Source organism: Nycticebus coucang, chromosome 9 (genome assembly GCF_027406575.1).
Source record: "Nycticebus coucang isolate mNycCou1 chromosome 9, mNycCou1.pri, whole genome shotgun sequence".
Lineage (NCBI taxonomy): Eukaryota > Metazoa > Chordata > Mammalia > Primates > Lorisidae > Nycticebus > Nycticebus coucang.
In genome coordinates this window covers 89825929-89898017 of record NC_069788.1, presented here as the reverse complement: position 1 = coordinate 89898017, position 72089 = coordinate 89825929, and the positions used below count along the sequence as shown (strand labels likewise).

The window sequence follows — 72089 nt, the reverse complement described above, 5'->3', positions numbered from 1 at the left end:
CACTGCCCCTAATTTTTCTAATTTTTTGTAGAGAAGAGTTCTTGATCTTGTTCAGGCTGCTCTCAAATTCCTGGCTTCAAGTGAGCCTCCCATCTTGACCTCCCAAAATGTTAGGATTACAGGCATCAGCCACTGAGCCCCCAGCCCACTAAAAACATTTATCTTTCCTTTTAGAATATCAAACTTTCAAATAACTATTCCATCATTCTACGAGATTGTTAGCCAAGCAAACCTAAATTTACATTTTCAGGCAAACCTAAATTTACATTTTCAAAAGGGATGACTCAGGTATCTAGGTTGTTGGTTACCATAGAGCTGTTGTAATTTGTACAGCCACTAAATTAAAACCCTTTAAGACTTTCTATTTTTTTTTAAATCTTGGCTGGAATGCTATAAGCAATGAGTTTATCTTAATACCATCAGAAAAGTTGGAAGATTTGAAGTAGGCAGGAAAAAAGTTAGAGAACTTAAAAGACTGTAAATATTAACTATATGGTTGGCTGCAGTTTTAATTTAGTTATAAGAAAACCAGGCTTGGAAAGTTCAAACAACCCCCCTATAATGGCCATAAATTATTCTTGGTATAATTTGTGCATTAATTAAAAATGTTCATGAAAAGACTATACATTTTTAACATGTAGCTGGATGGACTCAAGAGCAGGTGTGGCACGCTCAAGAGCAAAGAGAATCCTATAAATCATGTCAGGGAATGTCAGGAGTTTGTGACTTTTAATTAGCCATTTTACACCTAGCATTTAGAATGTTTATTTTTTTGGTATGAGAATGTGTCCAGAAACAAGCAAGGGGAGAAATGATAAAAGAGTCAAATCATTTACACATGCATGTAAACAAAACCAAAGAAAATAACAATAAGAATGCTCACTAAAATTTTAAGCCAGGCAGCTAGACAAAGGAAATATTAAATTAGCCATGTAGAAAGAACCAAAAGTTCTCTTCACCAGAAATGACACTCCTTATAGCCAGAATGTAAATTCTGTAGAAGCCAGAGTAAATTCTGTAGAAACCAGAAAGGGCTTGGTAAAAAAGTACCAAGAGGGACGCAAAGCTCTTTCATTTAAGGCAGCCTTATAACCAAATCAAATTGTGAATGAAGTAAAAAAGAACTTACCAAAGGAAAGGAGTCCAAGAATCTAAGAGGAGATTCATCTGGGTAGAAAACATGCTTCATGGATGTGGGTAGTGTTAAAGGCTCTCCTGGAACCACACTCAATTCCAGGGGCCACTGATTTGTCTAAGGTAAGGTCACTTTGATCCCACTTCTGACACCATTTGTCAGCTTCAATAACAGACAGAATGAGTAAAACTTCCTTTCTTAGAAAAAGTGATATTTACTCAGCAATGGGCATTGCAATTGGAATATGTATGCCAGTAAACAATGTAAACTATGTTTGTATTCAGGGAGGTAAAGGAAGACAATGGCTTTTAAAGGAATAATAAGGAGGATTACATAATTGTTTTGAGATAATTATCCTTGGCTATACAGATCAATCAGGTGAGTAACAGTCTGAGGTTGGATATGTAGTTGCTAGGTAGATGTCCTTGCAGAAGTAATTTTTGGTGTGTAAGGTTGTGATTTCCTTTGCTCAAGGCTGTGGTTTTCACAGGGTCTTTTGTAATAATCTTATTAGCAGGCATTCGCCCCTAAGAACCCCTCTGTTCATGGCCTTCCCTGCCTCCATTTGTCAGAGTTTTGAAGACAGTGACTCCATTTTGATTCTGACAACTTTCACAGAGGAAAAGCAGAAAAAAACAGTATTTATTGTGGGCCATGATTACTAAAGTGGATTTCATTAACTCACCAAAGAAGTCTAGCAAGCACTGGGCCTCCTTTGTGGTGGTAGGTGGTACACAGGGCAGCACTTTGTAGGGGCTATCTTGAAATAGCATAAACCACTGAATCCCCAGAAAACCTCATCAGTGAGGCCCTACTACGCCCTTGATACTTACCCCCTCCTTTTTCTTTTCTTATTATCACTATTCCATTTAAAAAATTATTATGAAAAATTTCAAATACAGTAGAAGTTCCATAAGTGAGCATCTTCCTACACTGACTACTTCCTTAAGTCAGTCTAATTTTCATAAATTCACATGCATTAAGTGTACATATCAGTATAGTAGGCATAGCTCCTTATGTTGACCACCTCCATATATTGACCAGTTTTTTACTGACCCTTGGGTAGTCAAGTTACAGAGGTTCTACTGTAGTTTCATTTTGTCAGCCAGATACCCCATTCTAAGTTTGAAGATTCTGCTTTTTACCAATCAATGTGCTGATGTTCACGAGAACTCTTGAATTCAATTATCATTTCTATTCAGCAACTCACGCAATTAAATTTTGCATTTAATTTTTAGCAGTACTACTCCTGAAACTACAAAAATTGGAGTGTCTTCAATTTCATAAAAATCCTCTAACTCTCAGGTTGTGAACTGAGAGCTAGTGAAGCTGTACTTGTTGTTTTTCTTTGAAAGTGCTCAGGGTGTTTGCACTTGCTAATAGCCATCATTACAGCCATGACAGTCAAGTGAAGCACAGGCTTCATCACAATCAACCACAACTTTAAGCTTTGATTAATTGTGATATCACTACATACCACAGATTATCAAGTCCCATTCTTCTCATTGTAGAGGAGCTAGGCACTATGTCAACCCCAAGGGCACAACCAAGTCAATCTAAATCCCACAGTTGTCTTCTGGTTCCACTTCGGGTACCAGTCAATCTTGTATCAGTCTGGGTATAGCGAAAAATCATACACATTAATTTAATAGGGAATTAACATAAAGTATAATTACCTACCAACAAGACACCCTGAATGACAGACAAGTAACTGTGGTCATGTGTAGGCAGAAATTTCTGAAAATTTACTCTCCAGAATTTGCCAGAAATCTATCTTCTAGGGTATTGCAGGAGGTCACTCATGGGGAGGTGTCTCCCTGGAGGGGCTCTGTTGCAAACCATGTAAAGTGGGTGTCAAATGAAAGAGCTGAACACAGTGCACTTTAGGATAGGGGTACCAGAAAGACTACCTGCATTTCTGGAGCTGAAGGTTGGGCAAGCTGGAGGAATCTGTCAAGGAAGCCCACTGGAATGGGGAAACAAAAACCTTTTCTCTTGGAATGTCTCTATGGTTCCCTTTACTTGCAAAGCTTTATATTATGCCAGCTGGCAAAGGAAAAGCTATATAAAGGATTCATATTTATTTTCTCAGAGTAGGCAATGAAGGGAGAATTTTGAGTTGAGAGACTTTAAATGGCAACTGCAATCTCCGGTGGCTCAAGATGAAAATCTTGGGTCATCCTTTATTCTTCTCCTTCTTTCTTTATCACACACCTGATTGGTCAGAAAGATCTATAAATTCAACTGTCAAAATATATACAGAACCTGATTGCTTTTTACCATCACCAATGGTACCACCCTACTCACAGCCTTTGGATTATTGCAATAGCTTCCTTATTTATCATTTTACTTTTGTCAGCAACCCCCTGAAATCTATACTGAACACATTAGTCAGATCTTGCCACTGTTCTCAACAATTCAACCCCTGAACCCTAATCTCTGACCCCATCTCCTCGTATAGCCCCTGCAACCAGTACCATTCCACTCCAGGTTTACTATATACCTGTTGCTGAAAATAAGCCCCAGAGCCTTTGATCTTGCAGTCTCTGCTTAGAGTGTGATTTACCTACTCATCCTCCTGACTGGCTTCCTCATTTTCTTCAGGACTTCCTTAAAACTCTTTTCAGTGAGACCTTCTCTGGCCACCCTCTTTAAAAATGTCATGTCCTATCTGTGATGTTCCATATCTTCTTCCCCACTCTATTTCCCCACCTTGGCACTCATCCTTATCTCACATGTTGTGAACTTTACTTTCTGCCCGTGTTTATTGCCTGTTTGTCCCACTGCCCTCCTTAAGGGTAGGCTTAAGTATGTCTTGTTCACCTTTGGGACATGAAGTCCCTTCAGAGAGTGCTTTTTCAGTGAGTGTACAAGTGAATGTAAGAATGAGGAAGATCTTGAAGAATCCTTATAATTTGGAAACATCCTCAATGAGGTTTTACAAATGATAAAGGTACAGGCCTGAAGTAAGGAAACCAGTGCCACTAGTTTCAGTAACCTTCCACAGGGCCCTTCTCCACATCAAGCGGCAGGGTAGGACAGGCTGCTGTTGGCAATGGTCAACTTTGCTTATGTAGAAGAGCACCCTCTGCTGGATAGATTAGGGAAACAAAGTAAAATATGGCGGGAACCTGGCTAGGCAAGGATCAATATATCTATCTGGATTTCAGTAAGACCAAGAGAATGCCTGGGAAGCACCATCCATCCATGCCTTGGTCACTTTTGTCTGAATTCTGTTCTTTACCAGGAGAGTTCCGTTTTGCAGTACCATCCCTTTGCCAAGGTCCGTGCCCTCTGCCGATTACCAGGATTCCCTGCCCTTGCGTATTAGGAGCCTTATTCTTTGGATAGGGTCTGACCATGTGGCACATGGTAAGAGAGGCAACTGGGGCTCCAAACAACTCCCCATTGATAGAATCAGGTGTACCTGCCCAAATAGACCTGCCCCACTCAGGAAAGGTCAGACTCATGTCCTTCCCAGGAAATAGGAATGCTGTGAATTTCTTGCTCCCTGACCCTTTAAATTCCCATCCGCCATAACCCACGTGTGGGATTTCTTTCTTGATTTCACCCCACCTGCATCCAGGTGGAAATAAAGACCATGTAATTTCTACAGAACGGGGATTTCGGATTCCTTTGTTTCGCGCCTTGGAATAATCTTTGTTCCTTGGTCCAGAACCTTTCACATGGTGTCCTGTGACTCCACCAAACCTAACCACATGGACCTTATTCCCTCAAGACGAGGAGAAATGGTACACTTTCCAACCTTACCTAACATTCATCTATTTAATACTGAGGTGAACCCTTATCTAAAATTTTTTTCTATACTTCTTTCCTCTCCCCATTCCTACTCTACCTCCTCCTCTCCCCACCCCCTGTTTTCATGCTCTTTCCTATTTGTATATGATCTCTCAGTTCCTTTTACCCTCCTGACTGGCCGTAGCACGCAGAGGCCGAGTCCTCTCTCACCCCAGTCTTGCCCCCCATCAGGCTGGTTAAGGTAACATGCAGAGGCCAGGCCCTCTTTTGACTAAAATCATACTTGGAGAGTCCAGGCAGTCTCCCAAGGCCAGCCTCACCAGCCCTAGCATGAAGCTGGATCGTTTTCTGTCATTCAATGAACCAGGTTCACTCATCTAGAATCTTCTCAGAAGTCTAGTTTCGGCTGACATCTGCACACAGAGGCCAAGTCCTCTCTGGTTGCAGTCTGGGTCCTTTTGTTCCCTCCTTTCTTCCCCTTTGAAAGTTCCCTTTATTTTCAGCTAACGGCCACATGCAGAGGCCAAGTTCTCACTGGCTGTACTTTGGTTATTTTTGTTCCTCCTTTTCCCCCTTGAAAATTCTCTTTATATCTTACTTTAATCTCATTTATTTTCTACCTCCAGTTTTTGGTATGGGCATCACTCAGTCACAAATTCCCCCCTTCTTCACCTCTAAGCTGTCTTCTGACTCACCTGAAACCTCTACATCTCTACCCTGACCTCGAACCTAAACATCTCAATTTTTTCTGTAATACTGTTTGGCCTACATACAAACTTGATAGTGACTTACATTGGCCTGAATACAGCAGCTTTGATATCTCAGTTCTCACTAATCTCAATAATTGCTGTAAAAAAAAATTGGGCAAATGGACAGAGATTCCCTACATCTAGGCATTTCTCTTACTTTGAAATATTCCTTCTCTACTTTCATCTTGTGAATCCTCTCAGATTCTCCTGGCTTGTGTAACACTGGCTTCTCCAGACCCATCGAAATTTCCATTGTCTATTCCTACCCTGGCAAACATCTCTCCCCCTTCTGCCCTTCCACAGCCCTTCCTGTTCCTCTCTAATCCCCCCTTCTTACAATCCCTCCATTTGCTCAATCAGAACACCTTAAAGATTCCTGTGTGTGGAACCCATTTCATCCATCTATAACCTCCCATCATTCACCCATTCTCATTGCCCTCCAACCCCCACATCCATAGCCTTCCCTAAACAATACCACATCACTCCCTCCACTGCGTGGTAGAAAAGTGGCAGAATTCCCCCAGGGCCCTCAGACCCCCTAATGAGAGCTCATTGATCTCAAAGTGTGGCAACACCTCCCACAGCTCTAGTTATCAGCTTCCACCATTTGGTAAAACCAGCTACTTCTTGAAACTCCCAGGAACGTTCCAAAAAAACCAAAATCTTCCGCAGGATTCTGCTTTAAGTGCAGCAAACCAGGCTAATTGACAAAGCAGTCAGCCTATGAAGGTCTTCAGTGAAAGTCTCACTGCCTAGGTTTTTTTCTGAAGATCTAGTTTCACAGTTGCTCCCAAGTCCTAATGCCTAACCTGAGCCTAGCTGCAAAAGACTGATGCCCCCTGAATGCAGTCCTGAAAAGCTAAACTCTGGGTATTTTTCCTAATGGAAGGTAAGCCAATTCCTTTTCTGATAAGCATAGGAACAACTTCTTCCATGTTGCCACCTTATAAAAGTTCTCTAAAAACAGGCAGAGATCGGTGGTGCCTGTGGCTCAACAGAGTAGGGCACCAACCCCATATGCCAGAGGTGGCAGGTTCAAACCCAGCCCCGGCCAAAAACTGCAAAAAACAAACAAACAAAAAAAAAACAGGCAGAGATCTCAGTAATGGGTATTGCAACTTTCCCCTACTAGGTGGAAATGTTCTCTCAGGATTACTAGAGGCTCTGACAACTCTCGGTTATTGTATGTGATAGAGCCACTAATTATATTATTTTTTTTCTCATTCTCAGTTTTAGACCACTAACCCTTCGCCTCATCTCTCCATTTATTAACCAGACAGCAAAAAACAACTCATATCCTCGCCCTACTAGATACCAACCACCTCAGACTGAAAAAAGCCAAAGAGTTCCTGCAAATACCACTCCTCTCCCCATTCCCTTCCCCCTCCCATTCTTTATACAGGCAGCCCATGAAGCCCCTCCTCCTACAGGAAGCAGTCAAAGAGATGCCTCGACCATCACCCTGCCTCCGTATAATAAAGAGTCTACTATGATAGAATCAGGTGTACCTGCCCAAATTGACCTGTCTCACCCGGGCAGGGTCAGATTCATGACTCGCCCAGGCAAGGTCAGACTCATGTCTCTCTCAGGAAATATGAATGCTGCTAATAGCTGTGCTCCCTGACCCTTTAAGTCCCCATCTGCCATAACGCATGTGTGGAATTCCTTTCTTGATTACACCCCACCTGCCTCCAGGTGGAAATAAAGACCACATTATTTCTGCAGAACAGGGGATCTGTTTTTCTTTGTTTCACACCTTGGAATAATCTTTCTTCCTTGGGTCCAGGACCTTTCACTCTTGTCTTGCCTCCCTGGTGGTGAAAGGCCATGCATTAGTGACAAGACAGGTGGAAGGTCTGAGCAGGTTTCTTGCACATTTTTTAAAATTCTCATCAAAAATGGTTGATTGGTAGCTTTACACTCATTCCTTTTAACCATTTGTGTATATGTGTTGGGGTTGGGGGCTTGTCACGTACCCCCAAGAAAAGTCTCAATATGGCTCCTTTGCCAAAGAAACACACACGCATGCTTGTGTGAACCTGATGCCTGCCAGGCAGTTCTGCTCAGAGAACTGGAACAGTTGTCAAAATGTCCTCACATTAGCCCAAGCCCTTCAAGTAAATGCAGCTTTTATGCTTGCTTATTTCTGTGGGTTCTCAGTGAGGGGTCGAGGGTAAGGTGGGAGGCAAGGGTCATAAAAAGCAGAGGAGGCCAGTCCAAGGATTGGAAAGGCTTTGGAAGAGAGAGTGGAATGGGATCTGACCAAGTGCCAACACATCTTTCACTCAGTTTTGAGAGCCTTTTATTATTCCTTATCAGTAGGATTGAATATGGGAAGGGAGTTTCCAAAGGGAGTCATCCCTTCTGCAGAGGAACTAATTTTTGCATTCAGGGCAAATCTCAAAGTTGCTCCCTTAATTGGCTGCCAGCAGGGGCCAGGGTTAAAGTTACCTTTCTGTTGTTTCCCTGGAATAATGGCCTTGAAACATTCCAGGGAGTGGAAAGGGAGTTTGCTTTGATCATACAGTTTGGTTTCTGGCCTGGTCCTTCTCCCCAGCCTTCTCCCCATATGGCTGCCCTCCTGTTAGGATGGTGAGGATTTCTTTCCCACACTCAGTTTTTCCTACTTTTGTCCTTGTAATTATTTTTGCTGTTAAGATTTTTCTTAATGCAGGTTTTCTAGATGTTATCAATGGCATAGTTGATTCAAACAAGCTGGCTGTTACCTAGAAACATTCATTTATTTTATTAGTTACCTTTACAGTAGTGAACACCTGTGGGTCCCCTTAGCTGTTAGCTATGGGAAGGTAGGGGCTCTGTTCTTGTATTTCTCAGCACCACCAATGCAGATAGTAAAGCGCCCTTGTTGCCAAAGCTCTCTGTCTGGTGATCCTGAAGCAAAACCTAGTCTCAGTGTGTGTGAGTGTGTGTGTGTGTGTGTGTGTGTGTTGCTTCCCGCAGTTTTTTTAAATAAACTTTTTTTTTCTGAGAACAAACTGGATGTTTTTCTTTCTTTTTTTTTTTTTATTAAATCATAGCTGTGTACATTGATATAATCATGGGGCATCATTCACTAGCTTCACAGACCGTTTACCAAGTTTCACATATACCCTTGTAAGATGCACCGCTGGTGTAATCCCACCAATCACCTTCCCTCCACCCACCTCCCCCTTCCCTCCCTTCCCTTTCTCCCTTCCCCCTATTCTTAGGTTATAACTGGGTTATAGCTTTCATGTGAAAACCCTAAATTAGTTTCATTGTAGGGTTGAGTACATTGGGTACTTTTTCTTCCATTCTTGAGATACTTTACTAAGAAGAATATGTTCCAGCTCCATCGATGTAAACATGAAAGTCTCCATCTTTCTTTAAGGCTGCATAATATTCCATGATGTACATATACCACAATTTATTAATCCATTCGTGGATCGATGGGCACTTGGGCTTCTTCCATAACTTAGTAATTATGAATTGGGCTGCAATAAACATTCTGGTTCAAATATCTTTGTTATGATGTGATTTCAGACATATGAAAGAATGCTCATCATCTTTAATCATCAGAGAAATGCAAATCAAAACTACTTTGAGATACCATCTAACTCCAGTGAGACTAGCCAATATCACAAAATCCCAAGACCAGAGATGTTGGTGCAAATGTGGAGAAAAGGGAACACTTTTGCACTGCTGGTGGGAATGCAAATTAATACATTCCTTTTGGAAAGAGATATGGAGAACACTTAGAGATCTAAAAATAGATCTGCCATTCAATCCTGTAATCCCTCTACTGGGCATATACCCAGACAACCAAAAATCACATCATAACAAAGATATTTGTACCAGAATGTTTAAATAAACTTTTAATTTTTGAACAGTTTTAGACTTACAGAAAAGTTACAAAGATTAGGTTCCCATATACCCAGTTTCCTTAATTGTTAAATTCTTACATAAATAATACCATCCTTATTTTACTGAGGAGGAAACTGAGGCCTTGAAAAACTGAATGATGTGCTCACGTTCACCCAGCTGGGGTTATAGATGAGCAGGGCTATGACAGGAGCTGCCCCATCATGAATCTCACCCTCCATATGGCTCTTTCTCATTTATCTTTTACCCTGCTGACATTCATTTCAGAACCTCTACTTTTTGATAATTGTCTCAGAAAGCTCTTTCTAGCTTATAAACAATTTATAAAGCATGCTCTCATCAATGATTACATCTGACCTCCAGTGGATAACATAGTAGGCCATGTTATCCCTGAGGGCTCACCCTTGTGGTCCATGGGCTGGGATGCTAAAGAGTAGAGACATTGAAATATTTACTGTTATGGTTCTGGAGGTGTTTGTTTTAAGCATCCTACTTTCTCTACCTAGTTGGGAGATGCTGTCTCTCCCTCCTGCAGACTAGCAAGCCTCTAAGCTAGAAGAATGCCCAAGGTTACCCCCACAAGAGGAAGGCCAAGCCTGTAGCATTCCTTCACCCCAAAATGATCTTCATTCTGCATACGATGATACCACTGCTGGCTGTCACAGAGGTGGATCTGCTCCACCCTGTTGCTTTTCTGTGGTGACAGATTAACTGGACAACTCTGACACTGGCTCAGGGATACCAGCCCAGGTCCTGTTCTGAGCTTCCTCCCCCTCTTCTGCACTGGCATAACTTCATATTGGCTATGCTCAGCACTGGGCCAGGATAAGAGGAACTGTTCAAAGGGATCTATTTGCCCTCAGACTGGGTGCGATGCAGAGGAAGGATACAGATCAGAGAGCAAAGAAGACACTTTGGGCTGAATTTAAATTGTGTCATGTACTATATATGAATTTAAGTTTCTCTACTCTTTCTGTGTCCCTTTGTTATAATGATGACAGTGGATTGATCATTTCTGGTAGTATTTATGCCTTGTTTCCCTGTGAAGCAAGCAGAAGCAGCAAGTAAACAAGCTAATTTCCCCCAAAAGGACACTAAGGTCCCCTCTATTCCAGCCACTCAGTCAGCGGTGTGGCCAAAAGGGAAGCTTGATCTTGAGACTGCCAGACACATCCTCCTGGTGCAGCTGTTGCTTTGAACTGTTTCTTTGAGGCCTGCTTCTGATGTCCCTCACAGCAGCTCTGCAGGGGCTCTGTCTCTTTGTGGGCACAGGCTGGCTAATCTGGTCTGCCTGCTCTGTTAAGAATGTGCTTGCTTCCACATGTCGTCTAAGTTGTATGGAAGAATAGGTAATAGAATTGCAAGCAGAAGATTGAAAAATTCTGGGGAAAAGAAAGAAACTGTACCAAGAACAGCAAGGATTATGCAGAAGGACCCATCACACATAATTACTGGGTGTGTGGAGGGAGCTCAGAAGTGTTTTGCACAACAGTGGACCAGCCAAGGGTCCAGAAGAGAAGCTCCATGGTGTGGATTCAGCCCTCATTACATGAAAGATGATCCTACTGGATGGGCCCACTGGCCTGTGAGAAAGAGAGTGAAGAAAACCACTAAATAATGAGAATAACCATGAACAAACACAGAGAGAAAGAAGAACCCATGTAGCATGAGAAAGGTGGACAGGGGAAGAGGATGGTGTCTCTCGCTGTCTGTAAGCCAGTCATCCACCAGTTGGCAAACTCAGCCCTGGTGATGCCTTCCCTTGAGTAGCCAGGCTTCTCAGGTTTTAAACAAAAGCCTTTCGTTCCTCATGGTGAAGTGGGATTGTCAGGAATTGTGCCTGACAACCTGGCTAGAGTTGGAGCCTATAATTTAATGCCTTGTGGTGGTGAGGTTTTTGGCCAGAGGGCATTGGTAAGGGTCTGCCAAGCATTCACAACTCAGAGTTGCTATGGATTGTTCTAGCTCTAAACAAGAGAAATAGCATAATCTGGCAGAGGATTGAGCATGGACCCTGTACCAAGCACGATTCAGGATTGCACAGAGGATCCTTTCTTTCATGTTTACTTGGATGGATACTGCTTAGGGCTTCTTGGGTCAGTGCTTTTCAGACTGTCATCAAATTTCCCCAAGCTGCAGGGGAGAATGGATATATTTCTCTGGGGTTTGAAGCAGAGTGGGGTTCCAGAGCATGGGTTCCTTTGAAAATTTTGGAAATTTTACCTTATGCATCATAATAACTCAGTGTTTGTTTTGACATGAAACTGTTGTACCCAACACGAGTGGAATTATACAGAAAACACCAGCACATTGAGTTCAAATTAGGTATAGGGTCTTTTATTGGCCAGCCGACCCAGATAGGTTCATACCTGAAAAACTCTCAGCCCTGCAAGACAGAGGTAGGGTTTGGTTTTTTTTTTTTTGTACCCTTCTTTCAGTTGGGGAGGGGAATTGGAATTCCTAACACAAAGCAGTTTATAGAAGCAAAAGGCGAAGTTAGATCTAGGGGGCACAGGGTTACAAAGGAAGCCAAATGGTATTTTTCAAGGGCCTGCATCCTGCCCTGTCTCCACAGGGAAGTTAGATCAGGGGTTAGAAAGGGAGCCAAATGGTGTTTTACAAAGACCTGCATCCTGGGATAATCTGCCCTATCTCCACAGGGTATGTTTATTTAACACTTCCCATTTCTGCAAGGCCTACGTGCTCAGGGACAGGTCTTGAGAAAGTGGGGGTTGCAAGATGGGGTCAATCTGGCCTTCTCAAAACAATGTTTTAAATTAGTAATTATTCAATAATCATCCTTGGTTTGGGTCCTGGTACACATAAGTGTGCTGATTTTCAGTCAGGATGCAATCTCCTGTCTGCCTTCCTGTCTGTCTCTCTCTCTTTCCAAAGAATTCTTGGTTAATTCCACAGAGCACTAATAGTATAAGAGGGGATATCTTAGTCCAGGCTGTGCTATGATCTGAATGTTAGTGTCCTTCCCTCTAAATTTACAAGTTAACTCCTAATCCCCAGTGAAATGGCATTCAGAGGTGGAGTCTTAGGAAGGTGAATAGAATTAGTGCCCTTATAAAAGAGACCTAAGGAGCTTGTTTGTCCCTTAGGCCATGTCTGGACACATAGAAGGCACCATCTTTGTGGAATGACCCCTCACTAGACACTGAATCTGCTGGCACCTTGATCTGGGACCTACCAGACTCCAGAAATAAGAGCAGTAAATGTCCATTGTTTGTAAATCACCCAGTGTAAGGTGTTTTGCCATAGCAGACAGAACAAACTGAGACAGGCTGCTTTAACAAATTACCATAGACTGGGCAACTTAAACAACAAACATTTATTAGTCTCTGTTCTGGAACCTGGAAAGTCTAAAACAAAGGTGCTAGAAGACTTGGTGTCTTGTGAGGGCCCTGGTTTGCAGATGGTCATCTCTACCTGGTATCCTCGTCTGGCAAGAGGAGAGAGCGAGCTCTCTCATTTCTTCTCTTAAGGGTATGAATCCCATGTGTGAGGTTCCACCCTTATGGCCTAATTATTTCCCAAAGATCCCACCATTTAATACTACCATTCAAGGGATTAGGATTTCCACATATGAATTTTGGGAAGACACAAATATTTAGTCTGGAATAGGGGGGTAGGAGTAGTCTTTCTGAATTGCTGAATATGAAGCCTTTTTCTCAGAGATTTTTAATTGTGAAACTCTGGCCTCCATTAAAATCCTGGTACAATTGCTGTGTACCTGGTGCCCAACGTTCAGTGTCCAACCTTTCAGCTGATCTTGCTCCCCTAACCCCTGAAGTAGTTGGTTATACTGTTGTACCCAACTTGAGTGGAATTATAGCGAAACTGCCAGCACACTGAGTTCAAGTTAGGTATGGGGTGTCCTTTGGGAGAAAAGGTTCACACCTTTAAAATTCTAGGGCCTTGCATGACAAAAGAAGGAAGTTTTTATAGCTTTTTTCAGTTGAGTGGGGAGGTGGAATCTTTCCAGGATTAGATTTACAGAGTTGGGGGTTGGTTAGTTACCAGGGGAATTGAGGACAGGAATGCAGTTTTACAAGGGTCTTCTATAACTTGGGGCTAATCCCTTGTCTCTGGAGGATATGTTTGTTTAACAGCCCATTTCTGCAAGATCTATGTGCTGAAGGGGGTGCTGAAGAGGAGGAGGAAAGAGTGTGTGAATTGGGGTCCCTTTGGCCTTTCAATACGGTCAGTGTTCTGGAGCCTGGTCTCTTTCTGCCTCCTTGGTCTTAGCAGTCAGCTGATGGCACCTGCTGCTCTCCTGAAACATTTGAGTTGACCACGCAGGGGCAATCTCATTTTCCACTCTTCACTCTTCCTAACATCCTTATGTTCATCCTCCCAGCTTCTCTCTCAGTTTCAGACACTTAGACCAACCAGGAGAACTCAGGTGCCTCAAGGCAAAAAATGCTGCTTTCACAGGAACAATTTTTTTTTCCAGACTCTTTAATACCTTCTTTTTTCTTCAGTTCAATATCAGCTACATAGTTATGGCTACAAATGTTAGAAAAAAGGGGATTGTCATTAGTTACAGAGTCTTTTGCTTTTGCTTTTCAAGGTTATTTCAGCTCAGTATAAAGTTTGTTCTTATTTTTGGAGGAGTTCTTCTGTAGCTGCCTGCTGCTTTCTCAGGATCACTAAGAAGTATAAGATTTATTTTTCCTTCCTTATCTTTAAGAGGGATACATCCTCTAGAACTGTTAATGCAAACTTCTTCCAGGCCTTGTTTCTTCATATTTCCTGTCTCCTGTTATGTTTGGCCATTTAATTGGTACTTCACCTCATCACTGTAGGAACACCTGCACAGGGCTGCTGTGTGAACAGTACCTGATGCAAAGCCTAACGAGGGACTCCCTCACACCTCTCAAGGACGTCACTCCTGTCCTCCACAAGTGTTACAACTTTATGAATTACTGCATCTTAATTTATTTCTTTTCTTTTCCAATGGTTATTGAATACCTACTATATTCAAGGTTCTGGATCTACATAAATCAACTATGTGGGTGCTTTCCTTATCTGGAGCTAGCTTAGAGGTTTATTCGAGGGATAGACTAGAAAAAAAATCACAAAACGTAAGCATAATTTCAAGTTGTGTCATGAGTGCTATGAAAGAATACATAGAGCATAATGAGTCTTTAGCAGGTTGTAATGTAGCTTGTTTTGACTCACTAAAAGCCTTTGTTTTAATAAAACAAATTGTACATTATACAAATTGGAAACTTTAAATCTGATATAAAACATGATAATAAAGAAGGGAAAAATTCTTTCATTAAAAACAAATTTTAAGATAGCTATTTTTGGCGCCTGCCCGGACCTTGGTAAGAGCTGTGCCGTGACACACGACCCCTGACCCGCGCCCGTGAGGCCTCCACACTCCCTGACCAGGAACTGCGGGAGCCACGCAACCCTGCATCCTCCCTCCTGTACCCTTCCTGCCTCCACACTGGCCCACTCATCTGGACAGGGACTCTGGTAGCCACGTGCCCTCTTGAGCCCTCCCTGCCTCTGTGTGGAGCCCTTCTCCTGGCCAGAGACTGCTTGAGCCTTGGGCCCTCTGTCCCAAAGTCACTGGGTGCCAGGCACTTCCAGAAACGTGTGCACCAGCCCCCGGCCTGTTGCTGGATCCGGGTGTGTCACACTCCGGAGCTGCTCCCACGACCAGAACTCCCTGCCTGGGGCAGCCCCAAAGGAACTACACAGGGCCACTCCATACGAAGATCAAGCAACAATAGAGTGATTCCGCTGGGGTCTAATCTTGGAGAGACACCTCCCCAACTCTGAAGACGGCCAGAGGCAATGGTGAAAAACAATCATGAGGCGAAATCAACAGAAAAACTCTGGCAATATGAATAATCAGAGTAGATCAGCTCCCCCAAGGATCAATGGGGCAGACACAGCACAAGATCCCATGCACAAACAAATAACCGAGATGTCAGAAATTGAATTCAGAATCTGGATAGCAAATAAGATCAAATTAGAATTCCAAGCAGTAACCCAAAAGATATGTCAAGAATTCAACGGATTCAAAGACCAAATGATCAAAGACTTTGACACATTGAGACAAGAAGTTGCAGCCCTCAAAGATCTCAGAAACACAGTAGAATCCCTCAGTAACAGAATGGAGCAAGCAGAAGAAAGGATTTCTGACATTGAAGACAAAGCTTTCAAATGCTCCCAAACTCTCAAAGAGGAAGAGAAATGGAGGGAAAAACAGGTCACTCTCTCAGAGAGCTCTGGGATAATTTGAAGAAAACCAATATTCGTCTTAAAGGGATTCCCAAAAGTGACAAACTGGCTTCACAAGGCACAGAGTCTCTTCTTCATGAGATTATGAAGGAGAACTTTCCAGACATGCCAAGAGATTCTGAAATTCAGATAGCTGACAGTTTCACAACTCCAGCATGACTCAACCCAAATAAGACATCCCCCAGACACATCATAGTCAATTTCACTAAAGTTAATATGAAGGAGAAAATTCTGAAAGCAGCCAGGCAAAAGAAAACCATCACCTACAAGGGGAAGAATATTAGAATAACTGCAGATCTCTCTGCTGAAAACTTTCAAGCTAAAAGAGGATGGTCATCGACTTTTAATCTCCTAAAACAAAATAACTTTTAACCCAGGATCCCTGTACCCAGCTAAACTGAGTTTCATTTATGAATGAGAAATTAAATACTTCAATGACATTCACATGTTGAAGAAATTTGCCAAAACTAAACCAGCTCTCCATGATGTTCTCAGACCTATCCTTCATAAAGACCAGTGTAATCCTCCACCACAAAAGTAAACTCACCCAGAAAATTTTGATCAAATTCCAACTTCCACAGTTGCAAAAGGATTAAAAATGTCCACCGGACTCTCGAAAGGCTTATCAATATTCTCAATTAATGTGAATGGTTTAAATTGTCCTCTAAAGATGCACAGTTTGGCTGACTAGATACAAAACTCAAGCCAGATATCTGCTACATATAAGAATCTCATCTTACATTAAAAGACAAATATGGACTCAAGGTGAAGGGATGGTCATCTATACTCCAGGAAAATGGAAAGCAGAAAAAAGCAGGTGTTGCAATCCTATTCACAGATGCAATAGGCTTTAAACCAACCGAAATAAGGAAGGATAAGGATGGACACTTCATATTTGTTAAAGGTAATACTCAATATGATGAGATTTTGATTATTAATATTTATGCACCCAACCAGAATGCATCTCAATTTATAAGAGAAATTATAACAGACATGAGCAACTTGATTTCCTCCTGTTCCATAGTAGTTGGAGATTTTACCACCCCTTTAGCCGTGCTGGAAAGAAGCTAAGCAAAGAAAACTTAGATTTAAACTTAACCATTCAACATCTGGACTTAACAGACATCTACAGAACATTTCATCTCAACAAAACTGAATACACATTCTTCTCATCAGCCCACGGAACATACTCCAAAATAGACCACATCCTAGGCCACAAATCTAACCTCAGCAAATTTTATAAAATAGAAATTATTCCTTACATCTTCTCAATCAATCATGGAATAAAAGTTGAACTCAATAACAACAGGAACCTGCATATCCATACAAAAACATGGAAGCTTGGCGGCACCTGTGGCTCAAAGAGTAGGGCGCCAGTCCCATATGCTGGAGGTGGCAAATGGTCAGAGATCCCTTACATTCATGCATTTCTCACACTCTGAAACATTCCTTCCTTGTGTTTGACCTGTGAACCCTCAGTTGCAAGTACCTCTAAGTTTTTCTGACTCATCTGACTCTCCATTGTCTTATTTTGATCCAGTTAATAACCTCCCCCCTTCAACTTCCTCCATACCAACAAATGTCCACCCCTTCCCCTCCTCTCCAATACTCCAACACATGGTAAGAGAAAATAATGGTGGACCTGAGATGGAAAAATTGTGCCAAACCCACTTTTCCTCACCTGGCCACACCTTTGGACCTCCAAAATACCACAACCCCTATACTCCCTCCAAGAGGTTGCAAAAATGGAAGGCATTGTCAGGATTCATGTCCCATTCTCCCTCTCAGACCTCTCCCACGTAAGTCAAAGATTAGGTTCATTTTCTACAGATTCCACAAAATACTCTCAAGAATTTAGATATCTAACTCAATCATATGATTTAACCTGGCATGATTTAAATGTCATCCTCACCTCCACTCTAACTTTGGAGGAAAGAGAGCAAGTCTGGACTCAAGTCCAAATTTATGCTGAAAACCTAGGCAGAATAGATCAAAATCTGCCAGAAGGCACTAGGGCTGTTCCCTAAGAGCAGTAGTTCTCAACCTTCCTAATGCCACAGGCCTTTAATACAGTTCTTGTGGGTCGTGACCCACAGGTTGAGAACTGTTGCCCAAGAGGATCCCAATTGGAATTACCAAACTGATGCTGCTGGGATCCGCCTCTATAACCACACAATCCATTGTCTCCTAGAGGGACTAAAAAAAGCAACCCATAAGGCTGTCCATTATGATAAGTTAAAAGAATTTACCCCAAAATGGGATGAAAAACCTGGCCAGTTTTAGCTCATCTCATCAAAACTCTCCAGCGATATACTACCCTATTGCCAGAGAGCTACAAGGGCAGACTCATTATTAACATGCGTTTTATCTCTCAGTCTGCACCTGACATCTGGAAAAAAACTCCAAAAATCCCCACAGGGCCCTCAAACCCCTCAGTGAGATCTTATTGACCTGGCTTTCGAACTTTTTAATAATGGTGAGGATGCTCTTAAAAGGCAGTGGCTCTCGGAATTCCAGTTTTTGGCTTCTGCCATCAGACAAAACCTGGTAATTTCTCAAAATTCCCTAGGGTACTCTGAAAAAATGAGATTTCCCCCAGAACTGTGTTTTAAATGTGGCAGGCCAGGTCACTGGGCAAAAGTATGGCCAAAGCCAAACCAAAACTCTCCCCCTAAACGATGCCCAGCCTGCACAGGCCCTCAGTGGAAGTTTAACTGCCCAAGTTCTTCTGAGAATTTGGGTTGCAGACCCTCCCAGAATGGGGCTGAATTCTGCCTAGTTTCTCCTGAGAACTGGGTTCATGGACACACCCAAAACATGCCTAAATTTCCCGACTTAACTGGGTCTAGCTGTTGAAGATTCATAGTTCCCAGAAGATCAGAGCGCCCCCTGGATAATTACAAAGTTTAAACTCCAGGAGATTTTGCTAGTCAAAGGTAAGCTCATTTCTTTTTTAATAGACATGGGGGCAACATTTTCCATGCTGCGATCTTCTAAAGGTTCCTTAGAAGAAACAGATATCTTGGTGATGGGTATTGACGGTAATATAATCCACCCCCATGTTACTCCACCTTTATGGTGCACACTTTCTGGACATTCTTTCTCGCATTCATTCCTTATTATTCCTTCATATAACATTCCCCTACTAGGTAAAGATATTCTCTCAAAATTGCAAGCAACTTGAATATTCCCACCGGCTCCCACCTCTCACTACCCATCCAGCTCCTCTCCAACCCCTTCCCAACTTTCAATCTGACCTCCCTGTAGATCCTATTGTAACACTACACCCTTTCCCAAATATTTCTCTTTTTCCCCTTATGTAATCCTGAAGACACCTGGTTTATTGATGGCAGTTCTTTTAAGCCCATGGATCACTCCATTGCCAAAGCAGGTTTTGCTATTGTGTCTTCTTCCCACATTATCATCTCTGTTACTCTGCCACCTCCCAACCCCTGCACTTCCTCATGATAAGCAGAACTCTTAGCCCTCACTAAAGCCTTACAACTCCACCATGCAGTCATATGGCAAGAAAGGGGATTGATGACCACCCAAGGCTCCTCTGTCATCAATGCCATACTCATTAAGACCTCCTAAATGGAGCTACACTTCCAAAGGAAATTGCCATTATTCACTGTAAAGGTCACCACATTATTCCTAGATTCAGTCTTCCCAGCTCTATTCAGAGTGACAAGGGCCCAGCTTTCATTAGCCAGATCACCTCCCAAATCCCACAAGCCATAGGAATTCAATGGCGTCTACATGTGCCTCACAGACCCCAATCATCAGGGAAAGTAGAACAAATGAACAACATCCTTAAACAACATCTCACAAAATTAGTACTCCAACACAAACAAGATTGGATTAAGCTCCTCCCCATTGCCTTACTCCACATTGATTCTACTCCTTGCAAGCCCCGCTTTTAAAATAACGCATGGCAGAACTATTATTCTGGGTCCTGTACCTCCCCCAGACTCTATCATAGGAAGCTATTTTCCCATCCTCCAGGAAACTAGAGAGGAACTTAGAAAAACAATCAATCAGCTTTTACCCCAACCCTCAGCAGAGAAAGTCACAGACCAATTGGCAGGGCAACAAGTTCTCCTCGAATTTCTCTGGCCCCACAAGACTTTATCTTCTTATTGGACAGGCCCTCACATGGTTCTTTACAGCATCCCCATGCCTGTTTGCCTTGTGGACCCCCCAGTTTGGATTCGCCGATCCCAAATAAAACTGTGTCCTACAGAAAAACTTCCAACACTGAAGAACTCTCACTGCAAGTTGCAAGTACTATCCCCGCTACCTTAAACTCACTAGGATCCCTGAAGAATCCACTTCCTAATAAATGTGTAGCATTCCTCCTCGATTTTTTTCTTTTCTCTGTAACTTTACTTAGGATGCCTGGCTACTCTAACACGTTCAAAGTTGGGACGACCTCCTTGAAGTCTCTAAAAATCTGTGGCTACAGGTCACCTTCTAAGACTTTCTCCCTGAAGAAACCCAATTTTCTTCTTCCTTCTGTTTTTCCTTCTGTCTACCCCTTCTTTGAAATCCTGTACCTTGCCATAGCCCCTTTTCCAACGAGGTCTGAACCCCATGGGAAGGAGATCCTCCCTTTCAAGTTTGTCCTTTCTGGATATTCTCAATCAGCTCTAAAGTGCTCCATGGCGTCCTCTTATATAGTATGTTACTCTTTTATCATAGCTTAATAATTATGTAGTGAAACTTCCCTCCTGTAAATCACAATATGGTTTCTGTCTTCTGATTGGACCTAGATTGATACAGAAATCAACATTTAATTAGCACTTACTATGTTCCATGAAGTTTATATGTGCTACTTCACTTAAAGCAACAATGAGGTGCAGGGGAACAGACCAAAGCGTGAGCTTTGGAACCAGGCAGATCAGTATCACAGTTCTGGCTCCACCACTTACAGGCTCTGTGACATGTGGGTAGAGGACGCTGTGGTGATGCATCCAACAGTGTCAGCTAATGACAACTGCTAGTTTTGTTTGTCTCTAAAAATTTTCTCCTTACTGAAGGGAGCTACCATGCTCAAAGTGACCAACTCTTTTGATGGGGATGGGAATTTACACAGGACTGGTCCCTTTTGACTTCATTCAGCACATCTCCATTTCAGAGGCCCTGCGGGATCTGAGGTTGCTGTTACAATTGCACTCAAGTTTCTTCTTCTGAAAACTTGATTTCCTTGCTCCTTCACAGGGCTCGTCCCTAAGAGCATTCCCTAATAAAATTCTCACATGCGTTCATTACTAAATGGAAACTAGTAGATTGTCGAATATAGGCTCACACAAAAGAAAAACTCAGCTGAATTCAAGAAGAGGGAGGAGGAAAGAGTTGGGTGGGTCTATGGCACACATCCTGGTGAAAGACACAGCTATAGCTCAGACGTTAACCTTACAAATGCAAACTGTGTAACCTAATCGTAGGTACCTTCTTATTAATTCTGAAATTGAAAAAAAAGTAAACTATAAGAGACTCTCACATGCAAATCTCGGAATATGTTTTCCAAGAATCTGAATTATAAGTTAAAGAATGGCTCTGAGCTCCTGTTCTTTTACCTGTGTTTTTTTTTTTTTTTTTTTTGGCCAGGGCTGGGTTTGAACCCGCCACCTCCGGCGTATGGGACCAGCGCCCTACTCCTTGAGCCACAAGTGCCGCCCTACCTATGTTTTTTTAAAAGATGATATCATAACTGTATCAAAAATTATTATGGGCACAACATGAGATTATACATGCAAAGTATCTGACACACACATAGCACTCAAAAGAGTTCATTACTAAGATCATTAGTATAACAGAGGCATTATTATACCCAGTTTATACACAGGGCAACTAAGGTCAGAAAGTTTAAGTAACTTACCCAAGTGACATAGTCAACAGTAAAGCTAGATTTAAGCCATAAATATATATTTTCCCCCCTTTCTGCTACCACTTTATATTGCCTGTTATTCTTTGAAGCTAACTAGTAGAAGTTTTGATGAGTATAAAAGTTTGCAGGGAGAGCTGGAAAGGACATGAAGCTTGTCTTAGAGATTTATGAAAAATGTGTGGCAATCAGCTTCAAAGAGGTGAAAAGAGGAGCCGCATGTACAATAGATCTGTGATGAAGGCTTCTACGGGAATCAAACTAAAAAAATGGTAAAGCACTGAAGTTAAAAGAAACTTCCCCAAACCACTGTTTGGGGCCTACCAGTTACAAGGCAGAAAATAAAAAGTAGACGCAATGTACTTCCCAGAAATTATAATGGGTTTCAGAGTTATTTTTAACTATTTGCCAAATTCTTAGAACTAGAAGAAAAAGCTATAAGAGTTTTCATCCTTTACACAAGTTACACAATCCACAGGAAGTTTTTCTTTTTCTTTTTCCACTCCAGGATAATGGAAATAATAATTCTCTTTGTAAATGATTCTCCCGAGCTCCTCCATTTGAGAGTAGAAGGAACATAAAGTGAAAAGAAGCAAAATGAGTAAGTAGCCCTCGCTGTAGAATTGAGAACTTGCAGGAAACAACAGATGAGAAAACTATTTAAAATGTCAGGGAGCCAGGAAGGATGGTTTCAGCTCTCAACATCCACCCCTCTGGGTGTTACTGTCCTCAAGACATGTACGGTGGTACATTCTTGGTTCTTCTGACCAAGAACCTTGAAATCTCACCATTTGTTTCTGGGCAGGACAAGATCCAAGAGGGAATTAAAGAAATCTTCCTAATTTCATGTCTCTGCCTGTTCTGTCAGAGATCCTGCAGATGCTTCCAGAAAGCAAAGCTTTACCCTGACCAAGCACATTGGCAGGAACACCACTGGCTGCCCTGAAACACACCCTGGGGACAGGAGAGGCTGGGCAGTGCAATGGGTGCAAACAGGTGTTCTCCTCCTAGAAGAGAAGTGATTCTCCCACAACAGACGAGGGGGGACCCTGGAGTTCGTATGGTAGTGAATAAAAAGAAACTTCTAAAAATGAAACTAGGAACTGTTTCATGCACAAGGTCACTCCTCTATACTCTGGAGGATTGGAATCTTTGAATACAGAGAGTAAAATTCCAATTTTAGAACTTTTTATTTAAGGCCACTTCTCACTGAGAGTGCTTGCTTTACTATGCCCCCACCCTGCTTGCAAATACAAGCTTCAAGAATCTCTATTCCCTCCATCTCCATTACCCCTTGACGGTAATAAATTATTTTGAGGAAACTAATCATTGTATGAGGTATTACAGTGGGACACTGGAGAGAAGGCTGAGACCTAATGCAGGGACTTGAAGATTAGGTGCAGAGGAGTAAATAATCCTCAAGCAGAAGCGAACTGGAGCCAGGGCTGGTAATCACCAGCAAGAACTGGCTTCACCCAGCTTAACTGCTATCTCTTCTACCTTACCCGAACCTTGGCTAATTGTAATATCATTTACATTGCAGTTTTACGGTTTCTCCATCCTTGAAATCACCATGACAGTGCCAAGACAACCATATAAAGTATAAAAACGGGAGGGAACTCAATTCTAGGAATTTCTACCCAAAGTCTTAGTAAAAGCCAACCCCTTAGCTTTAAATATTTCTCCCCTCAATTGGTAAGACTTCAGAACACCAAAAACCACTTACTCCTGGTGCAGCTGCTCTTTTCGAGTCTGCCTGTTCTCTTTCTTGAGAGTGTTCTTTTGCTTCCAATGACAAACAAAAAACAAATAAAAAAACTATTGCCTGCCTTATGTGGTATGTCATGAAATTCTTTTCTTCTGACCAAGAACCTTGAAAAACCTCCACTTGGAGATGCTAACAATTGCATGTAAATGACCTGCAATAGACAGCTGGCAGAGCTAAGAGGAAAAACCATAAATGTTATTAAACACATCGACATGCTCAAAATGCTCATTAAGGGGTCAGTTAAGAAGTTATTCTGTAGTTTTCCTGTATATAGTTTCAAAGGTAGCCAGTATACACAGGAGCGACAAAATATATAAAATACCCAAGAATGATACTAACAAGTTTTCTGAAGCTTTTGTTTTTTTTTTTTTTTTTTTTTTTTTTTTAGCAATGTTGTTTTTTTTTTTTTTTTTTTAATTTGGCCGGGGCTGGGTTTGAACCCGCCACCTCTGGCATATGGGACCGGCGCCCTACCCGCTAAGCCACAGGCGCCGCCCTTCTGAAGCTTTTGTAAGAAGAGAAAAAGAAAACTTGATTAGGACCACATGAAAAGGAGATGAAAAGAGATTTACCATGTTCTTAGATTGGAATACTCTACAACGCATATGATATAATTTTCTCCAATTTGATTTACATATTCAGTGTAATTCCTATCAACATCCTGGTAGGACTTGTTTTTGGACTCTGACAAAGGGATCTAAAATTCATCTGAAAGAATTATTTTAATAAGAAATTGTTGATAATCTTTTTAAAAATAATAATAATGAGGGACATCTACAGCCATTAATATACAAGGTACACAGCTCATTTTAGCCAAGAAAGAATCAGAAATTCTCACATAAAATAGATTGCCACATTAAATCACATAAGTTTGATTTAATTTTGACCAAAGTACATTATTTGAACAATAATTTTTAATTCAACTTGTTAATATGTTGTTTAGGATATTGCATCCTCATTTATAAGCAAAATATGTTTGTAATTTCCCTTTATAATAATACATTTTTCCAATTAAAAAAGTAAAATCTAAGCACAAAATTTTGACAATATTCTGATAAAAATATTCTTCACAGTAAAAAAAAAAATCAGAAAGTAAGAAATTCATGTGTACATAAGAATTTGATTTACAGAATATCACAATTCAGATCAACTATGGCTACTCAGTTGATTTGATACAATTTATTTGGAAGATAATCTGGAAAATATGCTTCACTACCCCATAAATTATATAAACTTGTGCATTTGAGTGTGCAATTTTAATTCACAAGTATTTTCAAGGGATATGCATCTTGGATTTTTTTTCTCCAAAGACTTTTTTAGGGCAGTTTTAGGTTCACAGCAAATTTCAGAGGAAGATGCACAGATTTCCCATATTCTCTATGCCTGCCCCCCCCCCACAGCCACCCCCATTATCAATATCCTCTACCAGAGTAGTACACTTGTTGTAACCTAGGGACTTACATTGACAAACCACAATCACCCAAAGTCCATAGTTTGCCTTAGAGTTCATTCTTGCTCTTGTACATTCTATGGTGTCTATATATATGGGCAATACATAAAATTGTACATCATGTATTGGACATGCATAATGACAGGTAACCAACATTATAGTGTCATACAGAGTATTTTCATTGCCATAAAAATCCTCAGTGCTAGGGCAGCGCCTGTGGCTCAAAGCAGTAGGGCTCTGGCCCTGTATGCCGGAGGTGGTAGGTTCAAACCCAGCCCCGGCCAAAAACTGCAAAAAAAAAAAAAAATAATAATAATAATAAATAAATAAAATCCTCAGTGCTGTGATTAGTCCCCCCTACCCCACACCAATCCCTGACAGCAACCACTGATTTTCTAACAATTTTCACAGTTTAACCTCTTACAGAATGACAAAAGTTGGACTCATACTGCATATGGACTTTTCAAATTGGCTTCTTTCACTTACTAATACACATTTTTTTTTTTTTTTTTTGTAGAGACAGAGTTTCACTGTACCGCCCTCGGGTAGAGTGCCGTGGCCTCACACGGCTCACAGCAACCTCCAACTCTTGGGCTTACCCGATTCTCTTGCCTCAGCCTCCCGAGCAGCTGGGACTACAGGCGCCCGCCACAACGCCTGGCTATTTTTTTGTTGCCGTTTGGCCGGGGCTGGGTTTGAACCCGCCACCCTTGGCATATGGGGCCGGCGCCCTACTCACTGAGCTACTGGCGCCGCCCTACTAATACACATTTAAGCTTCCTCCATGTCTTGTCATGGTTTGATACCTAATTATTTTTTGGTGCTGAATAGTATTCCATTGTCTGGATGTACCACAGTTTATTTATCCATTCACCTTCAGGAGGACATCTTGGTTGCTCCCAGATTTTGACAAACACAAATAAAGCAGCTATAAACATTTGTGTGCATGTTTTTCTGTGGACATACGTTCCCAATTCCTGTGGGTAAAAACCAAGGAATGTAATTCCTGGATGACATAGTATGAGCATATTCATTTTGTACGAAATGAACAAACTGCCTTCAAAAATTGCTGTACCATTTCACTAGCAATAAATGAGAGTTCCTATTGTTCCACATCCTTACCAGTGTTCTAGATTTCTGCCCGTATAATAGGTATATTAGTGGTATCTTCTTATTGTTTTAGCTTGAATTTCCCTGATAATATATGATGTGCAGTATCTTGCCATATACTTTTTTGTCTTCTGTGTATCTGTTTTGGTAAGGGGTCTGTGATTGGGTCTTTGGCCCATTTCTCAATCAGGTTGCTTGTGTTCTTATTATTGAGTTTTAAGAGTTCTTTGCATATTTTGGATATTTCTTTATCAGATGTGTCTTTTGAAAATATTTTTCCTCCCAGCTGTAACTTATTTGCTCATTCTCTTCTCTTGACGTTGTCATTCGCTGAGTGGAAGTTTTTAATTTCAATGAAGTCCAGCTTAGCATTCTTTTTTTTTTTTTGAGAGAAGGTCTCAGTATGTTGTCCTTGGTAGAGTGCTATGGCGTCACAGCTCACAGCAACTTAAATCTTGGGCTCAAGCAATTCTCTTGCCTCAGTCTCCCAAGTAGCTGGGACTACAGGTACCTACCACAATGCCTGGCTATTTTTTTGTTTCAGTTGTTTAGTTGACCCAGGCCAGGTTTGAATCCACCACACTTGGTGTATGTTGTTGGTGCCATAACCACTGAACTATGGGTGCCCAGCCAAAGTTCAGCTTATCAGTTCTTTCATTCATGGATCCTGCCTTTGATGTTGTATCTAAAATGTGATCACCATACACAGGATCATTTGGGTTTTTTCCTTTGTTATTGTCTATGTGTTTTAAAGTTTTATATTTTACATTAGTCTATGATCCATTTTGAGTTAATTTTTATAAAGGGTGTAAAGTCTAACTCTAGATTCACTTTTTGGCATGTAGATGTCCAGTTGTTCCAGCACCATTTGTTGAAAAGACTACCTTTTCTCTATTATATTGCCTTTTCTCCTCTTTCAGTCAGTTGACTACATTTGCATGACTCTATTTCTAGGTTCTCCATTCTGTCCCATTGATCTATATCTATTCTTTCTCTAATACTGGACTACCTTGATTACTGTAGCTTTAAGTAAGTCTTGAAGTCAACTAGTGTCAGTCCTCCAATTTTGTTCTTTTTCTTCAATATTGCATTGCCTATTCTGGCTCTTTATCCTCTTCATATAAACTTTAAAACTAGTTTGTAAATATCTACAAAATAACTTGCTGAGATTGTAATTGGGACCTATAAAGTTGAGAAGAACTAACATCTGAACATTATTGAGCCTTCCTATCCATAAACATGGAATATCTCTCTATTTTACTCTTTTTTGATTTCTTTCATTAGAGTTTTTTAGTGTTCCTCATAGAGAACTTGCATGCATTTTGTTAGATTTATACCTAAGTGTTTCATTTTTTGAGTGCTAATGCAAATAGTATTATGTGCTTAATTTCAAATTATATTTGTTCATTGCCAGGTTATAGGAAAGTGATTGATTTTTGTATATTAATCTTGTGTCCCGCAATGTTCTTACAATCTCTTATTAGTTCTAGAACTTTTTTGTTGTTGTTGTTTCAATTTGCTTTTCTTTTTCTCTTTTTTTCTTTTTTTGAGACAGAGCCTCAAGCTGTCCCCCCAGGTAGAGTGCTGTGGCGTCACAGCTCACAGCAACCTCAAACTCTTGGGCTTAAGCAATTTTCTTGCCTCAGCCTCCCGAGTAGCTGGGACTACAGGCATCCACCACAATGCCCAGCTATTTTTTGGTTGTTTTTTGGCGGGCCCAGGCTGGATTCAAACCTGCTACCTCCAGTGTATGTGGCTGGTGTCCTAGCTGCTTGAGCTACAGGTGCCAAGCCTGTTGTTTCAATTTTCTACATAAACAATCAGATCATCTGCAAACAAGGATGGTTTTATTTCTTTCTTTCCAGTATGTATACATTTTATTTTCTTTCCTTGTCTTATTGCATTACTAGGACTTCCAGTATAATGTTGGAAAGGATTGGTGAGGGGGTGACATCCTGGCCTTGTTCCAGATCTTGGTGTGAAGGTGTCTAGTTTCTGACCATTGAGTATGATGCAGAAAAGTTGGCGGAATCAAAATAGAGTCACTTCTATCAAATCCTGAGAAAATGGAGGCGGGAAAGCCCATAAAGAGGGAGTTTTATGCATGACTGCCTGATAACAAGAATTATAACAAAATACTTTTAAAACCACAACTTTGCACAAAGGCTACTACTATCTTACAAAAAAAAAAAAATACCCCAAAAACAAAAAAACACTGTCTTCTTTTGCCTCCCTGAATACATCCATGTCAATTCCCATTGCAATGCTTATTCCCAAATAAAGTAATTATTTTTGAAAAATCTCTATTTGTTTTCTAGTTTACAGAATATTAGGTGGAGACATTATTTGTCAAATTGAGGAAATTCCTCTCTATTCCTAGTTTACTGAGCACTGGATTTTTGTCAAATGGTTTTTCAGTATCTATTGATATGATCATGTAATTTTTTTTCTTTATCTTGTCTTTGCGATGAGCATAAATTGTTTTTCAAATGTTGAATCAGCCATACATACTTGGGATAAATTCTACTTGGTTGTGTTGTAGAATTATTTTTATACATTATTGAATTTAATTTGCTAATATTTTTGTGAATTTTTGCTTCTATGTCATGAGACTTATTGGTGATTATTTTTCTTGTAATGTATTTGTCTGATTTTGGAATTGGGGTAATATCCTCATAGAATGAGTTAGAAAGTATTGTCTATGTTTATATCCTCCTAAAGAGATTACAGAAAATTGATATGATTTCTTCCTTAAATGTATGGTAGAATTCATCAGTGAATCCATTCGGATTTGGTGTTTTCTGTTTTGCAAGGTTATTAATGATTAATTTAATTTCTTTAATAGATATAGGCCTGTATAGATTGTGTCTGTTTCTTCTTGTGTGAATTTTGACAGATTCCTTTTTAAAGGAATTGGCCCATTTCATTTGGTTAAATGAAATTGTGGGCATAAAATTGTTCATATTATTCCTTTATTATTCTCTTAATGTACATAATATCTATAGTGATGCCTTCTTTTCATTTCTGAGATTAGTAATTGTGTTCTCTCTCTTTTTTTTCTTAGCCTGGCTAGAGATATATCAATGTTTTTTTCCAAAGCACAAAAAAAGGAAGTGCCTGTTGGTGTGTGTAACATATGAAAGCAACCGAAAAGTTTGTTATTTAAGAATTTTAAACTAAAAAACTTATGGCAAACCTTAAAAAATGGAATAATTACAGCCTTAAAATAATAGGTTATAATGTCCAAGAACAATTGAAAAAGAATGTGTGTAGTAGGATTCCATTTTGGTAAGTGTCTATTGTTTTTTTTAGTAGCGTGTGTAGGGGTGTGTGTGTGTGTGTGTATTTACATATATGTGTAAAACAAAAACCTGATAGGACACACCTTCCCTGGGAGCTGGGTATTTATTTTTCATATTGCTTTTATGGATTTTGTGAAGTGTGGTTAATGATTTTGTGTGATTCATGTAATTAAACATTTAAAAAGACAGCTTTTGTAGGGGGCATTAAGAAGCTCTAGCTGGTAAAGTAGTTCTGTCTCATTTGCTAAACACTACAGTTGATGTCAAATGTCATCTAGCCATGGCTCACATTTCTCCTTAGGAAATGCTCTCTGTGGGATGAGAAATGTCCTGGCAGATGGTGAAAAATCTGGACCCAAATTTAGCTTCTTATTTGTCTTGCTTACCTGAAACCTTAGCTCCAAATTCAGAGCACAATTGTCAGAATTATCTAGTCAGGTTGTTCAGTTGTTCATTTGACATTGAAGGACTATTCTTGACTTTTATAGAGCCTTTGCTAGCATCAGTCATTTGAATGACACTTCTGTGCCTTTAAAAATAAGAGCAGGGATGATTGTTCTAATATGAAGACCAACTGGATCTGGATTCCAGTAAGGAAAAAAAAAAAACAATTTTTATGTTCACAAATGTCCATTTTGTCTTTCAACACTCAAAGCTACACAGCTTATAGTCTTTATATTCTTTATTATTCTCTTTGCTTCAAAAGTCAAAAATGTAGATCTGAATTCAGTGCACACGTGTGGAAAGCATAGGCGATTGAAAACATGTATTTATGTATTTTCTCATGCCTTTAAAAATGAGTCAAGGCATCTAAGGTGTCCCCTCCAGCACTCAGAGGGCTGCAGGCCCAGACAAAGAGTCCAAGTTGTGGTGGCTGAGGTTGATGGGGCCTTTACGTCCACCACTGGTGACAGTGAGCCCTGTCATTCTGTGTCAGTCCCCTGGCTCAAGGTGTGATAATCCTTTGTTAATACCCTTAAGAAACTTAATAGCCCATCTGCCAATTCATGGCTCAGTAGCCTCCCTTTGGCCCTCCTGTCCAGACTTTCTTTTCTAGATACAGAGAATTGCTGCAGAGGGTATAAGTGTGTAAGGCCAGTGCAGAGATGAATGGGCCAAGGACCTTGTTCCTGGGGAACAGTCTCCCTCACTCTTTTTTTTCCTCCTTCTACCCAGAAGGTTTTCTCTGGCCTGCCTCTAAACTCCCATCATATTTCACATCAATCAGCAGGGATGGCTGGTGCTCTAATTTTCTATGTCTATTGTGGCATAACAGTCTAGGAGGGAGAGCACCTGGGTCTCTAGCCCAGCTTTGCCACTAAGGGGCTGGGTGACCTCTATTGCCACTACAGTGCTGGGAGACCTTGGGTAAAACAACTACCTCCTTAGGCCTCAGGACCTTCTTTCTTTAAAAAAGGAGGAGAATAAAAAATGAAAACAAAAAAGAAATAAGAAAAAACAGACATCAGATAGCATAATGCAAACCAGAGAGAGAACTGTTTCCTTAAGTGAGTTACACAGAACAATAAATCTATGGGATGTTAGAAAGTGTTATAAGAAAAAAAAATTCTGTGGTGACCTTGAGAAATGCTGGATTAAACAAAGCAAAGTGAGTTCTTTACCACAGGACTTGCCAGTGCCTTCAACATGGTTACTCATACGTAGTCTCTGGAAGGGAAATACTTTATGCCTTGACCCTCAAAATTATCCAAATACTGAGTAGTCTTTTCATAGTGCCCTTTGAGGGACTGTGTGTCACACCATCACTTCAGAAACATGGCGGTGGCAATCTTGTCTATATTGTTCTCTCCTCAACCTTAGTGCCCGAGCACTGGTTGGCGCACAGCAGGCACTCAATAGGTAGTTTATTAATGAATAAATGAATGCATGAATGAAAATGGCACCTTATGCACATTAGGAATTCAAAAATTATTCTCTAAGGTAAGCTTAATTGATTCAAAATTCTATTACTAGTAGAATTGCTTTACAAGGCTTCTCCTCAATTCTATTCAGTCTATAACATTAATTCTCTGTTACTCATAGTTTCAGAGGCAGGAAGCTGAGCAAGTTCAGGAAGGTATGCCCACAGTACAGTGGGATGACTGCAGGCAAGGTAAGTCGATCAATGACAGGACAGGAAGAGAGAGGGTCAATTGTTTGATGACCCACCAGTTCCACTTTTTCACAAATGCTTATGTGGCTTGCAATCGGGTTGTTTCAGATGGCCCTATGTTCTCATATTAAACACCCCTTTCCTTATACCAGCTTGAGGGCTTTTCAGCTCCCTGTGTCTGGGTGATTACCAACAAAATCCCTAAACCAGTGATGAGAGTGAGAAGAACCATTCTCTCCCCCATATCTCTCCCAGGGCCTCTCTGCATCCTTGTGCACCTGCTCCGTTCTCTTTTGAACATTTCATGTGTGGCCATTAATGATTGATCTGGGACCTTTCATACCTAGTCCCACAGCTCTGTGACAACATTCACAATTCCCCAATTCTGCCTTGATCAGCCTAGATCATTGTTTTGAGACAGGCCACACAGCCCGTGGGTGATCAGCTGATGGATGGCTACCCTTGATCAGGTTCCATTCCCAGTTCAACTGGCCCTGATCAGAGCCCCAGCCTAGAAAATCTCCCAAGATGAGGGATCTGAGCAGGCCTCTCCACACCTGCTGCTGCTGTCTTGGGGATAGCAGTGGGGGAACATCTGGGTCTTAGTTTGTTTTGTGTTGTTATAACAGAATACCTTAATTTTTTAATAGAAATTTTAAATAAAAGGTCTATTTAGGTCCTGGCTCAGCAGGTCAGGAAATATGAGAAGCATGTGCCAACACCTGCCTGGCTTCTGGGGAGGGCCACCTGCTGGGTCAAATCAAGGTGAGGAAATCAAGGAGAAGCAAACACGTGCAGAAAAAAGGCCTGAGGAGTATCCTGGCTTTACAACAGCCCAATCCTGCAGGAACTAATGCAAGATCATCAAGCCATTCATGAGTGGTACGTCCTGTCCTGTGACCCAAATGCTTCCCACTAGGCCCTGCCTCCCAACAATGCTACAATGGGGATCATAATACAACATGAGTTTTGGTGGGGACAGAGCAAACCATAGCAACCTGAGAGGACTTGAGCATTTAGGTGTCACAATTTGTGATATTTTCTTCTCAGGCTATGATTCCCTAGGCCCACCTCCCGATGGCCTTTCCCCTGTGGATCAGTTACTTCCTGCTGTGTAACAAGCTACTCCAGAAGAGTGCTGACATGTGGTCAGCTCGTGCATCTGCAGGTCAGCTGAGCAGCTCTTCTGGCCTGGGCCAGGCTTGGTTGACCTGGGTTGGGCTTACTCCACATCTGTGGTCAGCTAGAGAAGAGGGGCTCAGCTGGGAGTTAATGGTCTAGAATGGCCCCCCTCACAGTTTGTTAAGAGGCTAGATGGCAACCACAGGGATGGGGCAACTGAGCCGTGTGTCTCTCATCCCTTGGCAGGACTGCTTGGATTTGCTTATGTAGCACATGCCAGGATCCTCACCTGGGTCTATCTCACACATCTCTTCTTCAAACCCTCTTTTAACCCAATTCACTGCTCTTTCTTCCTTGTCCACAGGCCAGTCTGTCCTTCCACTTGATGGACCTTTCTGCTCTTCTCGCCCTCTCAAGATTGTTACCTTCATACATCCTCCACATGTAGTCAGATTTAGCAAGTAAATATACAGGACACCAGTTTGAAATACACTTGTTCGCTGGAATATTAGATAAAGAACAAGTTTTAGTGTAAGTATGTTTCAAATATTACATGGGACATACTTATACTGAAAGATTATTTGCCATTTATTACATGGGACAAATATTACATGGGACATACTTATACTGAAAGATTATTTGCCATTTATCTAATATTCAAGTTTAACTGAAAATCCTATATTTTATCCGGCAACCCTACTACCATAGTTTGAATGTTTGTCACCTCCAAAACTCATGCTGAGGTGTAATTGCCTTTGTAATAATATTAGAAGCTGGGACCTTTAAGAGAAATTAGACCATGAGGGCTCCACTTTCTTGAGTGAGTTTAAGGCCTTAATAAAAAGGCTTTGGGGCATAGTCATTCTCTCTCTCTCTCTTTCTACCAAGAAACCCCTCACCGGATCCTAGCAGTTTGATATTGCACTTTCAGCCTCTAGAACAATGAGGAAATAAACTTTTGTTTATTATAAATTACCCAGTCTCAGATAATCTGTTAGAGCAGCAAAACCAGACTAAGACACCCCTCCTCACACACAAACCTACACATCATCAGCCCAGCCTGGAGGGAGGAGAGGGGCACTGACCTGCTTCTCAAATGCATCAGTGACCCTTTGTGACCAGCAGGGGGCAGTTCAGGTCTTGACAATGGGGCCGAGGGGTGCGATCAATTGTCTTCTCTTTTCATTGCCACATACTATGTAAATAGTGTGTGACAGAGTGCTGGAATTTGAGGGATTATCAATTTTTGGGAGAATCATTTTTCCCCTTGAACATTAAGTTTTTCAAGACATCACTACAGACTCATTTGATTCAGTACTCTATTTGGTACTGAAGTCAATGAACTCAGTCCAGGCTATTTTGACATTATTTAAACATATAGTAGTCTGAACTCTGTATATGTATTTCAAACTGGTAGCCTGCAAACTGAATTCAGAAGTTGGATTAGGGAACTTTTTCAATGGGTGCAGACTCTGTGTTAAAATGCCAGTGCAAAGGATGTGCTCTCCCCTCTGGCTCTCTCTCCATATAACTGTAGTGGTAGGTCTGGCCAGAACCCTTCAAATAGGCTTGGTCATCCTTTCCTCTAACTATGGGGGGAGGGTTTTCTCTCTGACTTGGGCAGCACAACTCTCTCATCATACATTGAGCATGAGGCACTGGGGTAAAATATTCTTTCTCATTCTGCTGTCTGCATACATCCCTAGCTCACACTCCTCATCCTCTCACTTGTCACTGTCTTTCTTGGAACCTCTTAGTGGTATGATCCAAGATTTCCATTTTTGGGCTTTGGGGAAAATAGACTCCTTTGAACCTTAGACATATATTAGGAGTCTGCTTTAGCTTACCAGGCTTTTGTGAATGATCTTGATTTAAAGCCATAGCCAACAATATTAAAAGCTTTGGTCTCCCATTTGCCTTTTGTACCTCGTTCATATATCACTACTGGTAAACTCTTGGAGAGTTGGAGTAGGACATGGGTGTTTCCAGATTCCTGCCCTATTACAATCTTAATATCACACTGGTTTTTAAATACATGAATGAATAAGGACAAATAAAAACCATATTCTGCAATGTTGAAAGACCCAGAAAAGAAGGAACAACATATCTTACTACCAAAGGTCATCTCACACAATAGGAGATATCTATCTATCCATCCATCCACACACATATGTATATATCTCATATATATACATATATATATCTTCTATTACCATATATATAATTAGCTCACAATTACGGAGGCTGGTAAATTCAAAATCTGCAGAACTGATATTCCAATTTGAATCTGGAGGCTGGAAGCTGCTGTAGAACTAGGCACTAGGAAAAGTCATTGTTCCAGCTCAAAGACTATTACGAGAATTCTCTCTTACTTGGGGGAGGGTCAGCCTTTTTTTCTACTCAGGCCTCCACCTGATTACATAAGGCCAACCCACATTATACAGGGAAATTTGCTCTAATCAGTCTACTGATTTATTATAAACGTTAACCTTATCATAAAATACTCCCACAGAAATACTTAGAATAATGTTTGACCAAATATCTGGGCATCCTATGGCTTAGTCAAGTTGACACACAAAACTAGCCATCACACACACACAAAAAAATAGCCATCACATGAAATTATCACAACTGGCCCAGGCATCACAGATTGGGATTCCCTTTGCTCTGTTAAGAATATATTAAATCTGGTTTGTGACTATGACAGAGAAGTTGGTATCAGACTAAAACCCTTCACTAAGAAAACTGTGAAAGATAAATAAAATGTAAAATATAAATGGCTAAAGATACCAGAGCACAATAAGGAATGCCATGACTGAGAATGAGAAGAAGATTCTAGAAAGAAGGGAACTGCATTGAGGTGAGGCTTATAATTGTCGCTACTTTCCCCCTCTGGGATTTTGGCTGGTTTTCAGTCTGAGGCATAGAGATGAACAGAAAGCAGAGGCTTAGAGCCTACTTTAGTGTCACTGGGTTAGAGGAACAAAAATTGGAGTTCAGAGTCAACAAGCAAATAGGATTTAAGGAACCGAGATTCTAGAGTAAAGAGAACCACAAGAAAGTGAACCCAATGTTCTGCAGGTAACTTCCTCTCAAGGCAATTTTCTGACTCCTAAGTGGTATACACCTATGTGTGATAAAATACTGAATAATTATGCAAAAGCCACCTGCTTTAAACAAAGATCTTAGCAGGCTCACAGTAATGAAGAGATAAAAATTGATGTATAAACATGTCAAGGGGGATGGGGCCCTAGAAAATAGCCCAGGCTTTTAGTTGACACCTCTTAAAGTCTACATCTTAGGGATAAGTTCAAATAAGTAAATAAACAAATAAATAAACAAACCAGACCTCAAAAATACTGAAACCAATATTAACTAGATCAAGGTAATCTTTCTATATTCAATCTGCCTGAGAGAAGAAAATAAAATTTTCTCTTGAGAAATATAATACTACCAAAAGCCATATCATTTTTTATATACACTGTATGGAATTCAATAAAGGATGACTAGGAATTCTAGGTAACAGGAAAAATAACTGAAAAGTAAGAGGAAAAAAATAGATAATAGTGATACACAGGTGATACACATATTGAAATTTATCAAACATAGACTTCAAAATAACCCTGACTATTCTGTGATAAAATAGAAGAAAATATGAAGAATTTTTTAATAACAGGAGTCTATTAAAATAATTGAATGCTAAAAATTAAAATAACTGAAATTCAGAATTCAATAGATTCACTTAACAGCAAATCAAACACAGCAAAAGAGAGTGGAAGTGGAAGACAGGCAGATAGAAAATATACAGATTAAATACAGAAAGAAAAGACAATAGAAAATGTGCAAAAGAACATAAGAAACATGGAGCATGACGAAAAAATCTACCATATGTGCAATTCTGGTCCCAGAGAAAGAAGAAAAGATGGAATAAAAGTAATATTCAAAGAGATAGTATCTGAAAGTTGTCCAAAACAGATATCAAGTCATATATTCAAGAAGTTATATAAACTACAAACAGGATTAATACATTAAAAACTATACATTTGGAAACAATTGAAAGACAAAGAGAAAAACTTTAATACAGCCAAAGGGAAAAATTCATTACCCTCAAAGAATAATAATAAGACTTATGAATACCTTTTCAAACCAAACTGTGAAAGTTAAAATATATACAATGGGATGACATCTTTGATGATGAAAGAAAGTGTCTGGCTACCTGACATTCTCTACCTAGTAATAATATCCTTCAAGCATGAAGACATAACAAAGATGTTTTCAGATCAAACGGTCTGAGTTTGGCTAGGCAAGCAGAGACACTGCAAGCATTTTTTGGAACAAAGGGTTTTAATATAGGAGCTGGGGTTTACACGTGCATAAGTGTGGGAGGTATAAAAATCTAGAAGGCTGCAGCTGGAAAAACAAAACGTCGCCAGCCATGTTAGCCAGAACTGCTGCAGTTGGTAGGATAACAAAAATCATTGAAAGCAAAACAAAACACAAACAAGCCAAACACCTCTGAAAAACAAAGCTGGAGGACTTGACTTAATGTCAAGACTTGTAAAGCTACATTAATTAAGATCTGGTCCTGACACCAGAAAAGACAAATAGCTCAATAGAATTGTAAATAGAAAGTCTAGAAACAGATCTGCCTATATATAGAATATGTATATCAAGTGCTTAATGCTTCACACTTATGTCTTCATTTGATTTTCATAACAATTCTGTGAAGCAGGCCTTAGACTTTTTATTTTTCAGAAGAAATTGTGCTAGGGTCCCACCCTGGGAGCAGGGTCTGCTAAGACCTGTGGATCTGGCAGAGGTTGACTAAAGAAATATAAAGTTAGAAATGACAAGAGACAAAGAGACAAGACACACAGAGTGGAATTTTCAAAGTCAGGAGTATAGGAGACCACTGCCCATTTGTGGGGTTCTGGTGCATGGCCCCAAGTGTTTGTTACCTCAGCTTTCACTGAAAGCTATTTGCTCATTAGCCCAGTGGGCAAGCTGAGGAAGGGAACAAAGATATTAGTTTCTATGAGCAACCATATAAGCTCCTATTGTTTCGATAATCATTAACTTTAAGGGTCTGAGCAGTCTTGAGAAATCTAGAACCTGAGTCTTGTGTAGGGTTCTCCTGTCTGGTTCACACGCAGATTCCTTGGGGGGTGATAATCCCCACTACTTCACTGTGGAGTAAACTTCCACTGGCATCAATCTCTGAAGAACTGGTGGGAAAGAGGATTTTTTTTCTCATCATCATCCCAGAGGTATCTTCCTCTGTAATAAGGGATATAAGCCCTCCTACCCATATTTCAGGGCTCAAGCTGTTCTCTTGATCTCTGCCCTGGCCAACTACAAACCCCCACAATGAATATTTGCTTTGGCTGTTCACTGGGCAGGGGACAGCCTAGTTAATGTTCCTTGTTAGGCCTTGCACCCAGTATCTTCTGTGGTCATTATTTTTTCAGAGTGTTCACAAACCCAGCAGGGATGATTGTAAGCTGTATCCCCTACAGGCCAGGCTTCCAGGATACTACTCAGATAAGAAATTTAGCAGTGGTTGGTTTAAAGGTAAACTAGCTGACTTTTCTTTGTTCTGCCTTGCTCAGCTTAGTTTTTTATTTTCCCCCTTTTCTGGGGGTGTTTTCCCTTGCCAAGAATGGGGTCTTTGGTTTCCATTCTGCCTGCAAAACTGAGGCACACAGGGGTCAAGCAATATAACCAAGGTTTCCCAGCTAATGGAAGGGTGTAAATAGTCATGAGAATCCAGGACACCAGCCTCAACTGACCTTCCAGAGAGAGGGGAAGGGAAAAAGCCAAAGAGAAAGTGTGCCATCTACACAGCCCAGAATAGAGCAGGGTCCCTCCTATTAAATATTCTCTCAAAACTTAGTGCACCTGTATTCCATGTCCTTCACTAGGCTATTTTTTTCCCTACCTCTCATTCTATGGTGACTTCTCTATCACCACTTTGTCCACAACTATATTTGCCCACAGGCTACTCCCTGCAGCCTACAGGACCAAGCCCACATCCATTTCCAGCTCCCCAGAGCTTCCAAACTTACTGCTGAAAGCCTCTCAAGTACCTCCATCCCCTGCGACCCCACCCAAACTTTCCACAGCTGCAAAGCTGGTTTTCTCTCATATTATCAGAGCATATCTTTTTCTTTCTTTTCAAGGTGACCTTTGCCCATAGAGTCTCTCCCATGCCCTTCTTCCAGCTGTCCTATCCTTTTCTCTTTATTTAAAGCTTACCTGGTTTTCAAGATCCAAGCCTTGGGGTTGGGAGGCTTTGCCACCCAGGATCTTTGGGGAAGGCTCCTCCCTAGATACACACCACCTACAGCACCATCTAGTGATGAGTATTGTCATGTGCACCGGCTGCACCTACAACTGATCTGCCATCCTCTTTGTTTCCTACCCCTGAATGCCTCTGGGAGGAGCACTCCTGGGAGAGTTGGACTCCTGATCTTAAACGGATGCTCTGTCAGGATTAAGTGTACCCTCATATTCATCCCACTGGCTCTGCCTGTCATCCCTCCCGGTCATGTTGGTTCTCACACTTTCTTATGTCTTGGGGTCCCCCCGGGCTTTGACACTCTTTTCTTTCTGCTTGTATTAGGTCTCCCTTGCTGAGTTGACCCATTATTGCATTGTCCCATCCTCATACCCACTTCTTTATGTGACACATGGATTGGAACCCCCACCTCATGCCTAAACTGCTGTTAAAGAGATCCAACCCCTGTCGTCTGGACAATGACATTTCAGGACAACCTCACTTGGCTGTACAGCCAGTTTAGCTGCTTGATGGTGAGAGACTCTCTTATTCCTCCTGAGGTTTCTGTGTCTTTCAAGGGACACTCAGCAAATATTTACAATGGTGGTGGTGCAAGTCTCCCAGGAGGCTGTAACATGAGGGCTGTTTTCATTTTCAACTTTCTAACCATGATTAACACCAAACTGGAGAGATCATCAAGTAAATGAACAGAAGCTTCTCTGGGAGCTGGCCCTCTCTTGAAAGCATTGCTCCTTGGTGTTCACAAACCCAGGGTCAACTTTATTGGCATCTTGGCACACTAATTTACTGATCCACACAGCAGTCACATGGTTGCAGGCTGGTGCTGGTCTATCTGTTTGTATTAGAGGAGAAGAAAGGCACTCCCTGGGCCCTCCACCACAGTCACATTGCAGCTGGGTTGACAACTTTTCCCAGGAAGAGTAAGCTCTGGGTGGTCACCTCCCAAAGGAGCAACAGGAAAGGCCTGTTAAAATGAGCAGATGTGGCTGAGGTCATGTTCATAGATGGGGGCTGGGAGAGGAGGCCTGAAGCAGTAGTTGCCTCGGTTCCCTTCTCACTCATGGTCATTGCTGCCTTGTGTAACACCTATAAGGAAAAAAGAAAGAACATGGACAGCATCATTCAGGGGGCTTTGAGGGTCAGATAGCACTTTCTGCAGTAACCCGTAGATGCGCCCTGTCTGCCCCTTGGGCCTTGTCTGCCCAGGGTGCAACTCCAGCCTTCATTTCATCTCCCTGATCTCTCCACCTCATTCCCTCCATCACTTCCTAAGGCCTTCCTTTAATAGTGTGGGTCAGACACATAGGGCCTGAGGGAGGCTGAGGGCTGCCGAGTGGGCACCAGGCTGAAAAGCTCAACAGCGACTTCTAGGAGCATTTCCCAACTACCTGAATGCACATGGCCCAGGCTTCAGTGTCATATTCTGCCTCAAATTGCAGTTAAGTTCTCAAAGACTTAGTTTTCTCATCTTTAAATTTGTTGGCTCAGCCTAAATCAGTGGCACTCAGAATTGGCTCAGTGGAACCAGGATGTCTGATGTGCCAAGCTCTCTACCAGCCTCCATTTGATGACCCTTCTTCTTCTACTAATTTCATTTTCACACAACTTCCTAGGAAGAAAGGGTTCTCAGGCTTAAAAAGAAAGTTGAAAAATCATTGGCCTTGACAATCCCTTTCATTTCTAAAAAGCTCTGTGAAAGGATCAATCTAGTATTTAAGGTCACTATGAAACAATTCTTTAAAAAACAAACTATTTATTTTCCCTCTTGTTCACCTCTCAGCACACACCACACACACACACACACACAGAGCCATGTACTAGGTGCCTTGGTTACATGTTCAACCCTCAGCTGATCTTTCCCAAACAAAAGACAGAATATTTTCCTTCTGAAGTTCCTAACAAAAACTCAAATGATAATGAACAACTATTCCTTCCCACCCCAAAAGGACAACCTCAGCTCAGGGAAGGGCTTTTTCTGCGTCCTCTGCTGTAGAAGAACACATGATCATCCCCAAATATTATCTGTCCTTGCCTGTGAGAGGGTTATCAATCTTTGTCCATTCCACTAGACTTCTGGAGCCTCCTGCAGGGGAGAACGAGCTCCTTCCCATGGGTAATGATCTTGACCATGAGATTTACTTTGGCCAATGGCATGGGAATGACCATTATACTGGCCATGTGTGCAGAGAAGTGTTTAGAGCCATCACACAGTTTCTCTTGCTTCCCCACCTCACCCCGCCATGAGAATGGTATGTTCCAAATAGGGACATCTGCTTTAGCCTACATCCTGGAAAGGAGAGGACATGTGTAGCAGTTCTGGAGTCAATGCTAATGATCTGCTTCTGACAGGTAACATTAACAGGAAATAAGCCCTTGTTGTGATCAGGCACTGAGGTTTGGGGATATTTTGTTATGGCAGCAAACCTGACTGGTGCACCTCTAGTTCCTGCCCACTACTCTCACATGGGTGTCCAATATTTTTTCTTTTCTGCTGCACATTGGAAGAAGAGGAGTTGCCTTGGGCCACATATTAAATACACAAATGAAAGCTGATGAGTAAAAAAAAAAAAGTCTGAACATAATTTTCATGATATCCACCACAGATAAGCAAAAACATCCTCATATATAATGTGCATGCAGCCCATGGGTGCAGATTGGACACCCCTACTTGAGTCTAGAGCTGTAACAAAGGCAGATAGAGCTTCAATGCTGCCCTGGGAGGAAGCACCAAGAATAATAACAAAGCTATTCCATACTTGTGGAAATTCTGGCTCATGGATGAGCCTGAATGAGCATCTACTTTATTCAGAACCCTCTATTCCTGCCCTAAAGAATCTGGAAATCTAGAATAAGGGGAGGTTGGAGACGGAGCTTCCTATGAAAAGAAGCCTTAAAGACTGCGGTATTAAAGAATCTGAATAGGAAAGATAACAGGAAACTTGACTTACAAATGACCATATGTGGAAGGAAAAAGACCCTCCACCCCCATACACACATCCACATCCAGCACCTTACCCTGGAGATAGTTGTGTTGAGTTTCCGACCAAGGCCTGATAAGCTAGCTTCTATGTTGAATACATTGGTGAGACCAATTCTTGGAAGTATCTCTTCCAGGTTATATGTTCCAGCAATTGAAATCCTTGGCAAATGCAAATCCAATAGACTGAAGAAAGAATCAGACAGAGAAATGGTTCTGTCTTATTATATATTCTTCTCTTGGTCTGTCTGTGGGCAGCCTCATATGTGGGAAAGAGAAGCCTTTCCCAGCATGAAAGGCAGTCAGTCTTCCCACAACAGTGCTTGCTATGGAAGTGCATTCCACAGCCCATATCCAGAACTCCCTTCTCTTTGGACCTCATGGAGTGTCTTGTGGCTGGATCTGAGAAGACTCCTGGCATAGCGGTATGTCATTATCATCTTCATCACATTTATAGAGGGCTTTCTAGATGTCATATGTTAGCTAGGTTTTTACAAGGCTTACTGATTAAATCTACAGAATGACCATATAAGGTAAACACTGTTAACATTTTCCCACCTCCACACTTCTGAATTATATCCTAAGTCCATCTGCTAGCATCCCCCTAAAACAAGCCACCATAATTTCTCACTTATCTGAGCTTCAGTTCCCTCAGCTGCAAAGTAGGATAATGATGCCTACTCCATGGGCTCCGATGACAGATCATGTATGCAAGACGTGGGTCACAGATCAATAGAATGGTTCTCCCTCTATTTATCAACATGCTTTTACCATCAGATTGGCACATACCCTAGTTAGATTCAGAAGTTTCTTTTGATCCAGAACAAATCTGTTCTTTTCTCCTGGGTTTATTCTTCTCCTTAATTATTGTTTCACAATTTCCCAGATACCTGTAAGCTTGACTAGTTTATAACTAACTCAGAAACTTCTGTCTCTGAAAAATTCAGATTAGGGAATCTATCAGGTTAGAGAATTATTGTCAGTTAATTCCTGGTCAATATGAGGGTCCAGATGCCTAATTGAAGTAGGAGGGCATCCTGGCCTACTTGACGACTTTTCTGCAGGCAGCACTTGGGTGGGCAGCCCACATCTGGTGGGGTGGGAGTAGGGGTTTGAGTAGAGTCTAATGTGGGGTATGGGGGAATCTGAGACGGGGCCCTACACACAGTAAGTATTCAACAAATGTGACTGAGCAAATGAATGGAATGCCAGGAAGCATGATTCCCTCTGGCAACCTAACCTTTCTGAGATTTGAATGGAGATAAACTTGGCAGAGACTGAAGTTTTCATGCCTAAAAACCCATGAAAATGCCTGTTATGATATTGTAACACTCTGGCACAGGGAGCATCTGAGATTTAGGAGAGTAACGAGTTGGTTTTGCTTTTGGAAGGTCAAAGTGAGAAGTTGAACCAAACCTTTCCTGAGTGAAAATCTACTCTATGGCTTTCCTCCCTGTGTTGTGGGGGAAGAAGCAGACTTGCCTCAAAGGAGGCAGAGACCATAGGGCTGAAATTAGCAATTGACTAGAACTACATATATTTGTAACAACAGGGATAATCCCTTTAATCCTGGCTTCTCCTCTGGACCCGTACTTCTTATTTGGTGCTTTAATCTCTGTCCCAAATACAAAATACTTTCTCTCTATCCCTGATACCTCAATACAGATGAGCCCTGAGAGAAGACATCTGTGGGTATAGAAGGTGGCTGGTGCCTATAGATTGTGGTGGCTTAAAGACGGCCATTGGAACATGGTGTTTATGGCCCTCCCATTGAATCTGTGTGGCCTCTGGGACTAGTCTAACCAATACAGTATGGCTCAAGTGCCATCGTGCTCATTTCTGGGCCCAGATCTTACAAGAGAGGTAGCTTTCAATTCCTGTCATTTTGTCTTGGAGCGATTAGCTGTCATTTGTTGACACCAACTAATCTGAACTGCTGAGCCTAAGATAGACTTGTGGAGACACTGCCTGGAGAGAGATGCCTGCTCATCCCTAATCTCTTCCAGCCTGCCCAGCTCAGACACCAGACACGTGAGCAAAGGATCCTTCAATGACCATCTGATCCGATGCATGAGAGCCACCCAGCTGAGCCTCGTTAACCCACAAAACCAGGGATGGCAGTTGTTTTAAGCTATGCTGTTTTGGGGTATCTTGTTATGCAGCAAGAAGTAACTAGAACTCAGTACCAGATTTCATCCCAGAGAATCCCATAAAAGAAGATGCACCCCAATAAGGGGTTAGCTATGAAAGGGGTCTAGGAAAACCAGAAAAAAATGAAATTGCCATGCCAAAACCACAAACCAAAATGCAAGGGAGGAGAGAGATTAAAGATGGCGGCCGAGTAACAGCTTCCCTCCAACTGGGAACAGCGAGTCTGGGGAGACAAAACTCCAGGCATCTCTGGCCAGTGGGATATGCCTATAATCATCCCTTTGAGGATACAGGGAGCCAGCAAGTGACTTATGGACCCCAAGAGGAGGACAAAAACAGTGGAAAACTGGCAAGTGGTTGCATGTCTTCAATCGACCTAATCACGCCGGCAACCGTAAGTACAAGCATCAGTGAGACTGTAAACTGGAAAGGCCTTACCTGTGAACTGTTTCGGTGTTCTTGGACTTGGCACTCAGTTGAACTGCCTTGGAGAGAGCTTGAGCAGGAGTGTGGAGAACTTTGGGCATTGTCTGGGGGCCCAGACTGAGCCACTGAGCTGGGCGCAGGAAGCCATTGTGAAAGAACTGCCCCGTCAAGCTCCACCCTCAGGGTCTCAGAGCAAGGATTGGGCGGGTCAAAGTAACTTACTGACTGAGCAGCCTAAAGGCGGGGACTGAGCTGCCTTACAGCCTTAATCCTTAGGGGCAGAGTGAGATGGTTTTGGCACACTGGAGACTTGGGCTGTTGCCCTGGATAGAGTGCCGTGATGTCACAGCTCATAGCAACCTCAAACTCCTGGGCTTGGTGCCACCAGACCTCCATAAGAGCTGTGCAGTGACCCCCGACCAGTGACCTGCACCCACCGGGCCTCCACATTCCCTGACCAGGAACTGCGGGAGCCACGCAACCCTGCGTCCTCCCTCCTGTGTCCTCCCAGCTTCGACACTAGCCCATTCATCTGGACAGGAACTCTAGTAGCTGCGTGCCCTTTGGAGCCCTCCCTGCCTCTGCGCAGAGCTCTTCTCCTGGCCAGAGACTGCTGGAGCCTTAGGCTCTGTGTGCCAAAGTCACTGGGCACCAGGCACTCCGAGAACTGTGCGCACCACCCCCAGCCCTGTTGCTGGATCTGGGTGTGTCACAAACCGGAGCTGCTTCCACAACCAGAACTCCTAGAGCAGCTAGGAGAGCAGCTAGCTAGAGCAGCCCCAGAGGAACTACACAGGGTCACTCCCTACAAAGATCTAGCAACAACAGAGTGATCCCGCTGAGGTCTAATCTTAGAGAGACACCTCCCCAACTCTGAGGATGGCCAGAGGCAACAGTGAAAAACAATCATGAGGCGAAATCAACAGAAAAACTCTGGCAATATGAATAATCAGAATAGATCAACTCCCCCAAGGATCAATGGGGCAGAAATAGCACAGGACCCCATGCACAAACAAATAGCTGAGATGTCAGAAATTGAATTCAGGATCTGGATAGCAAATAAGATCGAATTAGAATTCCAAAAGTTATCTCAAGAATTCAACGGATTCAAAGACCAAATGACCAAAGATTTCGACACATTGAGACAAGAAGTTGCATCCCTCAAAGATCTGAGAAACACAGTAGAATCCCTCAGTAACAGAATGGAGCAAGCAGAAGAAAGGATTTCTAACATTGAAGACAAAGCTTTCGAACGCTCCCAAACCCTCAAAGAAGAAGAGAAATGAAGAGCAAAAACAGACCACTCTCTCAGAGAGCTCTCGGATAATTTGAAGAAAACCAATATTCATCTTATAGCAATCTCCGAAAGTGATGAAGTGGCTTCACAAGGCACAGAGTCTCTTCTCCATGAGATTATGAAGGAGAACTTTCCAGACATGCCAGGAGATTCCGAAATTCAGACACCAGACAGTTTCAGAACTCCAGCATGACTGAACCCAAATAAGGCATCCCCCAGACACATCATAATCAATTTCACTAAAGTTAATATGAAGGAGAAAATTCTGAAAGCTGCCAGACGAAAGAAAACCATTACCTACAAGGGGAAGAATATCAGAATAACTGCAGATCTCTCTGCTGAAACCTTTCAAGCTAGAAGAGGATGGTCATCGACTTTTAATCTCCTAAAACAAAATAACTTTCAACCCAGGATCCTGTACCCAGCTAAACTGAGATTCATTTATGACAGAGAAATTAAATACTTCAATGATATTCACATGTTGAAGAAATTTGCCACAACTAAACCAGCTCTCCAGGACATTCTTAGACCTATCCTCCATAAAGACCAGCATAATTCTCCACCACAAAAGTAAACCCACCCCAAAAATTTTGATCAAATTCCAACTTCCACAGTCGCAAAAGGATTAAAAATGTCCAGCAGACTCTCGAAAGGCTTATCAATACTCTAAATTAATGTGAATGGTTTAAATTGTCCTCTAAAGAGGCATAGATTGGCGGACTGGATACAAAAACTCAAGCCAGATATCTGTTGCATCCAAGAATCGCATCTTACATTGAAAGACAGATATAGACTCAAGGGGAAGGGATGGTCATCTATATTCCAGGCAAATGAAAAGCAGAAAAAAGCAGGCATTGCAATCCTGTTCGCAGACGCAATAGGCTTTAAACCAACCAAAATAATTAAGGATAAGGATGGACACTTCATATTTGTTAAAGATAATACTCAATATGACGAGATCTCAATTATTAACATTTATGCACCCAACAACAACGCACCTCAATTTGTAAGAGAAACTTAACAGACATGAGCAACTCGATTTCCTCCACTTCCATAGTAGTTGGAGATTTTAACACCCCTTTAGCAGTGCTGGATAGATCCTCCAAAAAGAAGCTAAGCAAAGAAATTTTAGATTTAAACTCAACCATTCAACATCTGGACTTAACACACATCTACAGAACATTTCATCCCCCAAAAACTGAATACACATTCTTCTCATCAGCCCACAGAACATACTCCAAAATCGACCACATCCTAGGCCACAAATCTAACCTCAGCACATTTAAAAAAAATAGAAATTATTCCTTGCACTTTCTCAGACCATCATGGAATAAAAGTTGAACTCAATAACAACAGGAACCTGCATACCCATACAAAAACATGGAAGCTAAACAACCTTATGCTGAAGGATACATGGGTTATAGATGAGATTAAGAAGGAAATCACTATATTTTTGGAACAAAACAACAATCAATACACGAATTACCAGAACCTCTGGGATACTGCAAAGGCAGTCCTAAGAGGGAAATTTTATAGCACTGCAAGCCTTCCTGAAGAAAACGGAAAGAGAGGAAGTCAATAACTTAATGGAACATCTCAAGCAACTGGAGAAAGAAGAACACTTCAACCCCAAACGCAGCAGAAGAAAAGAAATAACCAAAATCAAAGCAGAATTAAATGAAATTGAAAACAAAAGAATTATACAACAGATCAATAAATCCAAAAGCTGGTTTTTTGAAAAGATCAATAAAATAGATAAACCTTTGGCCAACCTAACCAGGAAAAAAAGAGTAAAATCTCTAATTTCATCAATCAGAAATGGTAATGATGAAATAACAACAGACCCCTCAGAAATTCAAAAAATCCTTAACGAATACTACAAGAAACTCTACTCTCACAAATATGAAAATGTGAAAGAAATCGACCAATACCTGGAAGCACACCACCTACCAAAACTTATCCAGAATGAAGTGGAAATGTTGAACAGGTCTATATCAAGTTCTGAAATAGCATCAAGGATACAAAATCTCCCTAAAAAGAAAAGCCCAGGACCAGATGGCTTTACGTCAGAATTCTACGAAACATTTAAAGAAGAACTAATACCTATACTACTAAACCTCTTCCAAAATATAGAAAAAGAAGGAATATTACCCAGCACATTCTACGAAGCAAACATCACCTTGATCCCCAAACCAGGGAAAGACCCGAAAAGAAAAGAATATTATAGACCAATATCACTAATGAATATAGATGCTAAAATACTCAATAAGATCCTAACAAACAGAATCCAACAACACATCAAAAAAATTATATACCATGACCAAGTCAGATCTATCCCAGGGTCTCAAGGCTGGTTCAATATACATAAATCTATAAATGTAATTCAACACATAAACAAACTTAAAAATAAAGACCAAATGATTCTTTCAATTGATGCAGAAAAAGCTTTTGATAATATCCAGCATCCCTTCATGATCAGAGCATTTAAGAAAATTGGTATAGAAGGAACATTGCTTAAACTAATAGAGGCCACCTACAGCAAACCCACAGCCAATATCGTATTGAATGGAGTTAAATTGAAATCATTTCCACTTAGATCAGGAACCAGGCAAGGTTGCCCATTGTCTCCATTGCTCTTTAACATTGTAATGGAAGTTTTAGCCATTGCAATTAGGGAAGAAAAAGCGATCAAGGGTATCCACATAGGGTCAGAAGAGATCAAACTTTCACTCTTCGCAGATGATATGATCGTATATCTGGAAAACACTAGGGATTCTACTACAAAACTTTTAGAAGTGATCAAGGAATATAGCAATGTCTCAGGCTACAAAATCAACACCCATAAATCTGTAGCCTTTATATATACCAACAATAACTATACTGAAAAAACAGTCAAGGACTCTATTCCTTTCACAGTAGTGCCAAAGAAGATGAAATATTTGGAAGTATACCGAACAAAGGACATGAAAGATCTCTACAAAGAGAACTATGAAACTCTAAGAAAAGAAATAGCCAAAGATGTTAACAGATGGAAAAACATACCATGCTCATGGCTGGGAAGAATCAACATTGTTAAAATGTCCATACTGCCCAAAGCAATATATAACTTAAATGCAATTCCTATTAAAGTTCCATTGTCATACTTTAAAGATCTTGAAAAAATAATACTTCGTTTTATATGGAATCAGAAAAAACCTCGAATAGCCAAAACATTACTGAGCAATAAAAACAAACCAGGAGGAATCACGCTACCAGACCTGAGACTGTATTATAAATCCATAGTGATCAAAACAGCATGGTACTGGCAGAAAAGCAGAGAAGTAGATGTCTGGAACAGAATAGAGAACCAAGAGATGGATCCAGCTACTTACTGTTATTTGATCTTTGACAAGCCAATTAAAAATATTCAGTGGGGAAAAGATTCTTATTTAACAAATGGTGCTGGGTAAACTGGCTGGCTACCTGTAGAAGAGTGAAACTGGACCCACACCTTTCACCATTAACTAAGATAGACTCTCACTGGATAAAAGATTTAAACTTAAGACATGAAACTATAAAAATACTTGAAGAAAGTGCAGGGAAAACCCTTGAAGGAATCAGCCTGGGTGAATATTTTATGAGGAGGACTCCCCAGGCAATTGAAGCAGTATCAAGAATACACTACCGGGACCTGATCAAACTAAAAAGCTTCTGCACAGCCAAGAACATAGTGAGTAAAGCAAGCAGACAGCCCTCAGAATGGGAGAAAATATTTGCAGCTTATACCTCCGATAAAGGTCTAATAACCAGAATCCACAGAGAACTCAAACGTATTAACAAGAAAGAACACGTGACCCCATCTCAGGGTGGGCAAGGGACATGAAGAGAAACTTCTCTAAAGAAGACCAACGCAAGATCTACAAACACATGAAAAAAAGCTCATCATCCTTAATCATCAGAGAAATGCAAATCAAAACTACTCTGAGATATCACCCAACCCCAGTAAGAGTAGCCCACATAACAAAATCCCAAAACCAGAAATGTTGGCGTAGATGTGGAGGAAAGGGCACACTTCTACACTGCTGTTGGGAATTCCCACTAATACGTTCCTTCTGGAAGGATGTTTGTAGAACACTTAGAGACCTAAAAATAGACCTGCCATTCGATCCTATAATTCCCTTACTAGGTTTATACCCAGAAGACCAAAAGTCACAATATAACAAAGACATCTGTACCAGAATGTTTATTGCAGCCCAATTCATAATTGCTAAGTCATGGAAGAAGCCCAAGTGCCCATTGACCCACGAATGGACTAGCAAATTGTGGTACATGTATACCATGGAATACTATCAGCCTTAAAGAAAGATGGAGACTTTACCTCTTTCATGTTTTCATGGATGGAGCTGGAACATATTCTTCTTAGCAAAGTATCTCAAGAATGGAAGAAAAAGTATCCAATGTACTCAGCCCTACTATGAAGCTAAATTATAGCTTTCACATGAAGGTTATAACCCAACTATAGCACAAGACTATGAAGAAAGGGCCAAGGAAGGGGAAGGGGGGGAGGTTTTGGTGGAGGGAGGGTAATGGGTGGGGCCACATCTATGGCGCATCTTAGAATGGGTAAAGGGGATTGCACTAATGTACACAGCTATGATTTAACAATAAAAAAAAAAAGAGGAAAAAAATGCAAGGAAATGGAAGGTAATAAGTGAGAGATCACATGAAACTGGTACTTTGATGGGTACAATGCTTTTCTTGATGTATTTAATTTCTTTTAAAAAGTTTTAATCCAAAAATAGGCACCTTTTAAAAATACACACTATTCTGTGGAAGTTGTGATTATTCTTAATAATTGTCCTTGATCTGATTTTTTGGTTACGTTTAACTACTTTCTGGCAGTAAATTATGATGGGTAGGAGGAGGGGTGGTGAGAGGTAGAGAGGCTGGGACAGACTCCAGGAAGGTGTAATAACAGGGCCCAGTGAGCACCTCTCATGTTCCATTTACCAGGGTGAATTCTCTGTGAGTACTAACTCAATTAATTCTCTGAGTAAGCCAGTGAAGTATCATGGGTTACTCCACAGGTGAGGAAATCTGAGGCACAAAGACACAAGCAAAATTTCAAGATTACCCCAAGTGTCTATCAATTCATGAGTGGATAAACAAAATGTGGTATACGTGTATGTATACCATGGAATACTACTCAGCCATGAAGAAGGATGGATTAAGGCCTTTTGTAACAATGTGGATGGAACTAGAGACCATTGAAGTATCTAAAGAATGGAAAAACAAACCCCCCATATACTCACTATTAAATTGGAAATAAGCAATGAGTACACATGTGCACAGGGGGAAGTAAAACTCGGTGGAAATAAAGTAGAAGATAAGGGGAGTGAGGGGATGGGCAAAAACTGCCTAACAGGGACAATGAACACTATTTGGGTGATGGGAACATTTATTACCCTGAATGAAGCAAAACAAAAGCAATCCCTGGAACCAAAAATACAGTACCTCTTAATATTTTAAGGTAACAAAAAAAGATGGTTACTGGCATTTAAATTACTAATATAAAATAGGAAATAAACATTTTAAAAACACACGCATACACACACACACACACAATTGCTGAGATCATACAGGCAGGAAAGAGAGGAAAATGAGCCAGACCCAGAAGCTGGGCTGTTGCTATTAGAATTGACTGGGAACTACTTGAGCTCTTGAGCAAGGTCATCCAGAGTCCTGCTCTGGCACTTACCTGGGCATGAACAATTGACCCCATTTTCTTAGGGTCTCCGGCTGAAGAGTGACCTCCACCTTCCTCATTTTCCCTGGGTCAGGGAGGATTATAAGTGCCAAGGCATTTCCGCTGTACTCTATCTGGAGGACGGTGCAAGCCATCTCCTGATCATAGTGGAATCGGTGCATTTCCTTTTGGTGCATCATGGGGACCTGGAGAGAGGTCCTCCCATCCACAGAGAAGCTCTCCTGCTTCTGGGTCTGGTAGCGATTGAAAGGATGCTTCCACTTGGCTTAGGACACAAAACCCATAAAACCATGAGAATATGTTCCAAGAGAGCACCTGCAGACAGATACACATGGCCACACTGGTCTGGGGATTTCCTCCTGGGTGTGCAAGTTGGAGGCAAAGATGTGGCATGGGGCATGGATACAGAGCCAGGAGGCCAGAATATAGGCCTGGCTCAGCCACTAGAGCAAGTCACTGGAGTTGGAGCTCCACTGGCCTATGATTTTGTTCCATTTCAAAGAAACTTAGCCTTTAAGAGACCGAAAGGTATTTCCTTTACTAAGCACTTTCCATGTGTGAGATATTGTCTCTTTAAACAATCACAAAAGCTAATAATAAATAAATGTTTTTATCCCTATATAATAAACAAACTGAGTCTTTGTGAATGTATTTTAAAATCCCAATTTTCAGAGCCATTATGTGGCTGAGCTGGGATGAGAGAACTGATTCTGACTCCACAGCTCAGGTCATTTGCAAAACTGAGTTGATCCTTCTCAGCCCAGGTGCCTCAAGAGAGCAACTTTCATCAGAGAAGCTCAAGCGCTTCTTCCTTCACTCCCTGCTATCTCCCTAACCTTCAAACTGAAAAAGGAGAAAGAATTCAGTTAATAAAATGTAATGCATAATGCAAACACCCATTAAAATGAGGCTAGAAATGCAGAATCGATGGGTCACAATCATGTCCACATGTGTAGTCTCTTCTCTCTTCTTACAATCTGCCCCCACAAGTACCTCCTGAAAACATGGTCTTGATGATGGGGCAGGGTGGCAACACATGCCCACACTCAATCTAATCATTGACCAAGTATAGCTGATTCTAGGTCACCATCACACTTACATTGAACCACTTTGAGAACCTCCTGTCTCTCCTCTCCCCATCTTCCTCCCTTCCAAGCCATCTTCTAAATTGTAGGCACACTGCTCTTCCTGAAACAGATGTGATCATTTTCCCTCATCCTTATAACTCTTTGGCAATTCTGGGATTCCCTGGATAGAATGGGATGCTCAACACAGCCCCTCCTCTCTGTAGTACAGCTCTTGGGCCCTCCACAGATGTTTCTTCACTGTGTTTGATGTGCCAGCCCCACTAAGTTTAGTTTGTTTCAGTTCTTTGAAAATACAATGGTATCTCTCTTCCCTGGCCCTTTTGTACATGCTGTTGTTTTCAATATGAATCTGCTCACTTCTCTCAAGCCTCTTCACCTGAGTACATATAACTCATTCTTCATGTCTCGGCCTAGATGGCTTTTTTCCCCAGGAAGGCTCCCCTCTACCTCAAGTCTGTGCAGATGTTTCCTTTCAGAGCTCCACACCACCCATTTCTACCCAAGAACAGCATCACCATCCCACTGGGTTGTGCTGCCTCTTTACATATTTTCAACCCAATTGAGACTTGAGCTACAGCAGAGTGGGAAGACTCTATTCATAGATTCTCCCAGGAGGCTAGCAAAGAACCTTTTGACTGTCTCTCTGCAGTAAGAGCATTTACTTGCAGAGGAGGTGGCAATAGTTCCAAGTAAGCCCTCACCTTTGAAGAAGATGTAATTCGAGAGAACCATGAGCGTGTCCTGGTTGAACTCCTGGAGGCAGTCCACTATTTGCCCGTATGTTTGCTTCCTCACATAGTCATTAATCTGCCTCCTTATTGTAACAGAATCCGTGAAGTTAGCAGAAAAGACAAAAGCTCCATACACCTCCTTGATGCTGTCCGAAAATTGCTTCTGAGGCTTTAGGTGCTTGTCTAGGAACAGAGAGTTGCCTACTTTTAGTTCAAGTTTGGGGCTGGGCAGGTCTAGGGTGTGAATGAGGCTCTGGAAGCTCCGGTGGATGTCTTCCTCTGGGGTTTCTGTGAGGTTGAAGCCAAGGCCCTCCAGGATCTGAGTTGAGATGTCAGGTTGGGCCCCAAAGGAGAGCAGGGCTAGAGTGGTAGAGATGCTCACGGGGGAGAAGAAGATGTTTCCGGAAATGTCTGCTGCCAGCTGCTTATATAAACGCAGGGCAAAATTTATAATGGTGGGCGTGATTTTGTGGTAGGCAGGGGCTGGCTCTGAGAGCTGATGGCTGGGGGGTTGTAGTCCCCCAAGACTCTGATCTTCGTTGTCAGAAAGGGGCTGACACTGGATAGCGGCCAGGATTCCTGCTGTGAGCAGCCATGGCCAAACCAGGGCCATCCTCTGAAAGTAAAAGGTGAACATGTTGGTCTTCTTCATAAACAGAATCATGGTTCTTCATTGCTCCAAAACAAACCCCACTATTCACACTGTACCTCACCAGGGTACCATGAGGGGCACTGCAGAGGACAAGGTGGTGGATGGATGGTTAGGACTCTGGACAATTTCCCCTAACACTTCAGTGAGGGCAGCAACCCTTTATCTGCTTCATATATTGATAGGGCTCCAAGATTTCACTGTGTAAAGAACTCTAGGCTATAAAACAAAATAGCTTCCAAAGTCTATCCTCCCTCCCTCTCTCCCCCACCTTTCCTTCCTTCCTTTTTTCCCCTTCTTTTCTTCCTTCCCTTATCTCTTTTCTTTCTTCTTTTCATTCATTCTTTCAATGACTGTTCAATGAAAATTAATCATTCATTAACCATCAAGGGTCTATCTAGTCCAAGAAATGCACTAGGTCCTCAGTATCCAGTGGGGGAAGGAAATAAACGTAATTACTGATCTCACAAAGCTTAGGGCATAGCTGACACTTGTTCAGGTGACACTCAATAGCTAAATAAGCAAATAAATATGTGATTGCAAATTGAGAAGAATTCTATGGAGCAAATGTTCCAGACAATCTGCCTCCCTCAGCCCTAGGCATGGCCATTTACTACCATCTTGCTAATTGGTAAGGAGGAGAGGAGGTGATCGTGGAGAGGAAACCACGATATGCAAAGACTCAGTCAGGCCCTAAAAGAAAGAAGAAAACTCTCCTTTATGTGTCCTTAATTAGCTGGAGTGTGATGTGACAACCACAGTCATCTAGACCATGTGAATGGGGACAGCCCCAAGGGGTAGCAAAACAGGATCACTAGAACCTGGGAGGAGAGGTGAGAGATATCCACTGTCTCTATGTCTCCATCAAGCCCCTGCTATCTGGAGCCTCTTGCTGCTGGTGGTGATGAAACCTCTGTCTTTATTAATGCAGGGTGTCGGAGAGATATCTGCTGTGGGTTGAATTGTGTCTGCCCCAAATTAGTATGCTGAAGTTCCAACACCTAATACCTCTGAATGTGATCTTGTTTGGAAATAAAGTCATTTGAGATGTATTTAGTTAAGATGAGGTCTCTTGAGTAGAGCCCTAATCTAGTAGGACTTGTGTCATCATAAGAGAAAAATTCGGGCACAGACATACACACAGGGACAATAGCATGTGAGGATGAAGGCAGAGATCAAGGTGATGCTTCCACAAGCCAAGGAACACCAAAGATTGCTACCACATCAGGAGAGAGGCAAAACCAAGAGAGAGGCATGGAATAGACTCTCCTCCACAGCCCTCAAAGGAACCAAACCTGCCAACACCTTGATCTTGGACTTCCAGCCTCTGGAACTGTGAGATAATAAATTTCTGTTGTGGCAGCCACCAAGTGTACTTTGTTAAGCCAGCCCTTGTGAGCTAATACAGTATCTGTTGTGCTTTATTTTACATTAGAAAACATGCCACAAGAGCCTTTGTTCCGTTTCTAGGGGACCAAAGTAGTGTAGGGTCAGGAAGATCCCTTATTTCATGGCAGAGAGTGTATGGGACAAACATCATCCCTGCTTACCAAGCCTGTGTCCCTCCTCTCTCTCACACACACACACACACACACACACACACATCTCATCCTCACAGAGGACTCCCTGCTCCATTGTCCCATGCTCCCCGCCCCCCACACCTTACACCTTGATGTCCTCAGAGAGAGGAATATCCTCCTTCTGCTCCCTGCAGACCTTACTCTTCCTCTGTCCATTGTACATCAGCCATCCCTTGCTGGTCACTCCATCCTTGTTGTTAGTTTGTCCTAAGAACATCTGTGTCCTAACTGGCATCTTAAATACTTCTTATCCAAACCAATAACTTCTGGGTCAATTACAAGTGCTGTGATGGGGCCAGAGAGATCACATTTTGCCGATGGTTTATAGTCCTTGGTGCCCCCCAAATCCTGTCAGCCCACAAAGGCCAGCTGAGGTAAGAAACTGATGTAGCCTCACTATCTGTTGTGTTGAAACATGTTTGCTGGTCAAAGTCCTGTGGACACGTCCCTAACACGTCCCTAACAGTCCTCCCTCCTCCAGCCCAGCTCAGTGTGGGTTTGCTTAATGACAGTTTTCTTACACTTTGGATATTCTTTTTACTGGAAAATTTGGAAGATGAAAAACAATTTAAGAATTGCTCTTCTCCTGGGGAAAATATGAAGGCAATTGTGATGAAACTATTTCTAGTTTATTCATTTTATTTTATTGAACTCAGCACCACTTTATACCCAGCTGCACCCCCAAGGACTCCCAGCTTGGAAGAGCATCTGTTTCTCAAAGAGGATTGAATTGTTAAGTCAGGGGCCTGGGTTTGAATTGAGGCTCGGCAGGAGCTCACTGTGTGCTACTGTGCAAAGGAAGCTCTCTGAAACTCAGTGTCTCCATCTGCAATGTGTCATTGGTAATGACATTGGTAATTATGGAGTGGGAATGTGTAAGGATTATGTGAAGCACCTGGTGTGTGCAAAGGACAAGATGAGAGTTTTCTTCTCTATCGCAACTATGAGTAATGACATCCAATTCCCTTTCTAATTCTTTTTTCAGAATCCTAGTGGAAAATTAAGAACTCCACGTATTAATTATAATCTCACTTCCTAAGTGATGGGGATGGTAGATATGTTGGATCACTGGCTTCTGGCAAAAGCAGAAGTGGAAGGGCATCTGTGTACTATGGGGTAATTCAGGTCATCTCAATGACTGGAGGAGGGCTGGTGCTGGAGGTTGGTGAGGGGAGGATGAGGCACCCCAGAGCTCTTGAAATGCCCAGAGCAGTCACCTGTGATGAAGAGTGGACCCACCCAAACGCTGGTGCCCTGTTGGGAAACACGAGCTTTATCTTCCTTAATTTAATCCCATGAGAGCCTTAACCCACAGGCCTATCTTATCATCTCTACTGTACACCTGGGAAACTGACTCAGTGTCAGGACAAACACTCACAAGAGGTAAGAGTAAAATTGAAATTCCAGACCAGGGCTCCTAAGCACAAGCCTTTCCACAGAGTTTCTGGTAAATTTGCTAGAGCAAAATTGTCATTTTGCTTTGGATCCTATGGTTCTTTTTTTGTTTTATTTTCTACGTGCCAGGAATATTTGAGATTTTCCTCTCAAAATTCTTGAAGGCCTCATTTTCTATAATAGGTGATCAAAAACCTAAACTTTCTCCTTCAAGACTAAGAGGCGGTACATGGTCACATAATTTTTTTTCTTCAGGGAACTTACTTCTCCCATCCCTGCCACCAAGTCAGAGAGAGGGAAGAAGAGAGTAAGAGGGGCAGAGAGAAAGGAAGAAATGCAGAGAAGGGGCTGGAGGGAGGGGGCAGCTGCTGCCTCTGCCCTCCATTTGGGTAAATGCACAGTACTCACAGAACAAAGTCACTGAGCGGGGACCCTGGGTCTTCAGCACTGCGTCACCTCCTACCCACAGGGAAATGGTGTTTGGAAATGCCAGCAACCTAGTCAATATTTGTCAGGTCAGTTCCTGGAACTGGTATGAAGACAGCACACAGCAAACAAGTAGGGATCTTTTTCTCAAAGTGTCTAACCTCAGCTGCCTGTCCCCCAAACACACAAGTGCACTGTGATTTGGGACGTGGCTAAGTTTGAGGATGTTCTGGTGATGGTGATGACAGGAGGGGGTAGTGGTGCTGTGGCAGCTGCTGATTTATACATCAGAGCTTTGTATGATCCAGGCTTTATTGATCACTGTCCAATAAAAATTTGAGAGTGACGTGACCGGCCCTACTTTGTAGATGGAAGGCTGAGGCTCTGCAAGGTACAATAACCTGCTTGCTGAATTGGGGGTGGTAGCCATACTCAGAAGATGGATCTGACACCCCATTGCAAGCCTTCTCTACCACACTGAATCATTCCAGTATTTTTCTGACCCTTCAAATAAATATCCATATGCAGAAAAAATAGATTGAAGGGAAATTCTGCAAGTAGAGCAAAATTTTCCCTCCCACCACTTAGAAAGCCATAAAAGTGGAACCATAGTCTCATGTTTTCCCCATCTCTAAAGTCCTAGGGTGAAGCCAGGAACTAAATCAATATTTGTTTATGAGAGAATCTCTTGATGATGGTATTGAAGTGACTTTTATGTTATTATTTGGAGATCTTTGTATTCTCTGAGTTTCCTCAAAGAGCATGTATCTTATTTTGTTCATGTATCTTATTTTTAATAAAAAAACAATAAAGCAAGAATGAATTATTTACTCATACAAGTAAAGCTTCATCATAAAGCAAAGGCTTGTTCAGGCTGGCACAGTGATTACAACCAAGGGGCACTTTGTAAACATAAAGTCTCTCTGGAGAATGAATCTGATTCTCTTGTGGGGTGGGGTAGGGGTGCCTGCGAGTCTTTCTTTGTCACTTGTGCCTTGAATGGCACCTTAATATAGGGCTGCAATAATCATTCTTGACATTCTGTGATTGATGATTTTGCACATGAGATCTTGGGCCAAACTGATGGGCAAAGTAGACGACTACATTCCCACCATCTCTGTGTCTTCGTGGATTTTACAAATCCTCCAACCATAAATCCCAACTTCCGTGTTTTACGTCCTGCCCCAGACAGATGTCCCCACCTAAACACTTCGCACCACTGTAGTAGTAAGGCTCTGGCCAGGTTTTCCCTCCCCTCCTCCCACCTCCCTGCCTTGCCGTGTGGCCCTGCGTGGTGGGGTGTGCCCCTCCTCTCAGGCACTCCAAGTAATAAACTTCTCTTTCAGGGGCAGTTGTCTGTGTGTCTGTTATCTTATCATGCCCGTTTAAGATGAATTTCGGAACAAAATGAAAGGTATATTTTGTCTGAAAGAATAGAGCCCGGAGCTCACCAAGCTGACAGATGTGTTCGATGACTGTTCTTGTACCTGCTTGTTAACACAAGCCTGAATGGGCAGGGGATGCCACCCAAGGCTGCTTTCATTGTGAAGTGCCACCTGGGATCAAGGCTGGGGTGCTGACAGCCCTCACTCACCCCCACTACTGGGGGCTCTGATGCTTCCTGGAATAACCAAAGTGCCCTTAGTTAGTCCTTCACACCTGCCATCTCCTTTGTGCTGCTGTAGGATATCCTATCTGCTCTGGAAACCGCCTGAGACATGTATGGACTAGTGTGCTCATTAGAGAAAAGGATGACTGGTTTCTCCACTGCACCTTTATGGAGGGCCTGAGGCCAGGGCATTGTGTATGAAACAAAGCTTGGGACAGGCAGCATCATGGGACAGTCAGAACTGCAGCCCCTGGTAACCAGACTTTGGTCCTTGGTCTAATTCTATCCAGGGAGGCCCTGTGGCCTCGGTTGGTTTTTGCTCTTTTTTTTTTTTTTTTAACTTTTTTGTTTTTTGTAGAGACAGAGTCTCATTTTATGGCCCTCGGCAGAGTGCCATGGCATCACACAGCTCACAGCAACCTCCAACTCCTGGGCTTAAGCGATTCTCCTGCCTCAGCCTCCCGAGCAGCTGGGACCACAGGCGCCTGCCACAACGCCCGGCCATCTCTTGGTTGCAGTACAGCCGGGGCAGGGCCCAAACCCGCCACCCTCAGTATATGGGGCTGGCGCCCTACCGACTGAGCCACATGCCCCACCCCAGTTTTTGCTCTTTTCATCTCAGCTCTAGTGTGGGAGTTGGAGGAAGTGTTAGGCTCCTTCAGGCTCTTGCAGTGTGAAGCGCGGTGCAGGGGTCTTTGGATCTAATGGGAGCATGGGCTCCCCTGGAGGCACCCCCAGTAGAAAGGGTGAGGAGGAAGAAGCCAACACAATCCATGTGGCATCAAGGAGAAAGAGGAGGTGGGAATGAGCTGCTTTGCCCTGTGCTGCTATGGCCTGTGGGCCTGCATGTAGCTCTAGGAACTTGGAGGAAGGGAGCCAGACAATTATGACTACAACCAGCAGGGGGGAGGCTGAGCACCCAGAGGACTGCGTGTGTGTACCTGCACACACATCCATGACAATATCACAGAGGAAGACAGCCAGCCCCACTGAGTTGGGAAACTGTTCCACAGCACCCAGGGAGACCTTCGCGACCTATGCAATAGCAATTGTCACTTGGTTTTCTGGCTCTCTGCACCAAACTCAGACTGCCCTCCTTAGCCAAGAACCCCCACACCATCTGGCCTCCTTGTAACTACGTCCTTGTTTCTGCCTGTTCTCTTCTGTCTGTGCCACACGATGCTCTGGACACTCCCTTCTGTTCCCCTAACACATCTGCTCATTCTGGACTCATGGCCTTCACGGCCATAATAGCCTCCCTTGCCCTCCTGTTACTCTCTCTCAACCGTCCCCTCCAGTGCTTCCATGGCACTTATCCTATCCTGTTATAATCATGTGGATTTGAAGGTTTGGTTTTATTATTGTCGCTGGTGGTCTGTCTCTCCACTTAGCCCCACAGGCCTGGGATCTTGTCCATTTGATTCACTCCAAGCATATATGAGGTACTCAATGAGTTTTTGTTGAACAAATGAAGGCAAAAATTCATGCAGCCATCAATAAATCATTTTCAGAGTAGGACACTGCAGGATGTGGGAGCCCTGTTGCTGGCTGAATTGACGCTGTAGTTTTATTGAATTTACTGAATTTATCACTGTAATTCTGCATTAAAAGTGTCTGACCTATATGTTAACATTCTTAGAAATTCCAAAGAATATGTCACACCAACCCAGAAATATTCCATGAAGCTGGATACCTGGGAGAATTTATGGAAAAGGGGCAGTGACTAGGGTTAATGGGCATTGTCTTGTGATGGGAGACTCTATTGATGGTTTGATGATAACTCCCTGCTGGAGTTAGGAGGCCCTCAGAATAAGAGGTGGCATGTGATTTGTTATTTCCTGTGCATTATCCATGTGCAATCAGGCAACAGGCCATTTTCCACCTAGAACACAGTGGGCTTTTCAACTTTCCCTACAAAGAGAACACTGTCTATGTCTTGATTCATAAGCAAAAGCAGGAAGGGCCTATCGAAGAAGACAGTATTGTGAGAGGGGCCATCCTTTGATCGGACTACCAGCTTGGTGGCAGTAGCTGCTACAGCCTCGGTACCCTCCTCACCGACGTCCAGGACAGCCTTGTGGGTGGCCTGCCAAGGGAAAAATAAACATAAGTGGTCCCCACAGTAGAGACATGGCTACTTAACTAAACTTTGGTGTTTTTGCCTGGGCATGAGGACACCTGCCTCAAGAGGCTTCACAGTTATGTATGCTAAACGTCCAGCATTTGCTTTTAAATTGCAGCTGGTGTTGGCTTTTGGTCCATTGACCCTTACTCTTGTAGTTAAATGGTTATAAATACAGACCAGGAAGATACAGGATTGAGGATCAGTTCTGCCACTTATTGTTGCAAAAGTTACTTTGATGTTGAGTGCTTAAGTTTCCAAATCTATAAAAAGTGCTAATGATTGCATGTACCCTGCACAGTTACTGTGTAAATTAAAGGCGATCATACAAAGCAAGTGTTCATGTACCTGCTGACAACAGCAATTGCTACAATTCTTGCACAGCACATGTGGCTTTGGTATTACTAAAGGTCAGATCCCTTCTTTGTCTTCTAGACAAGAGATTCTTAACCTGGGGTTCCTGCACTCCTGAGCTTCAGGGCAATTATGAGCTTGCAGTGATTATAGACATGGTTTTCCATAGGTGCACAGAAGCATTTTCCTTGAAAAAGTCTATTATGTTCATATTCCATTGGGACCTCTCTGCAGTCCCTGAAAACCAGTGACAGGGTTCCCTCCTGTGGTCCCAAGACCACTTCTGACCATTATAGACCATCATCGAAATAAACTGTAGGACAGGGATCTGAAACCCGTTTGTGGGCAGGGGCTAAGGAGGTGACCCAAATTCTCTGAGGGACCTTCTGTAAGAGCATGGCGCCTGAGTAGTTTGGAGGGTACAGTTTGGCTAAAGGGGGCACTCAAGGCTCAGCCCCAGTGATCGCTGCTGTGGAGGGGTTTGGGCTCACCATCGCCCTTGCGGGAATTGAGCTCAGTGATTTATTTCAGAAGGATTGTAAATCTAGACTTTGAGATCCAATATAATAAGCTTTAAAAGTCCCTTCTCTCTCTAAATATTGAAGGCCAAACACTCCTACAGGTACAAATGGCCTATGAACAGCCACACTGTAAGGTCTGTGTGAAGACGTAAACTTTAAGGAAGAAGGCAGTGAGGTCAGATGCTTGATGCCAGGGGGCACCTACCCCTCTGCCCAGGTCAGGGTGCAGCGGCACTGCCTGCTGAGGACGCCTTCAGAATGTTCGTTTGAAGAGGGATAAAAGGTGCCTGTGTGTCAGGTGTGATGGCCATGAAGCCACAGACCTGGCAGCCACAGTACTCAGCTTTTCTGGCCACAGAGAAATCATTTCCCTCTCAGGCCTCGTTCCTTATCAGTGAAATGAGAACGTCCCGTTGGCCAGTCTCTGTAGGCGCTTCTAGCTCAGACTTTCTTGCAAAGATTCGCTTCAATCAACTCACTTTAGAAACCTGCAGGGAGTCTCTCTTTACAATTCCGGAAAAATCGGCATTTTTGTCAAAGGCGTTGCGGATGCCCATCTTTGGGAGGATGGTTTCTAGATTGTAGGAGGCAGAAATAGAAAATTTGGGGATGAACACCTCTATCCATCTGTATAGGAGAGAAAAGGAAGAGGTAAGGTCACAGTCCCACGGTGTTTCCATCTCGGCTTCTAGATGGCATTTTAGGAGGCTTGGTTCCTCCTCCAGATGTTGGTTGGTTGTGCTGCTAAAAGACTCAGGACATCCTACCAAACAACCCAGATTGCTCTGGAAGTAAACCTCCCAGCTCACCTAGTCCAGCACTGAATATAGGCAAGAGGACAAACAGGTTCCCTGATGAAGCAGGGTGCAGAGAGGTGAGAAGGTAGCCCAGAGAAGGAGACGCCAATGGGAAACATCAGATAGTTTGGAAGCTCAGCCCCGGCCCCGCCCACCATGCCTCTCCACTACCCCTGGCTCTGCCGCCGCCCCGCCCACCGTGCCCTGGCCCAGCCGCCGCTCCGCTCACCATGCCTCTCCACCAGGCCTTGCTAAAGCAAATCCTGGTTACCCTCTACAGTAGCTAAGTCCAGTAGAACTTTCCTTGATGTTGGGAAAATTCTATTGTTAGGAAGATTCTATACTTGTGCTGTTCAACATGGTAGCCATTGGCCACGTGGGGCTCTTGAGCAACATGAAATGTGGCTGGTGCAAATAAAGAAACCACTTTTTAAATTTTTGCTACATTTGAGTTCATTCAAATTTAAATAACTACATGTGGTTAGTGGTTACTAGACTGACAGCTCAATGCTAGAGCTTGGCATATTTTCTTCCCCTGCAAGTTTCCCTTAAACAAGGGTAAACAGCCTGTGTTTACTGAACATTTACTACATGCTGGGTGTTGTCCCAGGCATGATCAGTAATATTTCCTCCATTTTAAGGATGGTAAAACCTGGTTTTAGTGCTTTGCCCAAGGTCATGTACTTAGTAACTTAGAGAAAAGAAAGCAGGAAAATACCGGAGGAACACCTTTCAGCGCTTATCCGTCAGGCATCTTGTGATGCTGGATACCGTGGGCAGCTCTTTCCTTCCTGTTACTGTCCCCTGTGCTTACCTTGGCTTCTCCATCTTCCCTCTGCTCTGTCTGCTGCTCTGTGTCCCGCCCCTCCCTGCCCCAGCCTCCCTGCTGCCTCCTCTTCCTCTACTCAGCGGTGAGTGGTGAAGTTGAGAAGAAGCCTCCACAGCCTCCTGCAGCATCCCTTGATCCTTCAGTGCATCTTTGCCAGTGCTGCTTCCTCTGCCAAAACTACCCTTCCCAAGTGTCTCTGTGTTTGCGTCCTATTCATTTGTGCGGCTAAACACCAGCACCTCCTTGAAACTCTCCCCCAATGCCAGCTGAAAGCAATCTGTCCCTGCTCAGAAGGTCCTCCGCCCTGTGCCTCCCCCACCCTCAGGGGCATTGACTTTTGTCTTTCTGGAATGACATTCATCCTCCATCCCTTCTCTTCTCTCCTCCTAGTCTATGAGCTCCTGGAAACATTGCCAATGATGCCAAGAAGATATTGCTAAGAGACTGGACATAAAACTTTGACATTCCTTTTCATTTTATGGTCAATCCTTTTTTACATTCTCCATATTCTCTTGATATGCTCCATAATAATGGCAAAACCTCTAATAATGTTGTTATTAGCTGGCATTTATTGAGCACCTACAATCTCCTAGGCATTCTTCTAAGCACTTCAAAAATAGCAACTTACTGTATCTTTTCAACCATCTATAAATTTGGTAATTTTACTATCGTCATTTTATAGGTGAGCATCAATGCTTTTTTTTATTCGTTCGCTTTTATGGGCTCATTCCATAGAATTCAATATTAGATTGGCTTCTGGAGTAAACTCTGGTAGCACGTAAGAGCTACAGTGACAGTATAGCTCTGCAGTGACATAATAGCTACATGACCTTGGGCTATCCTCTTAGAGCCTCTACTTCTTTATCTGTGAAATGGGTGGCATAGGACCCCACATCCATCGAGTGACAATGAAATTAAGTTTGAATAGGTATACCCTACAACAGGTTCACTATTATGCATGCAGTAAGTGCTCAATTTGCAGGAGTGATTATTCAGAGGCTGTTAGCAATCTTCCACTCCCCCCATCCTAGGATGTACACCATCCCAACAAATTGACATAGATGCCCACCTCTTCTGGAGTGAGTGTCTCCACTTTCTCAGTGTCTGGGCTGACAAGGCTTGTTCCAGCTGCCTCATCTTGCCCTTGCCGGGAAGGACAAAGAAGGCCACATTATCTCCCCTGTAGTCCATCTGCAGCACAAAGCAGTCCAGCTCTGGATCCACTCCGAAAGAAAACTGCTCCATCTGGTGCATCATGGGGACAGGCACAGTGGTTCCCTTGCCCAGGAGGAATGGGAAGCTGTTCTTTGTATCCACAGGGTTAAAGGGCTTCTCCCACTTGGCTAGGACAAAGAAAAAACAGAGGTCTTTATGTCACAGTGCAAGTAGTGAGGTAAAGACAGCAAAAAGGAATAGGGAGCAACTGGTCATGAGTACGGGGCTTCCTTTTGAGGTGATGAAAATGCTCTAGAATTACACAGAAGGAGTATTTGCACAACCTTGTGGATATACTAAAAACAAAAACCATGGAATTATATACTTCACAATGGTAGATTTTAAGTATGTGATTTATATTTCAATGAAAATAGAATGAAGTCAAGCAGAACAGCACATACAAGTGAAGGTAATTTAGTAAGAGCTCAAAGCATATCAGCTTTTCTTCCTTCTCTCCCTTCTTTGCAGCATGGATGCATAAATGGGTGGAGAGCTTGGTGAATGGGTATTTGGAGGGTGGTTGGGCAGGTGGATGGGTGAACATGGATAACTGAGTGGACAGCTAGATGGAGGAGGGAAGGCAGGACGGGGCCTGGGGGAAGATACGGCGACATCCAACATAACTCCACCTGCAGAGGCCAGGTGCTGCCAGCCCGAGCACAGCCCTGTGAAGATGACTTTGTCACCCAACCACCTGGTCAGCACAGAGCCTGGCACGGATCAGGCACTTGATACAGGGGAGATCTTTTAAGCAACATGCTGAGGATCATGGAGCAAGTAAGAGGGAGAGGTGAAACTCAACCCCCCGCTGTCCGACTTCCAAGCTGATGTGCATTCTACTACAGCACAGTGAAAACCGTAAAGCTCTAGGCAGTTGTGAATGACAGTTACACTGGCCTGTCTACATTTCCAGCTCTATTTCAATTAAAATAGAATTAAGTTAAACAGAGCAGCACACGCAAGTGAAGGCAACTTAATAAGAGCTCAAAGTAGATCAGTTTTTTCCCCTTCTCTTTGTTCTTTACAGGATGGGGGGAACATGGGGGGATAGCCTGGTGAGTGGGTGGGTGGGTTGTGGATGGGTGGGTAGATTTGCTTCTAGGCTGTCTGCCAGAGGTCTCTGTGTCTCTCCTCTAAAACCTTCAGAGGAGAGTGAGGCAACTGCTAGTGGCAAGAGATGAAATCCTTTCTGACAAGCTGGTTTCCAGAAGATTTTTCCAGATTTGCCGAGTCCAATGTCAGCTTCTTGGGACACCAAATCAGTCTATTCAAAGACAGAGCTGAATGAGCCCCCACTGTAAATGATAAACAGGGATCCTCAAGGTCAGGCAGACAGCCAGTTTTAAAGTTAATTAGAACTTGGGCATTCCCATTGCTCCACCCTGCCGTCTAGGGTTTGTCTAGCTTGCATAATTTCACTAAGCAAACAAAACAAAACAGATCAAAATTAACCTTTCGGTCCTGTACCTTTAAAGAAAATGTGGTTCACCAGCACCATGGCTGTCAGAGGGTCAAGGTTTTGGACTAAGTTCTCGACTTTCCCTTTGGTCTCCTTTTTCACATAGCTGTTGATTCTGGCCTGGGCCTTGGATGGGTTGGAGAAGTCTGTAGGGAAGACTTCCACCTCATACAGCCTCTTGACATTGTCCAAGAAGTTTGCCTGCAGCTGCAGTTCCTTCTTGATGAAGAGGACATTGCCCATCTGCACACCCAGGGCTTTGCTGGGGACAGTGAACAAGTGGACCAGATGCCGGAAAGCCTGGTGGATGGTGGGCTCCGGTGTGTGCGTAAGGTTGAAGCCCAGGCTCAGGAGGATCTGGGTCTTGGTGGCCGAGCGGGCCCCAAGGGAAAGCATGGCCAGGGAAGTGGAGACACTCATGGGGGAAAAGAAGACATTCTGACTTGGGGCCTCAGAAATCAGCCTCCTGTACAGGCGGAAGGCGAAGTCGGTGTTGTGGGAAGACACCTGGGAGGCGGCGTTGTTCTTTGTGGAGGAAGGGTGGAGGCATTCTCCTCTGGGAACGGTGGCTGGGAGCACACAGTAGAAAGGAGCACAGAGACCAACAATGAAGAGAGCCTCATAAAAGGAAGTTGCCATTTTGGAACAAAATAAGTCTGCAAGAGAAGTAAGAACTGTTGAGGGGGATGAGCGGAGGGTGCAGTCCCTGACCCAGAGACCCTCAACAGCCCAGGCAATCAGCAACGCAGTGAGGGCCAAGGGGACAGTCCACAGAGCCTCACAATAGCCCCAGGAAGCTGGTGCGGTTGTGGGTCTTCTTTTACAAAGGAGTATACAGGCCCCAGAGTACGTGTATTGTCCCCTCGGTCAGGGGAGTCAGTCTGTGTTCTGCCTGGGCTCCACAGTTGGCTTTCAAGTCCCAAATCCCATATTCTTTGCTGTTTCTACTTTATAGGCTTGTTTTTCAAAACCTGAGAACACGAAACTATATTGGAGAGTCCCAGTCTTGGCAGCCTCCCTCACCGTTTGGAGGTCTGTCCACATATTTCTGTCCCTTCTCTTTTGTGTAGGTCTGATCATTTTATCGCCCTGGCCGCCCATCTCCAGCTACAGGTGTTTATTGGTGCATTCATGTCTCTGGAAAAGTGGAAACTCAGAGCAAAGAGCCGTCTTGGAACTGTGGTCCCTGAGCACTGGTGGCCAGTTGCTGTTGAGCCACTACTTCTGGACCCCATCCATAGCCTGCTCCCTGCTCTGGCCTCAGCCAGCAAGATTTTGGCACCAGGGAGACTTGAGACTAAATGATCTGGTGGCAATTCAAAACCCCAATAATTTTTTTTTATTAAATCATAGCTGTGTACATTAGTATGATCATGGGGCACCATACAAAAACCCCAATAATTTTGGAGTAGGGTAGGGATGGGCTTGCATCTGACTCTGATACTCTTTTTTTTTTTTTGGAGACAGAGTCTTATTATATCACCCTCGGTAGAGTGCTGTGGCATCACAGCTCACAGCAACCTCAAACTCTTGGGCTTAAGCGATTCTCTTGCCTCAGCCTCCCAAGTAGCTGGGACTACAGGCACCCACCACAATGTCTGGCTATAATTTTTGGTTGTAGTTGTCATTGTTGTTTAGCAGGCCTGGGCTGGGTTCGAACCGCTAGCCTCAGTGTATGTGGCTGGCACCCTAACCACTGTGCTATGGGCACTGAGCCTGACTCTAATACTCTTGATGGATGAGTAGCCTCTCCAGGCATCAGTTCCCTTTCTTACCTTGGTAAAATGGGGATCATGACCTTACAGAGTTGTTAAGTGGGCTGAGGGTGGTAAAGTCCATAAAGTATGGGACCCAGAACACAGTGAATGCTCAGCAAAGTGCTCCTACCACTATTGTTACTGAATTAAGTGAGAATTTGATTTTGGCTGTTCTATCAAGTAACATTTGGAGGTCTCCCAGCTCTGCCTACAGCACTCCCACCCATTCTGTTTCTGAATGACCTTTACACTGCCAGGAAGATTTAATTTGCTTTACCACAACTTCAGAGAGGAGCTCCAGCCCTGTGTGTTGACCCTGAGACTCAACAGTAAATGGTAATTTTATAAAAGGAAGATGCATGAAGCTAAAGCAAGGCAGGGTGGGATATGTGCTGAATTAGAGGGGAGAAAGGTGAAGTAGGGTGTATGCTCCAACGGGTCACACCTCTCTGAAGGCTTTTCTTTAACACCCCTCCCTCAGTTTCATAATTTCCTCAGAATGACCTGGTTGTGTTTTACTCCATCACCCTTGCACAAGCCCAGTGCCTTCATAACCCCCTTCACCTCCATAAAACTTTGCTCTCTGGTCATTTATCCTACAGTGTGAATAGCTGCCACCCACTCTTCTCCATTAAGTCTCAGTAGTGACTGAGGAAAGATTTTTCCTACTAGGACAGAGATTCAGCCAACAAATGAAATAATTATTTCATCAGAGGTGGGGAAGGGAAAAGGCAAGATATCCTTTGCCCAGAGCCACAAAAATACTGGCATACATAGACACTTGCGATGTCGGGTCAGGCATAGTGTGGTGCCCAATAATCTCAATTCAATGTAAGTTGAATCATACCGTATCATAGCAGATGTGATTAAACTAAGGAGGAACTATATGAAGAATCTTTGTGCTGAATTAGGGACTCCTTTGCAAAACTGCTAATTTCTCTCCATTTGTCTGATTGGGTATTTTCTGCTTTATATTTGTGTGTGTGTGTTTTCTTTCTTTCTTTCTTTCTTTCTTTCTTTCTTTCTTTCTTTCTTTCTTTCTTTCTTTCTTTCTTTCTTTCTTTCTTTCTTTCTTTCTTTCTTTCTCTCTTTCTTTCCTTTTTTCTTTCCTTTTTCTTTCAGTGGTATTTTCTTCCTAACCTATGCTCACATCCATCCATCCAACTATTGGCCTCTTTATCAACACATTTTGCATTGATCTCATATGCTGTGTCTTCAACCCTGAGCGGTTCAAGTTCCCTCTTTCTCCAGAAAGACCTTATTAATCATGCTGTCATCATCTAAGTCAGGAAACTGACCATCTCTCTGCACTCATCAGCCCCTTCTCCACACTATTATTCCTCCCTGAGACATCCACAGCCCTGCCTTCCCTTCATCTCCCTTCATCTCCCAGCCCTTGGCATCTTCTGTTCCTTGGACAAAAGAAGGCAATGGGCTCATCTTTCTCCTTCTGAACATGTTCCTCAAGAAACTCCACCAATCGACTCTGCACAGAGACCATTTCCAGGGGGATGGAGGTGAAACTCTCCGTGTGGCACGTGGCCTTTGAGAGTTGACCTCTCCCACCCTCTTCAGCCGCACTGCAGTCCAGCACACCCTCTGCAGCCTGTCTGCACTGATAGCAAACTGCTCATGGCTCAACTCCCTCCCTATCTTCCCTGCCCCCACTCCTGCTTGAGGAGGGCATGCCCTACCACGAATGCCTCTCCTAAGACGTCCCTGCCTTTGCTCCTGGAAAAGCATTTCTTTCTCACTCTGGAAAACTCCATTTAGTGCTTACTCCCCTGAGCTTCTTCCTGGTTGTGGCTTCATCACTTCTCTTACGGGGTGGATTATCATTGAGTACTCACATGTCTGTCAATAATCTCTAGGTTCTTAGAGTGCAGTATCCATGCATCCAGCACATGAACACTAATGCAAGCCCTATATGAGCTGTTGGGGCTACAATGGGGGCAGACAAGCAGGGTCCTGGCCCTTAAAGAGCTTACTGGAAAGATGGGCAATTAGCAAATATCTGCAGGCATGAGAAGTATGTGTGATGGGTGAGTGCAGGCATTAGGCCCACCTATCCCAGGATAAGAAAGCTTCCAGGACTGGCTGCAGATTAAGACTTGAGATATGTTAGCAAGGGAAAGGAGGAAAGTGGAGAAGAGAGGTCTAGGCTGAGATAGCCACCTGTGCAAGGGCCCAGAGGTAAACAGAGCAAGCAGGTTTGAAGAGCAGAAAAGGTTCTGTACCATGAATCTCAGCATGAGAGAGGCCAGCAGGAAGGCGCCTGGGAGTGATGAGAGTTGGGCTGCAGACAGAGGAGGCTCTGTATAAGACATGCAGACTTGGTTCTCGGTGCTGGGACCCACTGGGGAAAGGCTGCAGAGGACTGTCTGGGCAGGAAGGAATCTGAAAGGACTATCTAGATAAGTGCCTGTGTTCTCCAGGGCTCTGTACACCTGCTCCCTGTGCCCCTGCCTGCTCCCGATCAACACTGCCCTGGGATCAAAGAGTGTTTGTGCCACCCTCAGAACCAGGGTGGTGGGAATGAACGGATGAGGCCACCTGGACAAAGATGGGACCAAAACCTTAAGTGTCCCCTGTTTGATGAGCTCTTTGATAGACTAGGGGTTTTCAGGAAGCCATGTGAGAGTCTGGGGTCTGCAGGCTGCCCTGTGATGGGCTGGAGTCTGCCATGTTAATATGGGGTCTGCAGAACCTCTGGCCTCAATGATTAAGAAACAGTGCTTGATTGTGATGGCCAATCAGAAGTCAGAGCCTAGGCAAGATCTTTTGTCCTCCTCCCAACCTCAAAGCAGCACATTACATCTGAGAATGGTTTTAGCTCTTTGAGTCTTATTCTCCCCCCTCTATAACAGAAGGTGTCTCTGAGGAAAGCTTGAGACAAAGCATGAAACAGCCAGCACGGCATGTGGCCCACAGAGCCCAAGATCAAAGTTGCTTCTCTTTTGTGGCTCTTAGGATTTTACATTCTTTACTTGGCAGCACACAATATGGCGAAGGGACAGGCTTATCCTTGGTTAAATATGACCATGGGAGGAAGAGATGTCATTTGCATAGAGGAGAGGGGAGCTGCTGTCAGGCACTGTGATGACATAGGCCACCTGCCTGTCTCCCAGGGCTTGTGTCTCTCTCTGGGAAGGCTGGGGTAGGCAGCTCTCAGGGGCACCTCCTGACACCTGGTCTTGTGCCTCTGGAGGAACTCACCTCCCCATCTGTAGATGTGGATGCCCCATATCCTGCTCATTTTGGGCTTGGGCTGTGGATGGGATACCCACCTGAACTCAAGAGGTTGGCTAGTAAGGGTCCCAGCTGGTCAATGTCCCTGGTCTCCACGTGACCTCAGGTAAGTCACTGCTTCTCACAGGACCTCAGGTGGAGGTGGTCTCAAAAGGCCCCTCCTTTTAGAGTCTGGAGCTCTGTGGCTGTGGGCCTCAAGGGCCAGATCCTCATACTCTTAAGGAGAAATCCTATCCAAAGCTCATTCATTTGGCTTTTCAAATCAAATATCTTCCACTCTTGACCTCTCCCCACTCTAAGCTCCTGTCCTCCTATGACCAACCACTCCTTCCCTGTCCCAGTCCTTTGAGGCCCTTTCCCCTCTCTCTGCAGTGGCCTCTGCTTGTACCTATGTCCAGGCAGTGAGATGAACTGGTCAAGATGACAGGGACATTCAGCCCTGCCTGGGACCCTCCCTTTCAGCCACCAGTTTCATGGCTGCATTTCACCTTACACTGTGTGCCCACACCCCCACCCGGTTGTTTATCCCCCCACAGACAGGGGAACTTCCTAGATGCAGATCTGGGAGCTCCTCAATGGCTCCCCATGGCACTCAGGAGAGATGCCCAAGCTCTTGTCATTCAAGATCCTTCTCTATTTGGCCCTGACTTACCCTCCCTGCTTCATCTCCAAGAACCCAGCAGCTCCACTTTCCCCCAGCGCACCCCCTAGCTTTGTCCTCATTTGTATCTTCATCCAGTTTGGGTGTCAAAGGACTTCATTTCATTCCAGTCCCCTCCATCCCTAGGGCCTTTGTCTTCATGACACATCCTTCTGGCAGGGTTCCAACCCACAGAACCCACCTGTCTGTCTGCTCCTTCTTGGTGGGGTGCTGCTGGGAGGTGGCTCGC

General features: G+C 42.9%; 1 protein-coding gene across 1 annotated transcript; it reads right to left on the bottom strand.

Moving 5' to 3' along the window:
• Window positions 1-39559: 39559 nt before the first annotated feature.
• SERPINA11 (serpin family A member 11) lies at window positions 39560-66958 on the bottom strand. The gene is made up of 8 exons (XM_053603646.1): window positions 66202-66958; window positions 64589-64862; window positions 62373-62520; window positions 60788-60982; window positions 53208-53853; window positions 51410-51683; window positions 41837-41984; window positions 39560-39907 (listed from the first exon to the last, which is right to left on the bottom strand). Exons 1-8 carry the CDS (start codon window positions 66830-66832, stop codon window positions 39704-39706), a joined length of 2520 nt encoding a protein of 839 aa, XP_053459621.1. The 5' UTR covers window positions 66833-66958; the 3' UTR covers window positions 39560-39703.
• Between the last annotated feature and the right edge of the window lie 5131 nt (window positions 66959-72089).

Excerpts from the sequence above, each read along its gene's own strand:
- SERPINA11 (XM_053603646.1), bottom strand. The coding sequence starts at position 66,832 with ATGGCAACTTCCTTTTATGAGGCTCTCTTCATTGTTGGTCTCTGTGCT. Across the intron at positions 41,985-51,409 it reads GGTCAATTGTTCATGCCCAG|TCTATTGGATTTGCATTTGC; the intron begins GTAAGTGCCAGA and ends TTCTTTCTTCAG. Across the intron at positions 39,908-41,836 it reads TCAACACAACTATCTCCAGG|GTGTTACACAAGGCAGCAAT; the intron begins GTAAGGTGCTGG and ends TTTTCCTTATAG.